The sequence below is a fragment of the Grus americana genome, chromosome 3 (assembly GCF_028858705.1).
Source record: "Grus americana isolate bGruAme1 chromosome 3, bGruAme1.mat, whole genome shotgun sequence".
In the NCBI taxonomy this organism is placed as follows: Eukaryota; Metazoa; Chordata; class Aves; order Gruiformes; family Gruidae; genus Grus; species Grus americana.
The window spans coordinates 26,322,585-26,394,673 of NC_072854.1; the positions used below are offsets into that span (position 1 = coordinate 26,322,585).

The window sequence follows — 72,089 nt, forward strand, 5'->3', positions numbered from 1 at the left end:
GGAGGCCCCCTCCCTGGAAGTGTTCAAGGCCAGGTTGGATGGGGCTTTGGGCAACGTGGTCTAGTGGAGGGTGTCCCTGCCCATGGCAGGGGGGTTGGAACTGGATGATCTTTAAGGTCCCTTTCAACCCAAACCATTCTATGATTCTATGATTTCTGTCCAGGACAGTGGTATCTCAGCGAGGAGGACCCAGAAACACCCAAAAGTGGAGTGTGGCTCAGCACTGCTGCCTGCAGCTGTGCCAGGTTCACCTTTAGGGCTACCCACCCTACAGCCTTTACACTCCCCTAGCTGATTTGGGAGGGTGTAAGTAAAATAAATCAGGGACATTTTCAGGAAACAATTTCCATTACAATTTGCCAATATGTTCCGAACAAATATCACATCTGTCAACCTTGATAAAGTCCTACCAGAAACCGGGTGGCCTCTGCCTGGAAATGTGGTCACCGACAGGGCACTGCTGCCTGAGCAGTGCCTTTAGCTGCACTGCAACCACATTTTTAATTTGGGCTTCAGGCAAAGCGGTGGGAGGAGAGCGTGTCTTGGACCTACAGCTAAGCAAACTGCAGAAACCTACATTTACTTCTCCCATTGCTTTACAGAGTGAATCCTCCGGCCTGAGAGGGAATGGACAGAGAGCCCTGAAGCCTGCTAAGCCTTCCAGACTTCACGTTTCTAGGAGAATCTTATGAGAAGGAGATTCTCCTTTCTTGGAGAATCTTATTCCAGGGAACAGTTATTACGTATGCTGTTCCCACTTTAAATACTAGCTTCAAATGTCTTTTTTACTAGGCTCTGCAGAGTGCTGCCGGCTACAAGCCCATGGGCTGGGAGGGGTCACTGGCTTCCTAGCACCCACAGAGGTTTATTGGAGCTCTACTGGCACACCTGCTGCTGTTCTCCTCAAGCTCAGAAGGACCCCAGGGATAAACTCGAAATACAGTGGCCACCTTAAAGAAATCACGAAATTTCCCCTGAGAGGATGGGAGGTAAATCCACTGAGGCATAGCTGTGCATTAGATTGCATGCAACTATATGTAGCAGAAAAGGAGGAAGGTCTGGGATCAAAAGCTTGGGACACTGCACCTTGCTTTTAATACAAACACCATCATTCACACTGAACTTCCAGACTCTGGGGAAAAGCACAGTGGAGCAGAGCTCTGTGGGTTTTAGCACCAACGGCAGGGAGAGGTACGAGCTCTACTCTTGCCATCTCCAAGGCTTTGCTCAGTGACCACAGGAACAGCCGCCGAGAGGCACCAAGGGCAAGCACCCGCATGCCAAAACCCGGGGGAGATCTTGACAGGGGCCCGCAGCAGTCAGTAAAAGTAACGCTGTGGCAATCACAAGGATTTGAGATTCACTGAGTTATTTTATCCAGTACATACAGTAATCATTGTGACCTTCAAAAGAAAATACAGTTAACGCTTTGCATTTTTCCTAAATGAAGTGATGGGAAAAAGCAATGGAAATTCCCGCTGCAGTTACACCTACATATGTGGAGCACTGCACAAAGAGGGAGAAAAGGCTGAGGATACCACGATGCAATTCTTGATTTGCAGCTCACTGAATCCTGATAGAGGAAATATTAAGGGCACGTAGTCAGAGGGGGGAAACCCAATATCCCATCTTCTAGCTCAGAGTGATGCTGTGCAGGGCAGACAAGGGAACTGTGAAGTACCCTGGCTGCAGAGGACTGCTGCTGGCCGGGATGGCCTTCGCCTTCCTCGCAGCAGCCCACGCGGTGCTTTGCTTTGCACTTGTGGCTAAAACAGTGTCGATAACCCACTGGGGCTGTGGCTGCTGTTGAGCAGTGCTTGCACACCACCACAGCCATTAGTTTCCCACTCTGTCCCCCAGCAAGTAGGCTGGGCATGGGCAGAAGGCAAACAGCCCAGAGAGCTGGCCCCAGCAATGCCCCATACCATATGGTGTCATGCTCAGCAGTAAAACTGGGCCCTTGACTCCTTTCGGTGTTAGTGGTTCAGAGTTACAGGTAGGAGACACTGCAGATCAGCTCTCCTCTAATTTTAATTAGATCTCATTCCTGTAAAACACTCTCATTGCATGCACTCTGGCGCCCTTTGGTTAAGGGGCGCAACAAAGAGGTTACAGCAAGACCGACAGTGCTAAGCACAGAGGTTTAGTTTAGCTCACATGGTAGAGTCACAAAACTTCCTACTCCACCACCTGCCCACCTCGGGAGCCACGCTGTCCCCCTCCTCCATCGCAAAGATCACCATTTACGAATGGTTCTGTTTCTCCTCAAAGCTGCTTCAAGAAAATTCCAACGAAGCATCAGGTCTTTCAGACTGTGAGAGATGCAGGGTTTCTGCTGTGATGCTCAAATCACACATTCTTGCTTCTATTCTCTTGTAAATCACGGGTTCTTGCACTGCTCAGCATTACAGCCATCTTCTGATACCCTCTGCAGCAAGCGGAACTATTGCATTTCTGTCCCCTCATCTGCTCTCCTGGAGTAGAGCATCCTTACCAACATATTTTTGCATACACACATGTAGCTGTGTTTATCCTTAGGAGGCAGTTAGAAGGAAAGGCCTGGCTACTAGGAAGGGAGTGCAGCAATTGTTTCCTGTTGAAACCCAGCTGCCGCCATCCAGATAGCTGCCGAAATAACTTCAGCTGTCACCGCATGGCAGGAGGTCTTTCTCAAATTTGCTGCAAAACCACATCAGCACACTGAATATAATCCACTAAAAATATTAAACAAAATGACTGTAAACAAAAGATTAGGTCATTTTCTGATGCAGTTTCTACAAGCTGCACAATGCTTGTTTCACACAGGTCAGGTTGCTTTTGCAGGACCAAAGGATTGTACAAAGCTCTTGCTGCACCACTCCCAGAAAGGCAAACTGCTTGCACAGCTCTGCACACACACACACAGCGCCACATTTTGAAAATTTAGGCCATGATAAAAAACATAAGTTAAAATAATCCAGAAATGAGACACTGGTACTCAAGTAGTTTCTGCCTCTCAAGAGGAAAATGGGGCATCAGAACATTGCTTGTAACATCGCGACCTCTGGAAATCACAACAGGATCTTCTAGCTGAAAACTGACCAGAAGGCATGAAGCAAATTACTAGGGTTGAACTGGGGCCAACACATTAGCAATCACAGGAAGGGCGGTGACTGATGCATTACTAAGGTCTTTGGGCAAGGAATCAGTCACATTTCACCTCAAGTGCTTGGTGCTCCTTCCCCACCCTGTGCTCAGGTGGCTGTTGGAAACATCATTATTTCCATGAAATCCCTTTATTGGCTGCAGGACCAAAAATCCTGAATTCATAGCCCAAGAGCATTTCTCATGCTCTCTGCAGGAGGTCAGCCAGAGCTTGAGGCTTGACCTAGGGCTTGCTTCTGCACCTTGGAGCAGGTGCAGAGACCACACAGCCACCTCCAAGGTACATTCAAAACTAATGGCAAAGCTTGCCCTTGCCTGCAGCAACTCTGGTTTGCCCTGGGAGAGCCTTCACCACACCACACCATTGAGAACAGGCTGGAGCACATACCTGAACTCTTCATCTAGGGAATGTAAGCTGCTTAGATACCACAGCCATGGACACCTCAACAAACAAGCAATAGTTTTCTGTTTGATCTTTCCCGTCCTTTCTGAAAACACACATACGAGAACTCATGAGGGGAGCTTACAGCCACAGCTTTCAGGGATCATGACAAGGTTTTCTCTCACATACAGGACAGTACTCACCTACTACAGGCCAGAAGGGTGAGTTAATGTTAAAGGGAAAAAGGACACATGTTGATGCAGTACTGACAGGAAAGCATTCCAACTTTTATTAGGGGTCTTCCAAGCACAGAAGCTGATGCTGTGCAAGCAAGATGTTACCATGACAAGGACTCCTCTGTTGCAGGAAAGGGAGACAATTTGCCATTAAGCCTGAGAAGTTTGCTGTGAACAGTGACTCTGGATGAGTTGTACTTGCCAGGTACACACCTCCCTTTTTTGAATGTGAAAACGTAGGTTCAAGTCATGCAAGTGACCAAAACGTACTGCAAATTTTATTTTTATTTCCTTATTACAGAAACTAAATGCCTACATCTTGATTAAAACAAATTCACCACCACAGGAAAAAAGCATTTTTTTATTCTCTAAAGCAATCCTGTGAACACAGAACAAAGTCTAATATCAGTACATAAACACTTCTTCTTAGTGCACCTCTCCATTGCAGTTTCTCCATTAGTTCTTTTTAAAAAAAAAATCATTACACCTTAGGTATTTATATATGCTTGCATTAAGCTTTGCATGATCTACCCATAACACAATTCACTTCTAGAAGTCAGTTAAGAAGCTAAATCAAAAAGGCCCCTTAAGTTTGCTTTATTTACAGTTGCAATGGCTAAATTTTAAATACTTTACAGTCACTCCCAGCACTGGCTCCCAATTCAAAGGATTAGTGCATTCCACGATTTCTTTATAACTATTTTCTAAAGGGGATTAAGTTGTCCATACCTACAGCTATGTAGGTACCTCAGCTATCTACATAAGTACCTTACAGGAAACAAACATGCTGACAAAAGTATTTATAATAACGAATGACAAATGAGAAACTCAACCTTTAGGAAGAATGGACAAGCATTTGGTTTTCTGCTGCAGTCATTGTTGACTGTGGGAACAGCAGCAACATGGAAGAAACAGCAGTTAAGGAGTGCTGAAGTCCAGAGCGGGTGTCTCTGGTTCCTTTGTAAAGACAGCTTTATATGTTCAGCTCATTTCCTCCTCTCTTTCACCACCTCTTCCCCCATTACTGCTTTTTTGTTAAATCAATTGCAATAGCATGCAAATTTACTTCAGAGGGCAAAAAAGTAACGATGCACCTGTGGACAGGCAAACTTGCATTATCTGAATAAAGACAGATTGTTCCTCTGCACTTTACAGTTTATGAGTGGATGCAGGTCCTGTGGCAACTGAGAAACTGCTGTAAAGATTAACAAATAGGATGCACATGCATTTATCTGTTCTTACATACTTTCAAAACCAAAATGGAAGGAAGAAGTATCTGTGATTCAGGTAGGTCCAGAAGATTTTTTTTTCTTACACAATAAGGTACATTACTTAGCACATTCCAGGTTAAAAAATTACAGTAAACATTCAGTAACTGGAATGCATATAATATACAAGTACCATTACATTTACAAAGCTGTTCAGGACAATTTTTTCGTTCTAGAATAAGCATAAAAAAGTTACAAGCTAATTCACAATAACTTTAGATACAATGTTATTAAAATACATTGATGTTAATCATAAAAATATTTTACTATTTACATGTATATTGTATAAACCTTAACAATAAGAATATGCCCATTTTAGGATGCCTTAAACAAATATTTAGGCAAATTGGCCCATTTTATAGTGCAGTATCCCTGTTTTGGTCTTCACACCATGAAACTGTACCAGATTCACAGTATCTTTGCTAGTGCTTTGCTAAAAGGCTTAAAACTTTCTATTATTTAAGAAACATTCATTCATTACAAAGAGTCAGTTTTGTTTCCACTTTGTTTCTTATTAAATCCTACCCCCAATAGTTCAGGACACTCTGCCTGGCCTTGTGCAATTTGGTTGCATTTCCAAATAAGGCTATAATTAATTTCATCAGTTATCACGCTATCTTGCTTGTAGTCTGGATGCTGTGCAATAAATTCTCTCATCCATCGAGCAACCGTCATTAATTCTCCTGTGCGCAAGGGGAAGTTAAATTTCAGAGTTTATACATCTAATTTAGCAGTACCATACCTAAAGTTCCATGTATTATATATGCAATTAATGGATAGTCCATGCTTTCATGAGAAACACATTTCTATACATATTTTTAAAAAAAAATATGGCTAAACTACAGGCATAATTAAGTTGACATATTGCTGATAGTCTAAAACCCTTGCATCATGCGATCTTTAAACTTTCAGCTGTTGTAACAAGACAGTGCAGAGCGAAGTAGCTACTGGAACAGGTGTTACCAACAGACTGTATAGCAAGAGGGCTTAAACATGTCATTTAACAGAGAATCTGCCTGAGACAAACCAATAGGCACCTCTGCAACAACTACCTATGTATAAAATAATTTTGTAGCTGATCCATCCAACTCGGCTGCTAGCTTTGCTCTGTCTACCTTGACTTAATCTTCTACTTTCTACCTCTGGCAGCTCCCCTAGTAAAAAATAGGCAGGTTCTTGATTATACCAACTCCTGGCTCATACACAGTACCTCTGCTTCACTATGCAGGGTTCAGCTGACCACGGAGCAGTCAGCAGGTACTTAAGGGCCCCCAACACTTGTATACATGGTCAAATGGCATACACGACTTGCAGGAGACCTGCATCCCTACAAAGTAGCAGCCGAAGGCCAGCAGGACACCAGTGTTTAAACTCCTGAATGCAGCACATGCAAGCAAGCCTCAACTAGTACAAGTTTGAGGTAACTCTGACAGTAAGACATTAAGGTAGGCTGATGGGAAGCTTGAAGAGTCTAGCAAAACTTTCATTGCTACTGGAACATCACAGCTTCCTTGTAAGAGTAGAAAGAGTCAAAGGCTTCCACTACAGAAATCTTTGGTTTAAGAGTATTATAAAAAGCAAGAGGAATCAAGTTAGGGAAAGCAAGGAAGAACACAAGTAAAAAGCATCCAAGACTGTTTTAAGATATCCTATCAGTGGTTCTGAACAGAGGTACACAAACACAAATCAGAAAACTCGTGAAAAGTACAGGGAAGAAAAGCAGAATAAATACTGTTATTAGAAATAAAAGCATCCCTCAAAAACCAGAGATCATGTTTTAAAGAAATGAGACCAGAGTTTACAGTTCTATATAAAAAAGGGCAGGAAAAAAAATTACCCAAGAAGCATTATTTGTTGAAGGCACTAAAAACCTCACACAAAAAACTCTCAAAGCAACAACAAGCTGGGGGCCTGCAAGAAAATCAGTGGGGCTGGGAGATTAGCGGAGCACAGACACACACACATTTTTGGACTAAAAGCCACTGCAAGCTGTGAGTGTGGAGGAGGTGGAACCACAGTCCAGCTCACACCACCACAGACACCTAGTGGTCAGGCAGCCCAAGCACTCCCCATCCTTTGAACTAGCGTAAATCTGCAGCACCTTCATCGTGAACACAGTGCGCAGCTCTCAAATAACATTGAGTAACAAGAAAAGGCACCACAGACTGACAAAAGGTGCGAGAGAACTTTCAAGCGAGGAGAGCCAAGACAAAGGGAACTGCAAGTTTGGAAGCAATAACATACTTGAGAAGTTTGCAAAATCATGAATGTTCATGAGAAGTGACTAAAACATTATCCTACAACACAGGAAATAGAAGGCTTATCATGAAATAACTGATAAGAGCATCGTAAAACTACAGGAAATACATTTTTCAAAAAGCATTAATACAATCGTGGCATTTCTTATTGTTTGACTTTATGGGGACCATGCTTCAAGAAGGGCAAGGCAACAATCATAGAAATCATGTTTGCGAATAGTCACGAAGCACGATTACTGCACTGCCTTCGGCTGAGAAAGCACCTACACTACAACAGCCAGGAACCAGGAGAGCACACCAGGATAAGGGTCACTTGATGTTGCTATCTTAACATCGCTTTCATGAATATTTGGTGGTGGTGGTCAGCAGCTGCTGCCTGCCTAGCAAATCTGTAGTCTCACTGAGCGGTGGCAGTCACACAGCAGTGAGATGGAGACCAGGAGGGCAATACCTAGCTGTGCAGCAAGTAAAGATGCAACTGAAGCACAAATAAACAGTGTCAGAGCAAGGTTAAAGCCACAGCAGCTAAGGTGCTAGTGGTTAACACTCAGTGCTCTGTGTTCACCATTTGAGGAGGAAAATCTGAAAAATGGCCACTCTTTGTGGACATGTCTCATGCTAGACAGGCTGCAGTTCAGGAACATTTAAGATTGCAAGTAAACTGGAATAATCCAAAGCTCACAATTGAGAAACATCATGGCACAATAATACAATCCCTAATGCTTTTTATTCTGTGAATTCTGGTTCTTAAGAAGCATCATTTAAAAAAAATCACTTCAGTTTATCAGAGTTAAGATACAAGCCCTAGACTCTATCTACCTACCTACCTCACTCTCACACCTTTTAGGTCTGTGTAAGTACACGAGCTGGCTTTTGCTATGCCCACGACTTTGCACCAGGTAGCAAAGTTGTTCTTTGGAAAGGGAATACCTGCAATAGGGGGTCGAGCCCAGGTCATTAGTTCTTGGGGAAAAACCTCCATAGGACTTATGCACTTTTTTTCTCAACAGTACCCTTCTGAAGGGAAAAAACCCAACAACAAACAATGGAATATTTTGAAAGCATTGCTATTTTGAGGGCTCACGTGCCTCAGATTTTTTTTCTTCCTGCCAGTGTCTCTTCTCTCCCTCAGTTAAGCCAAGCATCAAATCCCCATCTAGGTGACCTGAGGGACAGAAGCCTCCTACAAACAAGCCAGCCTCAGGAAAGAACATTTACAGTGAAAGCTGTAATTAATTAAAACTTGTTACCATTCTGAAGTACTGCTAAAGTACTGAATTACCAGGTAAAAGAAAGTCCTGATTTCCATCTCAGCTTTAAAAAGGTCTTTATCTAGAAGATTCTACAGCAATTTTCAAGAATTAAAAAAAGGAATGCAACATTTTAATTTAAAACCAATGAATATATTTCATTGGAGAAAAAGATGCCTTGACTTATAAGACTAAAATTAACCGTCTAGCTAAATTTACAGCAAAGCAGGCATACAAAGGATTTGCACATAGAAAGGTATAAAGCTGCTGCAGACTCTGCTATGCGCCCAGCTCTGCATTAAAGTTTAGCCCGCATCTTTTACTCACTGTAACACTGCATTTAAAAGAAGCATAAAAAGTCATTATGTTGCCTGTCTTTGAAAACACTGCAACATGGAGAATACAGGGGAAGAGCCTGGTTTGTTCTGCCTTGAAGGAGTTTTGCTACTTAGAGAAGGGCATTGAAGACTAGGTCCCACCCTCTAGCACACCAGAATTTAGACTTATGAATGCTTTGGAGCAGCACACTGAGTCACACCAGTAACAGCAGGCTATCAGAAACAGCCTCACATACTCTTACAATGCTGAAGTGACAAGCAAATAGGATTGTAGTAGTTTGCACATATACTAAAGCGGACAATACACTGGCAAAAGCGGCAGTAAGTAGTGCTGAAAGAAATCTTGGCTTGGAGATACACTACTCCCTACACTGTAATTGTAACTGCATCAATTACTCCTAATTTAAGTTCTAAAATGGATTACAAAACATTTATAATCAGAATTAGACAGGACCAGATTTAAGCCAGAAAATACATTCCAGTCCTCTGCTCCTATGAGAACTAGAGAAAACAGCCCAATTACGGTTTAAGTAGAAAAATGCCAGGAAAATTAATGTCCAAAAGCGTCAAACATACCAGATGCTCTCTTTTTTATTAGCTTCAGGTAGTTTAGGATGGTGCACCTCGTGTCCACATCCACCTCCATGTTTTCAAGATAGGAATTCAAAATTGGGATCAAACCAGGAAAGACTCCTTCCTGTGTAAGAGAACAGAGTCAGCATAAAACACACTCGATCTGATTTCTAGGAGGGTGGAGTGGAGGGGAATGTTGTATGTTCCAGGTAGAAGAGGCTATGACCTTCCCATTGATAATTGTATCAATGCTCATTAAGGTGTACTCTTCTGCGTCGGTGCCTGTCCCATTCTGTGCAGAGCCACATCCATCCACAACAGCATTTCCACCTTCACGGGTGACAAAGGGAAAGGAAGCAGTTAGAAGGCAAGAGATGCACTAAACATCCACAACAGTGTTAATCAGATTGCTGCTTGTGATACCTTTGCAAATATCTTTTCTGAAGTAGAACATTCCCTGCCGGACAGCATCTCTTTTCTGGGCCATCTTCATGTTTTCATCCACCTGGCAAAAGAAGTTTTTTAGAGATTTGTGACATGTTAGAAAATTGGATTCACCAAACTCTCACATTTTGGTCTCATTAGCTGAAATTAGCTTATTTCATCACACAAAGATTATTATCACATCAACCGCAAAGAGATGATGTTCTATGAAATTAGGCCTCCAGCAAAACAGGTAATGCTATTGTGTTAGAACGTGCTACTCTGATCTTTTAAGTTTGGATGAAAACACAGGAACAGCTATGATGAACAGGTTGCATCCCATCTGGCACACTTCTTTGCATATTTAGATGCAATTTAAATGACTACAGAAGGAGAAAATTGCTCTTTCCCTAGCCATAGTTTGCTGCTTCTACTAACAAAATCATTGAAGTCTTTAGAAGAGTTACCACTTTCAGAAACAGAATTCCAGTAACTTCGTATGGGAACTGTATCTATTCCATACTCAAACAGCTGTTAGATAAACTTAGTCTGCTAGTAAGGAAGTTCTAAATTGCAGGCTTCTCAACATCTACAAACTACAAAGCACTGCTTGTATGCTCTGCAAATGACATAAGCATCGCTCTGCCTTTCTGGATGGAAGACTTTGTCCAAGTTCTTTGGTTGGTATGTTGTCAGGGAATTAACATCACGCAACTTTCAGATATTACCTTTTACTGTACTGTCATCAGAAGGGATATGACTTGTCACATTCTTTGTCTGACCTTTAATTAAGGGCAATGCAAAAATCTTCACTTCTTACCTTTCAAAGCTTTGTTTTCAGAAGTCTGCTTTCATTCATTTTATATTATGAAACTTATTTACACAACAGGCTGTTTTCAAAGTTTAAAAGAACTCCAGTCCTAGCTGACAGGAGTACAACTGCACTCAGACATCAAAGATTAGTGTGATATTAGCCCCATAAACCCATATTATTTTACTTGAAAGAGGCAGGCTTAGCAATGCTTGTGCAATTCTGTTGCATTAGCTCTCAAATTGCTTGGCAAGCTCAAGCAATTTTATGCCCCACCCCAGCCCCCCAACTCTGTTCAGGTTCTTTCGACACCCAATCTGTTTTTCAAATCTTTTTGTGCTTTTGAGTTGCTGCATCATTTATAGAATCTGGAGTCCCTGACATCAGAAAGAAAATTCCTCTTAAAAATCATACCAACCGTATGGTATGATTACTATTAAGTTAGAACTTCAATATTTTTCTACATTTTAATTAAAAACACTAAGAAAAGCAGCAGGATACTACTATACTGTAGCCAGTGCTGGCAGCATTTTCTAGTATATAGCCTGTCAAAAGTCTGCTGTGCTACAAGACCACTTGAGAAGAAACTTTCTCATCAGGTACCTCAGGAAGATGTGCAAGGACAGTTTTCACCCAAAACAGTTCAGCAATTGAGGAAAAGATAAAGGAAAAAGCACATTTTGCACAGCTGGTCTGTCTAAACAGAAGTCACAGTTGTGACCAGAATCAGCAGTATTGTTTTCATTCACATACTGTGCAACACTAAGCACACTCAACTCTTCCTTTCCCTTTCCAACAAGTACAAACAAAATGCAGAAGAAGAACATGACACACAGGCAACAGTCAGTCATGTTAAAATAAATGCCTGAAGTTTTTATTCTGACCTCTACAGGTTATTTTCCTCACATGTAAAATGGTGGAAACATGCCCTTTCCCAGTCTTAAACCACTTTTGTGACATTTCTGCAGTAGTTGGACACCATTAGACACCACAGAAATTCCTACAGTATTTGTTTATAAGCTTAATTCCATGAAACAGCAGTAAAATATTTGTTGAATACTGTAGAGTTGAAATTGATTCAAAGTACTGGTACAGATGCAAACTGACTGAACTCTAAGTGTATAAATATTAGTTACTAGCTTGCAGAGAATAAAAAAATAATCAGACTTGATGTAAATACATTGCAGGTCTAATTAGATCTGATCTTTCACACCTACCTTGGACAAAGGAATGAGAAAATCCAGTTTATATGACAGAATCACTCTGGTTAACAATACCACGAACACAACATATGCAGAGTTTTCAAAGTCTGTTAACTGGACCTAGGCATGAAAGGATTAATTACTTTAGTGGGAACACACTCATGGAAGTGGATAAATATCTGGGAGAGTTTAAAACATTTTGACTTGGACATTCATGTTGGTACTTGTATTCACACATGCTCTACTAGCAGAGATGGTGATGCACGAGCTGGAATCACCAGCAGTGACTTCAAATGCACAGTACATGCACACACTTCAACAAGCTACCCTTTAATCCAATGCCAAAACACACTTGCATTTCAAAATACTATCTAATAACCTGCACCTCCAGGCTCTCTGTCTAATTACAAATGTGTAACAGCTTTTAAATTTCTACTTTAAAGGGATTAAATTCAGAGAGCTCAGAAATAGACAGCTATAAAATAAAAGCACTTGTGACAAACAAGTGACAGTGGAATTGTTTGCTACCAGGAAAAGTACTGGAGAAATACAGTCCCCAGAAGCTAAATGGGGCTTTGTTTACTGTTGCTTTAATACAAGCCTAATTCCTTTCCCCATCACCCCAAATCCATTAGCATGCTTTGCTGTGCTGCAGTGGATTCTCCTGTCAGTTACATTCCCACAGTCCATGTCCGATTAAACACTGCTGTCCACTTCACTTGCATCTAGCAATTCAGAGGGGAGAAAACACGGCATAAGTAATAAGGGGTTGATACTGGATGGCAGAATGCCTGGTACTTTTTCACTTAAAGGGAAACATGCTTCTGTGCATACAGACGCCTTCCTTACCTCCATAGGTCTGAATTCCACTCTCCATCCAATATCTGAATTTGGAGGAGGAGGCTTAAACCTCATTGTCTGCCAGTTTGTAGACTGAATATTCTACAAAGCACATGAAATAATCTGTCACAATTAAGATGTGCATCATTCTACAATATAATCAAAGGAAAATAAGCAGCTAACTAGAGTCCTAATATTTTCCCTGGAACAGTCCATCAAGTTAGAGAAGCACTTACAAACTAAGTGGCATTACTTAAAAACCACAGTATAACTACCCACCCTACGAGCAAATATGTTACACCTTCTTACACGTAATCCTCAAACAAAATAGCATAAGATACTGGGGGGCTGAGATTCAGCTGAGGTTTTTTTTTAATGAGGGGTTGATGCATCCCAAACTTAAAATATCTAATATTTATACAGCCTTATGAAATAATAGCTGCGGTAGAGACATTTATACATAAATGTCATGCAAAACAGTTTTTAGGAAGCCATAAAATACAGTTCCCCATAACACTTATATACATAGCTATAGTTTGGGTCCTTTATATTTTATTGTGTTTAAAGTATAAGCCACTACCTTCTCCTAAATAAATGATGAAACAAATAAATGTGCTTATACCTGCAAAGTCATATGCCAAAGAACTAGTTCAAGTGAAAAATTCAGGAAAAAAAAAATACATCTTAGCTAACATAGTCATCCTCCAATTAAGCAGTACTATAAGGAATAAGCAATTTCATCTATATATTTATTAAATTGCTCTAAATCAGACACAACCTCAAAATGGTCAGATTCATTTGCATCATCTAGATGTATTTTCTCCTCAAACAAAGTCAATGGGTCTCGAATGAATAAGTGTGCAATATGCTGTGCCAGAAGGTGGTCAATACCTACAAAATGAAAATTCAAACAAACAGTTCAGACATAGCAAAGCGATAGGAAACAATTTGTTTTACAAGACTGAAAACATTCAACTGCAATGTTACCTCAACCCACCACATCCTGTTAAAGTTTAAATGATGACTTTGGGAAGGAAGTGATTTAAGAGAAAAATAAAATAAAACAACAGATTCTTGGTTGGAAATGGCAGCTAAATATTGGTGTGGCTGCCATTCTTCCTGTTTTCTGATGCACTTCCGTGCATGTTTCATAAAGCAGTTCTGCTCTCTCCACAAAGATAAAACATTAATGTGTCAAACACAGATTCTCAAGCTGGAATCAGGAATAGTTTCCATGACAAATGAATACTTTTTAAAAACCTCAAGATCACGCTACACAGATACTTCCTCAGTAGGAGTCACTCCAAAGGATGCAGAATGATTGAAACAAACAAGAATGAAAACGTAAAATATCCTCACATACTGCAAGCATAATTCTTAACCTGCTCATAATGAAGCAAACACTTACCTTCCTTTATTAGGTGCTCGTAGATCTCTTTGTCTATTGTCAAATCAATGTCATTGTATTTCTCACCACATTCAGATAGATAACTGTCTATGGAATCATATCTGGATTTACTGATTCTATAATGGTTGTTCTTCAGTGGCTATATAATTTAAGAATACAATATTTTAACAGCTTGTTAACAATGTTACCTAAGTTTTGCTCACTAATGACACTCGTGAGAATTATCCTGTTTAAAAAACCCTACAGCCTCAATTAAAATTATTCAAAGTGCAAGTCTTAAATAGGCTTAATAGAAAGCAATCCTGGAATTATGACTACTTTGTAGATGTATGTACCTGAGTGATAGAACAGTCATCACACATTAACCAGAATTCTCTAAGAGTGGAAACATTTTCCTGATTAATATACCATTACTCAAGTACCTGGAAAGCATTAGTATACCTATTAAAACACATACCAATACTGTTTCATTATGCACACATTGTCAGAGATATTTTTAAAATAGGTAGCTCAAGAAATATTTCAAGTAGATTTAAATTTTTTTTTCTGTACTTTTGTACATGCCTTGAACGTCAATTCCTGCTTAGAGAAACTCCATAAGTTCACTTTCTGACAACTGGCTCTTTTCACACAGTTCTGGTTTATACTACTGGATTACTAAGCAGCACCTGCTACTTAATCCAAAGCAATTTTTGCTTTATGGGCTCAAGCACAGGCTGGAAAGTTTCATCACAGGGGAACCTTTTCAACAAGCTGCAGAGGAGTGAGTGGAGTTCTACTGGGACTCCATACCTAACTAAAAATACGTATTTGCTAACGTAAACTTTACAACCAAGGCAAATGTTTACACCATCTCTCCTACATTTACTGCAAAGACTGCCATGTTCCCTTGTTAGGGATTCTGATGAGCACAAGGAGAATTTGATACTAAAGGAGATTTAACTTTTTTTGCCTGAAAAAAAATCAGACATCTACTACCTAACATTACTTACCTCTAGCCCCCTCTCTTCTCGTGTTCGATCATCTACAGATGCAGAGATTACTCCCCAGCGACAGTCGATATCAGACACGTAGCCTCTGTAGAACGGAGATGCAGCACTCAATGCCATCTAAAATAAAACAGCCCAATATGAAAACAAAGGACAAGCCAAGGAACCAAAGGCAAAAATACAACCCCGCTTGGAAAGGGAAACTTGCTGGTCCAAAAGTAACTGAAGTATGTATTTCAGTTTAACATACAGACAAAGCCCATACAACCACAAATCTCTTAACTGCTATCTCTAGAAAATGCCTTGATGAAGGGTTAGTATTATTGAAGCGGCATCTGACACTCTCCAAGTTTATTACCTCTACAGATCAGCATTTAAGGAACACAAAGATGATACAGGCAGAAGCAGCTTTGTGACGAAGCAGCAAGTATTCTGCTCGCCCACTCCCAAACTCCCCTTGGCAATCATTCTGTTTATTTTTGTTTGGCCAAACACCTTAGCAACACAGCTGGAACACACTTCACTGGGAGCTGGATCTGCTAAACACCTAGACCAGACCAAAACTTTATTTTTATAACATCTGTTATAAACACCTGTTTACAATCACATGCTTACAAAAGGGACAGTTTTAAACAACTTAAGCTGAAACCCTCTGCAACATCAGACCAGAGTTAAAAAATTAAAAACTCTTTTAAGAAGTGAGCTTATCTTGTTTGTGTGAAAGATTGCCCCAAATGTATTTCTAGAACTATTCAATGTAAGTCTCATGCATGTGGGAAGGAGGGCAGAGGAGAAGAAACAGACATCATCTGTTTTGTGGTGTCATTTGGACATTAAATAAATCACATTTCTCATGTTACAGGCTATCAGCAGACTGACATTTCTCCCAGAGTACCAGATCTGTGAGTAGCATTCAAGGTTGGTTTTTTTTTTTTCTTCCAATTTAGTTGTTTTTTTTTTTACATGTAGATGCTTTTGCACAAAGAACTGATGTGGTAGAAGTCCATTACTTACTACAATGGGACAGATCGTGGCTAGCTGATCATAGAGATACCTTGCTTCAGAAATGCTACAAGCCTGGAATGTTACCTGTTGGAAGAAATACAATTGCTATCACATTTTCTATAATCATAGCATAAGCACAGTCTTCCTAGATTTAGAATCAATTGTATAATAAAACAATTTAAATACCAAGAATTAAGGGGTGTTTGTTTGGTTGATTTTAGGTGAGGTTTTTTGTGTGGGTTGCCCTCTCCACCCCCCAGTTCTTGAACAAACTTTTGCCCCATCCATCAGCAACATTTCTATCACAACCTTCCTTCCATACCATTTCCATGTTCATTAAAAGATTTTAGACCACAAGGCTTTGGCTGTGAGGCTAAATATACAAACACTTGACAGAACCAAAAGAAAATTGAGTTAATATCTACAGTGCACATAGGTTGGTAATGCACCTTCAGGAAATAAGCCAGGAACCTACTTAGAACAACAATCAGAAACTATTGCAGATTTAACATTTGTTTTATGTGGCAGCTAATCCTGTTTTAAAGAACATTTCAAGACACCTTTGTTTGATCCTGCGAAATTGAAAAATAAATGTCTTCATGACTACTGTAACTTATTTAAAAAAACCTCCAGTTTTGCCTGTATTAAAGGCCAAGACACAGCAAGGGACAGAAAAGAAGTGTTATTTGCAGAAGCCATTAACGATCTGGAAGCCCTACCACACATAAGCCACTGGAAAATAAAAGTTCTTTTGAAACTTCTGGTGAAATTGCTCAGTGTCAAACATGAGACACATTTCTCACAGCAGACCTTGCCCTCCAGACTTCCCAAACCGACTCTTTGTACATTTTAAAAATGCAGAGGGGGATCAATCGCCTCAAAACTGTTAAGACGCTAAACAGATTAAAAGCCTCTTTCTCCTTCTTTGTAGTTTACATATTCATTCAGAGGATAACTTAGATGGGAGTGTACCCCTGTACCACTATCATAACATTGTAGAGCAGGCTTCAGCTCTAAATCACCATCACTGCTTGTTGTCCTGAAGAATGCCAGCAGAACACAGAGTTTCCTCTTCTACAGATTACACTTGAGTCCAACAAAATATACAGGTTCTTCTTGGGGTGCTGCTGAAGCCTGATCCCAAGTAAGCTTAAAATAATTAACCAACAAAAAACTCACCCAAACCCCAAAAGAACTCTGCTATCAGAAAAAAACCCACACCCACACTCTGAAAAGATGATTTAATTCTCTCATAAAGAAGCAGCCAAGTATGACTTCTCATCACTAATTTTGGATTTCCAGGACTAGGGAGCTTGCCTTGGGATGGGGAAGAACAGGACACCTACGCTCTTTCCTCTGACACAGCCACATCTGCCTCCCCTTCCCTTTTACGTTTATTCCAAACCACAACAAATCTGGGATTCCACCTGGTTTCTAGCCAGGCATCCCAGTACAGAGGAAAGGAGCATGGCAGTCCTCTCCAGAGGAAGGCCACAGGCACCGCAAGGACTGCGGAAAGCAGCAGCCATGAGCACAGGGCTCAGCCACCACAGGGATGTGAAGCCTCAAAAGTGGCAGGAGCACGATAGTTGGCCTTGCCCCACTGTGGGCTGTCCCAGCCAAGATCATCGGGACATTACTGTTAACCTTGGAAATGTATCAAACCAAGTTGTAGCTTGGTGCATAGTGAGGGGAGGAAAAAAAAGAAAAAGTAAGTATGCATATTGTGAACTACCTTACAGAAAATAGGTGGGGAATACATTTTCTTCTAGTCTGTTATTAAGAAGCTGATACACAAGCAGCTGCTTATAGCACCCACTAGCCTTGTTTTCATTCTCCCTGTGAGGATAACGAGGTTACCGAATTTGACCACTGATTACAAGAATGGGGAATAGTAAAATGGTATTCTGTAAAAACGTATTTTTAAACAAGTTCATACAATTACTGAACGGTAAGGCTGTATTTCTTTCACTGGTCTTAAATAAAAAAAGAGATGGTACAAAATAGACCACACCTTAACACCTTGTAAAAACACACAGTATTACATACACTTTACTACTTCATCAGATTCTCCCTGATACAAGAAATGATACTTAGCTGCTGTCAAGAACATTTTATTTATTCAGCTTTTGTACTTTCTCAATCTCAAAGGGAAGTGCTTTGAATGGGGTTATTTCTGCCATGGCTGTGAAACAAGAGCTTGGAGAATTTCCTTTAATCCTCTAGAGACTTAACACTAGCCTCTTCCTAGCTCTGCTTCTGAGACAGCAGTGGCAACAGGCAGATTTTATCAACAATCAAATAGATCACTCCTACCTACGCCATCAGCCCCTAGCATCAAGTTACTATGATAGAAAAAACATTTAAAGCAAACAGATTTGCAAGGATTAAAGCACTCCCAAGATACAGCACCTGGATTTAAACGGAGGATACTGTAAGATAGTAGTAACTCAGGCAAATGAATGGAAACAATAAAAAGGGAGCATGCATTAATGGGAGAAAACAGAACAGAAAGGTCTCCCAGCACGCAGTAACAGAAGACAGCTACCCATGTGGATTTGGTAGGTTCACAGTACAAGCAGTGAGAAAATGAATTCTTAGCAGATAGCTAAAAATATTTAGGAATGAGAAATTTTATACAGGAGTTCATGCTGTTTGTAAACAAAATAAAGTTACACAGAAGGAGAAAGCTACTTATTTTTAACTTTATTCCAATGACTCCTTGTTATTGCTTGCTTTTGCTGTTCTAAGAATTGGGGAGGAGGTAAAAAACCCAAAATGAATAACCAAAAAACCCCATGTGTTCCTACAAGACAGCTCAGTTTCTACTCCCACAGTGTCTTTTGGTCATGCCTGAAAGACCACCACAGTGGAAAATGATCTTTCACTCTTGAAAAGTGCTGGACTTCCAGAAGGTCCTTGATCAAGTGGGATTTAACCAGTTCAAGAAATCCTTTCAGCAAGGCATGCAATTACATTTGAATATTAGCAGAAAATAAACATAATGCAAGCAAACAAACCTGGATTTTAAGACTACCCTCCAGGTATAAGATTAAATCTGTTGTTTTAGTCCCCCTTTTGCCACTCTGAAAACAAATCAGTTGAATTAAGCTAGAGAAATTAGACACAAGGCAAGTCTGAAAAAAAGGGAAGCATTTAGGGAACATTCAGTAACATCTTCAAATCAGATGCATTTTACCTGAAGACAACAGTTTCCCATTCCAAAACCCATAGCATCCATGTATATATAGTCTGGCTTAGCTGCCTTTGCTGCTTCTCCGTCATCATTAGGAAACGTTTCGATAAATGGTGATGGCGTGTTCTTATCTTTAAATACTGTGTGAAAAATGCAGGTACTCAGTAAACCAGAGCATTAGCTTGCACAATTATTTTGTAAAAGAAAAAAGATAGATTGAATTTACTCACTTGGTACATTTATCACAACCTTCTCTCCTCTTCGGTGCCGAATGTTTCTGGTCAGTGTACTACAACAATAAAAAAGGTTGCTGAAATATCTGACAGTTTCTCTTAATACAAATGTTTTTACAGTTAGTTTCTCAGCCAGCCATTCTCAGGGTTTCAGAATGTCAATTTTCTATTTATTTTGAGCATTTTCCTTCAGGACACTTCTTTTCCTAGTTTAAGACAGACTAGGACAGACACAACACTGAATTTTTCTTCAGTAAAGTCAGTCATTTTGATGGACTTCACAGTACCATGCTGACAGAACAGGCAGAAGTAAAAGGCTACTGACTAGAAGAAGGCTGAATGAAAAGGTACGCTTAGCTTTTAGATAGAATGATTTTCATTCTCCAGTTTCACCTTACAATGAAAACCTCTCTCAGACTATACAAGTAGTTTGACACCATGCTCCATTTCAGAGTAACTGAGATGTTGCTGTGATGTATCTGAGCAAGAGCTAGATTAACTGTGATCGAAGCAGTTAGCCATGGGATTTTAAACTGGAAAAAATTTTACAGTAGTATAATCAATGCCTTTTTCCCCATAATGGTGTGAACTACCATATAAAATTACTTGAACCTAACAGTTTGCTTTAAGTCACTTTGACAGAAAATACTGTCATGACAATCATCTCTGTTCAAGTACATGGGATATCTGCAGCAACTAATCACATAGCTCTCTATTCCACTAATGTAAAGAAATTGCAGGCATGCCTGTAATATTTAGGCAGAGAAAAATATTCAGCTTCTCATTCACACTCCCCAAATACTCTTACCTAAATCTAGGATGTTTATTGATGGCTTCATCTGGAAAAAAGAGGGATTTTGAAGCTCCTCCTTCTACTGGCGTTGGCTTATATTCTGGCAGCGTAAACCCAGGACACCCTAACCTGTGTAACACAATAAAGAGATCCAAGCTGTAATGAAAACAGACTGTGATTTTAAAACAGTCAGATGATTGAAGATGGGATTCTAGTAGACAAAACAATAAAGATATTTTTTTAAAAACTTGCATCTACGATGAGTATTTCTGAAGCGCTTTTTAAGACTGCTGTCTATGCATGTGTAATTGCCAGAAAGATGTCTTAAAACAGTTGCTGTTAAAAGGTCAGCTGCTTACCAACAACCAGCCTTGTGGTGATTAAAACAGACCTTTTATTTATTTTAAAAAACACACTATCATTAGACAGTAAACATGGACCTTTTCAGTGGCTGAAGCAGGAAACTTCACAGTGTTATGCAGAGTACACACACACACACATTTTAGAATGTTAGCACCTGTCATTAGATTGGATGTCAAGAAAAATTTATTCGCCAAAAGAGTTGTCAAGCACTGGAACAGGCTGCCCAGGGAAGTGGTTGAGTCACCATCCCTGCAGGTATTTAAAAGACATGTAGATGTGGTGCTTAGGGACATGGTTTAGTGGTGGACTTGGCAGTGCTAGGTTAACGGTTGAACTTGATGATCTTAAGGGTCTTTTCCAACCAAAACAATTCTATGATTCTATGATTAATACTGACATGCAGTTGCATTCTGTGACTTAAACAGTTTCTCTACAGGGTACAGGTTAATGCTGACCACTCAAGATCTATCCAGCTCTGCTCCCAACAATCTACCCCTGTTAAAAAGATGTACCTAACCAACTCTAAGAATTAGAGGTAGTTTCAAGTGATACACATCCCAAGTCTCACAGCAGTTTGTTATTTTAGAACTCTGAAAAGAACCATAAATGAGAGAAATGTAATAAAGAAAAAATACAGCTATTAAGTGTAAAATGCTGAGAGGCATGCAAGTGAGTCAGAATACACCTCTCCTGTGGAGCCCTCATTCTAAGTTTAAGAGTCATCTGAAGCAAGAATAAGTAGGTTTTCAGTACAACTGAGACAAAGGGGCATTTGAGAAGTTGGAGGTAAAGTTGCAGAAGATTAATTTCTGCATGCTGCACAGTATAAAGGGCAAAGGTCGTGCTATCTTGAGAGACTCTAGTATTTGGATGTATAAAAAGGGTTAGTCAATACAACAAGCAAACTATTCAAAATACCAGTAAGCACTCATTTCTGGGAATATTATTTATGCTCAACATGTATTCCACTATGGGTTTCTTCCTGGTTTGAATATACAAATTGTCCTAAAATGCGTAAACTCAACTTCATCACTTAAGTGCAACGTTGTAAACTGCATCACTCCTGTCCTCAAGAAAGAAAACAGCTTTCTGGTCCAGTAGTGAGGGCTCACAAATTTAAGAACTAGAGATGCTCGTTTAGCTTCTAAGCTAGTATTTTTGAATATTTAAGCATTTTCATGTTTGTTCATTTTTAACTGAGTTATTTTAATTTGAATAAGCCTACTACTCTACCTTTCTTCTGTCAGCACTCTAACAAGTTTTTTGTCTTTTCAGATGCAGAGAGTTTTTTTTAGTTACACACATGTATATGCACAGACATATGTACATGTTACTGTAGAGACAATGTGGCAAAGAACTCCAAACCCACAAAACCTCAGAAATATATGTTAGCAAGACTCCAGTCATACCAACAGGTACTCGAATGGCAAGATAGCAAAAGGCAGAAATAAGAAACTAGATAGCCTAGGGAGAGCAATTTCTGAAGGATGAAACTATGCTTGGGATGACTGATAAGTAATAAACTACATTTTATTATTTACTGGCTTTCACTAAAGTTCATTGCTCATACAATGCTGTAAAAAGTATTTATCTGTATCTACAAAGTAACGAACTCCTAATCTTGCAAGGAAGAAAGGGAGAGGAGGTCTGAAATGTTTGTATACAAAATTTATTAAATGACATAATCTATTTGTAAGGTTGCAGTGCGGAAAAATCCCAATTCTTTAACACACTGAGAACTACTTAACCACTGGACTTTAAATAAGCTCTTATTACTTTAGAGATATCTCGTATAACTCCCACAAAGAGGAAGCATATTTTGTCAGAGTGTTCTTAAAATAGCATTCATGGGGCATAATGCAGGCATTTTGGTACCTGAACTTTGCTGCTAAGTCACATTTTGTACCATTCTTGCTCTTGACAAGAATTGAGGGCCATTGCATTCTGTACTGTAAAAGCAACAAGCCAGTAAAGCCAGCTACTTCTCTTCTACCGCAAAGCAATTTTTTTTACTTTAAGCGTAACTATCTTCATTCACGTGACTGACCAGGCCAGTTAGAATGAACGTAATAAATCCCTGCCTAGAGTTATGTTAGAAAGTAAGGTCACAAAGTACATCCTGAATTTCATTTCTTCAATAATCTCTTTGCAACAATAAAAAGGAGGAAATCTACCCTTTGCAAGGGTGTTATCAACCCAGGAGAGGTGCTCTCCTTTCTAGATTCAGTAAGCACAGTGTTATTGAAGTTTTAAGTCTTAATTTTGTAAGGATAACCACATTCCTGTTCTACTGTGTGCACCAAGCCACCAAAAGAAGTTTGCGTGTGCTTTAATGAAAAGGTAGTGTTAAAAAAATAGATGAGGTTAACCATGTTTTACTGACTGCTATTTATAAAGATCAAAGGTTGCAAAACAGGGAAAGAGAAACCTTTTATATATGATTTGCCATATCAATTCAAGATGGCAGACTACTCTATGTGCAATACTTTCTGTTATTAAGAGTTAGGTGTTCTCTCCTAATACAAAATCATCACAGATTACAAGTAACTTAAAAATATAAGAGATGCTTGTTTGTCTCACTGCAATACAAATTTTAGGAAAAGTGACTGGAACTTCAAGTACCTTAATTAAATCATATTTTGCTTGGTTTCATTGTACAGTTTAGCTATATGCAATAAGGAGAAAAAGCATATAAGGGGAATGGAAAACATGGCATTACGCTTCAACAGCCATCTCACCTTGGAAATGATGTCACAGTGCAAACAGCCTCATTTTCTTTGAGCACAGAAGCAGCCTCTTGCCTTCTTTTCCTCATGTTGTCTTGCACAGTGTTGAATTCAGACATGGTTCCCCCATATGGCTGCCCAGGTGTCCCTTCAATCATGTAACTTCCATATTCTGGTCGCCAGAGTGTTGGGTGGCTATAATAAAAGAATAGCTTCATTTAAATATTTCTGCAACTTCAAAAAAGATGGAATTACGTGCGAGAATTTCAGAAACGAATGCAACTTGCCAGAAAAGTCTCCTAAATTTGATTATTCGATAGAGTAACACAATGTACCTCATCACCAGGTAAGGCAGTGAAAAGAAATTAAGGCACAGCTTGGCAGCAGGAAGTGTTGCTGTATAGTGCAATAAGCTGCATTTGCCCATGTCAAATTTCAATCACCTTTAGCGTCTGTCTCAAGTTTTCTTTCTTGGGGTTTTAACTGAAACTGGAAAAGACAGAACATCCAACTGCTTCCACAATACCAGGCAAGGCAAAAGTTATGCTCAATTTCTTCTTTCTACTGTCCTGTTTCATGAATTGATTAGGTTAGGAAATGAAATGAAGTTTGAGGGCACCTAGTCACCTTTGAAAAGTAACCCCTTCCCATCCCCCTGTGAAGCCATTCCACCTCTACGGAACACACTACCACAGGCAGAGCCACATGTCCCCTACTGCTCTTCCGGCAGGAGCAGTTTGGAGCCTAAAAGCCAAGGGATTCCTTCTTGCCTGTTTTCAATAATCCCTCTACCGAGGAAGACAGACAGGGAAGCCTTACTGGATGACAAGGTTAAGGCACATGGAAAGTAGACAGGCCCAGGGCACAAAAGCCTTTCATTGCTACAGCGGAACTTATCTACACTTCTGTAAGATGTGACCTGCTTTTGGCTCTCTTCAGCCAAAACACTTTGCTGTCTCTGGTCTCATCTCTCTGCTGCCATCAGTTAGAAGGTAATTCACAGTTCTCTGGCTAGCTGAAATAGGGATATAATGTAATTATTCCTGAAAACTCCATGGGAGAGGATGGGGAAGAACTGCCCTGCTGTCCTTACATCTACCTTCCTAATTCTGTCAAAAGTGGGAGAGTGTTCTGGCAAACAGGCTTCCCTATACAGCTCTCACTGGCTCCTGTAGTCAGGGATACAGGGGTGAGTGCACACACACACGCTTTACAAGGCAGGAAAGGTCTAGTACACTATTACTGTGTACACACAGACACAAAACCAGAGCAAGACAAAACAAATACCTAAACTGCAACTTCTGTGGGCTCACTGTTAACATCCTCCTTTTTTTCAAGGTGTAACGTAGAAGGTGCACAGACTGCCTGCAAGCATGTTAGAAATCTTTCACTTCCTGCACCCCACATTTATCTGAAAATATCAGTATCTGTGGCTTACAGTTTTACTGATAGCAGACTTGAAAGTTAAGCCAGGTCTACAAAATTCTGTAGAGTATCATAACAGGAGAGAAAAAACAGAAACAGGAAACAGCTACTCACTTGGGGTTTACCTTCTCCCCCTTGTCTTGCAGTGTTTGAAGAACTTCTTCACCGCAGAGCACCAAGCGCACTTTCTTATTCTCATGGTCGAATTTTACTAACATATATTCCACCTTGTAAATAATAAAACCAAAACAATTAAATGGTAAGATTTTGTTCACACACAAACATTCTGGCACATAATTTTAAGCATAAAGAAAAAAAAAAAAAGGATGTCAGACTGAACTTCACCTCTACAGAAGCTTTAAAAACCATCATTAGCTACGAATATACCGGAGGCAACGGCTGCAAGCTTATTTCATCTTGAATAAAGAACTGAAATTCCTTGAAATCGGCCTTGGAACTTTTTCACCTCCATTTCTAATTGTGGCTATTTCACAAAACGATTCCTGAATTTCTGTTTCCCTCCACATAATTCAGACAAAAAAACTGAAACCCCATGCAAGCTATTACCCACAAATCTCTGTCATCCCATGAGTTATTGTCTCCACTGCTGACAAGAACCAACCAAACCAAACTAACAAGAGTCATTGTACAAACAAGACACACATTTACACCCATCACTTGTTGGAGCTATTTAAGACTAGCATGACAGAGCCTCATTTACAATACGGAAAGCCCATGGTTGTTACAGACAGCATCAGTCCTGCTGTTAATGCACTCCAGCTCTTGGTACAGCACAGGGGTTTGCATCCATTCTTGATTCAGCTTTGCTGCCACCTTTTCTTCCCCTCCAGCCCAGCAGCATACCTGGCCCCTGGATCTCTGTCTCCTCACCCCTGTCCCTCCCTACCCCACACTGCAACCCACACTCAATCCAACAAGTCACTAACGACAGCAGTGCTGCATCCCAGCGCTGGAGAATATTGTTTCCTTAACAGAGATTATCTGAAAGCAGCCAAACCTGGAACGCCCTCATGTCAGACTTTCTAATCTCCATGCATACTTGCTATCAAAGCTCCTGTGAAGACTTTTAGAGCGCTACCCAGTATAGCAACAGAACAGCTGCCTGGACCCTATAGCCCTTCCATACTTACTGATACAATCTATTTCCTGATACCTATTTGGCAGGGAATGCTTTGTGCTGTTCTGGGAAGTGTGAAAGAACAACCCCCAAGTGCAACGTACTGCCTAAAAGCAGAAGTCATACCTGGAAATGCATCACAAGAGTACTGGCTTTGAAAATCCCCTGCTGGATCAGTGGTGATACACAGTGCCTTTTGTTGGAGGCTCTCAAACCGCTGCCTTGAGACTGTCACTAACACAAACATCAACTTGTAGTTAAAAATTCAGGCTGCAGTTCCACAGCCTAGAACTTGTCAGAGGCTTTGCACCATGCTCCTCAGTTTTGTTTTCTGACACCGCCAAAAGACATGTCCACTGGTACTTACCAAACACCACTGCTCCAGCCCAGTTCAGATTCATGCAAGATGCTGACGTTAAAGCTGCAGCATACCAACTCATGGCAGCTTCTATTTTGTACAGAAATCTGATGTGTATAGGAAAGCAGCCTGCCAAAACACAGGGAACTTGTGCAGTATTTTCTAGCACACTAAGTAGATTTGTGGGTTTCATGTTCTCTGGTTGCTTCAGTGTTCGTGGAAGTTATTGGTAGCTACCGTGACAACAAATATAATCCTCTGTTGGGATTTGCAATTAAATCACAAGCAGCATTATCCAAGAGTGTTTGTAATTCTACAGAATCCGATTAGATGCAAACTCTGGAGAGACTCATTCAGCAATTATACATGTTCTCTACATTTTTTAAGATCAAATTTTGATCCCCTGAAGAAAAATAATGATTTCTAGTTTCTGTGCAAGACTATTTCTTTGTGTGGCATAGTTTGTGGTTTGCGTGTATGATGCCGCAATAATCTACTTGAGATAACTACAGACTATAAACCAGAATGCACTCCAGCACCGATTTACTTGTTATATAGTACCAGTCTCCCCAGTGACACCTGACCTATGATTATTGGCAATACAAAGTGACTTCTCACACCTTCCAGTTTTCTACTGCATTCAACATCATCTCCTCCTGCTTTGGAAAAGCATCATCCTCACTCAGACCCAGCCTAAACTAGAGGAGGTATGCAAGCGCACAGTTCTCAGGGTCATACAGACAGATGTGTGAATGGGCATCAAGCCCACCGCATGCCTGGCCTCCTACCACACTGCCCACGTGGGCTGGCAGCAGAAGAGAGGGCAAAGGAACTGCAGCTGCCATCAAGAGACCCCAACGCTGAACGTTTTTCCACTATTACATGAATATGTTACTGTGATTTGCCTCTCATCTTAAAAATCCCTCTCCAAATGTAACTGCAATGAGCTGGTGATGTGAACACTGTGCTTCTCTATAAATCATATTACAAGTTTCACAAAAGAAAATAAGCCAAAAATGTAAAGAAGCATTAAGCTAAGAAGGCAAAGCCAAAGAAATCAAAATGTTTCATAATCCAAGTGCAGTAGTGAATAGATTGCATTTATGCATCCAGCTTTAGAAACAACTACTCTTGCCTCCAGAAACATTGACTAAATCTTCAAAGCTGTCTTAACACACAGAAGATCTGCCATTAATTTTGATGAGAAAAGAAAAAACCCAAAAACTTCAGATGGTTGCCAACAATTCCAAGTAACCCACAGTGTCTTGCCAACAGAGGGACTGACTGAATGGACATGCTTAAAGAATTTAATTTAGTTCATCAAAAGATTTAGCTTACAGCTAGAAAGAGAGAAACAAATTCAGAGTTCACACATTTTTACGTTTAACTTCAGCTCATCATTCGCAGACTCCTCAGATGTTTTCTATCCACAATAAAGTTGAAAAGCATCAGCATGCCTGGCAGAGCTTCAAGAGTCCGAAAACCAAATATGTGATGTTTCACCCAACATTCATAATTCATCATTTTGCCAAGCTCTTTAGAATTCGCTTTTCTCTCTAATTTTAACTAGGCTCCCTAGCAAGCAGCAAAACACACATCAGGTCAAATTACTGATGCAGATGGCTGACAAGCAGCCTTGCTAAGAGGAAAGCGCACCTTGCCATGGTAAGAAAGGTGGCCACTTAGGACCCGCGTGCCCAACCGGTGCTCTCACCCTGCAGCAAACCCTACATATCTCTATCCTCCGGTTGGCACATGCTGCAAGGCTGCTGAGGACAAGAGGTGGCCTCCCAGCTTCTTCCTGCAGACAGACATGCTCAGCACTGCTACAGGGGATGAACCTCTGCAAGCCAGTCAGATCTGGGCTGGTCGGAGAAGTGCTGTGGCACCTTACCAGGAGAAGGAACAACAATTTGGCCAGCAAAGTTGAAAAGCAAAAGCTGTAAATCCACATGCATGTGCACACACACAGGGCAAGCCTAAAAAAATAGTTAAAAATTAAATGCATTAAAAAAGCAAATAAATTCTCAGTTAAAGCAAATAGTCTGAGCATAACAGATCTATCTACCCATGAGCCAACACAAAGAAAAACTAGTCTTTGCATGCTTCCTTCCTCTTAACTACTGACTTGCAACATACTGCATCTACAGAGTACTTCCAAGCCAGCTCCACTGCACCGTCGTATCTTCTCAGGAAGGAGCATGCACCACTAGCTTGCCGGCAGGACAGCACCCAGAACAGTGTTACTTCACTTGTCACAATTATTTCTCAGTCAGCTACAAGGAAATTTCAGGCTTTTGAAAATTCTTTCAAGTCACCTCTGTAAACACAACCACAATGAGACCTTGAAGCCCCTCAACTGGGGAGGAGCCAAAGCACTCTCCATATGTTAAGCCAGTTGTGCTGGACTTGCCCAGTGGCAAAGTGAAAGATGACTGTTTTCTGAGTAAGAATGTCTGAAATTGTGTTTGAATGCCTGAGTTATTTGACAATAATTGCACCTATTATTTCTGCATAAAACAGACTACTTAAAAAGGAAGAAACATCAGTCAAGTGACTCTTTAGTAGCAATTCTAAGGAACCAGGAGAACTGAAGTCAATGCACATCCCACATGGTATCACCATCCAAATACGTGCCTTGGCAGTGATCTGCTTTCCAATATCAAAACCCCTCCTCACACACTCAATTTCATAGAACTATAGCATGGTTTGGGTTGGAAGGGACCTCAAAGACCATCTAGTTCCAACCCCCCTGCCATGGGCAGGGACACCCTCCACTACACCAGGTTGCCCAAAGCCCCATCCAGCCTGGCCTTGAACACTTCCAGGGAGGGGGCATCCACAGCTTCTCTGGGCAACCTGTTCCAGTGCCTCACCATCCTCATTGTAGAAAATTTCTTCACCATCAAATTTAACACCATCATGCTAAGTACACTAGGAACAAAACCTATCTAATAGTTGAGTAAAGCCTCTACTCCAGAGTTAATGCTAAAATCCTTTTAACATTCAAAGTATTTGACAGAAGGTATTTCTGCATATGAAAACACAGGTAAGCATACAGTCTGGACTTCGGTAAGCTCAGAAGATTACATAATAGAGGAAAATAGTTTAAGAAAGATCTGAGGAGAAGCTTTTTCGAGATGAAGACTATGCAAGTGTGTATGCTCTCTTCCTGTGAAAAACAGATCCCTGCATTCACCTTTTACCACACTCCTGATCATCCATCTCAGCTATGGATGCCCCCTCCCTCGAAGTGTTCAAGGCCAGGTTGGACGGGGCTTTGGGCAACCTGATCAAGTGGAAGATGTCCCTGCCCATGGCAGGGGGGTTGGAACTAGATGATCTTTGAGGTTCCTTCCAATCCAAACCATCCTGTGATTCTAAAAAAAACCTGACTGCAGGTGATTCATGGACCACCGCTGTTCCTCAAGGACAATCTTATTGATGATTTCCTTCTCCTTCCACTGGGTAACTACTGCCACAGGTACTTGGAGCAACTGTTTGCAGTCTCCTCATATGTACCTTCCCTCAGGCTTGGAGCTTTAAGAGAAATTGGAAATTTTTCCTAAACACTCAATGAGGTCTCATGGATTTTTGTTTACTATTACCAAAAGCCACTACAACACTTAATATATTTTCATGCAGTATGCCTCATATTTATACATACATTAGAAAATAAAATTGAGGTAAAACTTTCTTCTCAAGAGCATCAAAGAAACAAAACCCATTTCACTAGTTATTAAGCTCCATTATGCCAAAAAAGTGCAGTTCCTCCATACATTTATTGTTCAGTTAATGCATCATTAAAATACCATGTATCATGAAAATGACAGTCTATAGGAAAACAAAGTTTTAATACTCTAACCATTCATTAAAGAACCTCTGCCACAAGCTTTCAGTGTTAAGATGGAAAAAGCAGGGTTTTTTTCTGTAGGTACACATACTTCTGGATGTACAGCATAATACTGAGGATTTTTTTTTTTTTATGTAGTTATTTTCTCACCACTGCTGTGATAAAACGTGGAGCCACAGTAATAACCAGCTAGTAACGTATCTTTAATGGAAGGTTTACTGACCCACAAAGCGAGTCTAAGCCCTAAGGGAGCAAATTTCAGAGAAAAACAAGTCTGGAAGTGCCACAGAGGCTGGTTACCCAGTTTCTAGTCAGCAAGGCCCCAAACCATGCACTGGCACAAGGCAGAGCACGTCCATGCTCACTAAAGTACCAGGGGTGTTCTCTGCCACAGAACTAATTTCAAAAATTTGTCACGAACAGCAAAACCAAGATACAAGTGTATTGCCCAAAACACTTAATTTGATCAAGCGGATTGGAAGTGGCCAATCCAACGAAGCACCACCTCCAGCTCTATACAGAGTGGACTTGCAGAAACTATGCCCTAGAAACAAAATACAATTGATGCTTTATATTACATTGACAATAAGCAAAAAAAAAGAACTTCTATGCTGCATTAATGATGACCATGGATAAAGAGAATGAAGATGCAGGGGCTCTCATCTCAGTCAACACAGCCAGCCCCAGCTAAGTGCTCCTACCTGTTCCCCCTCCTGCTTGCCGATACCAGGGCTGCAGATTTTCTTCTGCATGTGATACAACATGACTAGAGGATGTCCTGTGCTGCACATACCACAAACCAGGAAGCTGGGTTATTGAAATAGCAAATCTAGATGTTATAACCATTTCATGCTTCTAAAAAACAAGATGTGACGCACTGGAGAACAAAGTGTACTGTATAACACCTGAGGTTAATACCATAAAAAAAGACTAGGATAATGTTTATTTCAGATTTCTGCAGCAAAGACAACTTTAAGACACTAATTTTTAGATTTAAATGAGAAAAGAAGTAGGTTTTCTGGCACAGTTCTATTTTCTGTTCCACACAGGCTAGATGTTTTTATGGACTATTAAAAGACCATTTATTCAACTGTGAAACAAGATGCTGCAAGCTTCTAAGTTTCCTCTTGCATCAGAAAGCAAGGATAAAAAAAACAAAAAACAAAGCAGCAATATCAACAACAAAATTTTTCCTGTACTTATCCTCCTGACTCACCCTTTCTCACAGTTAACTGAAACAAGGCATCTGCACAGCAAGAAGAGGAAGCTCTGTGGCAAGAGAGGAATAGACAACGATCCTGTGACAAGACCGTAGCAATTCAGTTGACATCCACAGAAGGAAGTTCAGTGTGAACAGAGTATTTCTTTATCAGAAATATACAAACAGCAGATAATTTAAGCTTTTCTTAGTAAGATCTGAGATTGGGAAGGAGGAAATCAATGCATACCATGGGGGCTGGTCACTATTTATGACAAATTGCAGCTTGTTTAGGAAAAAAAATTCCAAGCAAAAAACCCCTCCAAACTTGTTTCCATGATTTAGCTTTTGAAAAAGCATCTCACTATAAACCACAGCAAGTTCTGCATGGTCACATGCACAACACATCCAGCAACAAAGCTCACAGGTAGGTCAGTGGTGCTGCACTACAACCTATGCTTATCAACCAGCCATGGAAGAACTGAGCAGGAGGGAGCTGAGGCAAAATAATCAGTCATCAGGGATGGTAACACATCACTCACATTTTGAGAGTTACAGGGTTTAGATGTGTTTCAGTTTAGGCCTTCCCTGACATGAGGATCAAAGCTAGGCAGAAAAAGTAGTTTCATGACCATCAGGGAAAGCATCCAGGGAAGGAATAAACATAGAGACTCTTCAAGGGCACCTATCTTGTTTGAGTCAAGACTGAAAGAGTTATATTTGCATGCATTAGTGTACTCATTTTAGAGGCTGCATATATACACTCAAGGCTGTCAAGCAGTGTGAGCTGATGCATTAACATCATACCTTCTGACCCTGCCCCAGAAATGCCACTATGATGAACAGCAGGTGCAACTACAAAACATATTAAGGAAGCACTAAATCTATTTGTAAACAAATAATGCCACTGTCCCTTTATTTAGCCCAATAAAGCTCAGAGAGAAAGGATGAACAAGCAGACACGTGACAGATAACCAAATCATTCATGAGTACTGCTTCCCCCCACGCGGCAAGCAGGCGAGTACATCGATTAAGACAGCTCCCATTCAGATGCATCCACACATGCCACATTTGGCAGGGGGCCATCATGAGGAATTTCTGCATGAAAGAAATTAAAAAATGCATTCTGTTCAGGGAATTTTGCTGGGGAAGGGGGAGACTAAAAATGATTGTCTTAAAATGACAAGAGCTCAAATGTAAAAAACAATTTTGTAAGACTTCAGGCCACATTAGCTTTATTACAAGCATGAGATTCCCAGGAAAAAGCTTTAAAATAAAGCAATTTCTGCACACCAGTATATTGCAGCAGTTTGTACAAAGGAAAAATGTGAGATCATAATATTGACAGTATAATGACTTGGCTGAATTTTTTTAAAGATCTATTACTGAGAGCCAGGAAAATACAACAACTATTTTTTGTGATTGTTTTGTTTATAACATACAGTAAAAAGCTAGTTAGAAAGTTTCAGATGATCATTAAAGAAACCTCATGAGTCATCTGACAATTATCTAAGTGGTTTGGATAAGGGGATATACATCTTGCAGCACACAGAATTTAAAGAAGCCATAATAAACTGTCTATTGTCATCCATGTAAGTGTCTATCTCTGCTTCGAAGCAGACATCTACTGCTTTTCTGTTCCATCAGGATAACCAAATTTCTTGCAAAATGAGAAAAGAACATCACCTTTCCTGTACACTGTGATGCTCTCTGAACCTACTGTTTCTTTTGTCAGTCACAGTCCTTTCTTACCTCTATTTGAACATTTTTGCACATGCATGTGTGTCTCTCACCAAGTCTCACCACTGTCTTTTAGAGAAGAGATGACCAAAACTTCATTGGTGTATTTCAGGGATAGTAGCTGTACTTATTTTATACAGCTGGTGAGCTAGATTCACTGTTGTTAAAAAAAATGCCCTAGACTTTGTTCCTGGTCTTAAATGGGTGATAGACAAACAGGAGCCTCAGACTGTGTGCACCTGAGCCCAAAACCATTTCCTTAAGATGTAGCAATTATTTTATCAGTCTGAAGTTCTGCAGACTGTAATGCAACGTCGCAAATCATACCATTTACACATTGCTGCTGCCCTGAAAAAACCCACAAAAACAAATAGGCTATAAACTGCAGCAAGACATTACTGCAATAGCTAGGTCCCTGGGAAGAATCATTCAAAAAGAAAAGGGGCTCTTTTCACAGCCCAGCCTTTCATTAAGGAAAAAGTAAAAAGCTTTGAAGAGAGTCATGCATCTTCTGATCAGAAGCAACACCTTTGGGACATTTTGGTAAGAAACCTCTGGCCTCTCTTCTTGAAGCATCCAAAAAGGACTGCTTCACCTCTTGCATGAGGAAGTGCTGAGCAGCAAACATTCATTTTAGTTCTCATTTAACTTATTTACAAGGTATAATTTAAAAACCTAATGGGTAAGGAGGAGAATGAATCAAAAGTACAGAAGAAAGACAAAAAGAAGGTTAAAAAAGACTGAGAAAGAGATAAGATGCAGGAAAAAAACCACAAACATAACTACATCAAGAAGACTTCAACTTGCAAGCTGTGTGGTTGCACATTTTTCATGCTACCTCCCACAATTCATTACCAAATCTGTTTTAAAGGCCTCCAAATTTCACTTCAAGTCTCCATGAAGACAACTTTCTAAAAGCTGAAGATGCTTATTGTGTGCTATGTCCCAACACTGACAGGAACAAGACTCATACACAACAAAAGGGTCGTTATGTCCAATCTCACTAAACAAGGCTGGGCAAGTCAGATTGCCATTTCATTCACATATACTTTCAAATAAAACCATCATGTTTTGCCCATGCTTGCTTTCTGCATATCTCCTTCTGAGTGGATCTCCCTCCAGCATGCCCTTCTCGACTCTTTCATATGCTGAAGCAGCTCCTCGTTACTCTTTATTGTTCTTTTGTCCTCACCAGTTATCCTTTTCCAACTCTTCTTGCTTCTACCATTTCTTCCCAGTGCAGATAGGTGTTCAGCCTGGAGAACAACCAACCTGTCCCATTTAGCAGAAAAACAGACCACAGAAAAACTTAATCAAGTGTTACATGTAAGTGTGCACATATGAATACATACATATATGAAGTTACACACAAACTGCCATGATTTGTAGCCCTGCACGTGGGCTCAGCGCAAAGCGATGGCAGTGAGCCTAGTCAAGGGCCAGCCATTCCACTTGTCTGATCCGAATGCCTGCATTAAGTTGCAAAGTGAAATTTAAGCAACATCCGTCAGCTAGAGGAATGCAATCAACAGACAAGAGGTACTGAACAGCACAGGAGATTGGTACTGTGCTGGCACAGAAGAGAGCTTTTTGGGTCAAAAGCTGGGAAGCAACAGAATAGGCTTTGCCTTACTCTCAAAATACCTTTAAACTCTTTTGGTAGAGCTATCATGTGCCAAGCTGCACAACTGATTGTCTCACATAGTCTCTACTAACTCTACTGGAGTTCAAAACACAGTACTGAAAAGTTGCAGGTTTTTGCATATGCTGCACAATCCCCCCTCACCCCCCAACTTAATGACCAGTAGTCTGCAAATCCAAAGATAAGCATACTTTGTTGGATGGGAGAAGATGATGAAAACACAAGGAAACCATGAGACCAGTTCGCATGGCAGGGTCTCCTCAGCAGATCTAATTGTTGACCAACTTTTGTGGGCATTAAGGCAAGGATAATAAGGAGGGGGTTGATGAGGGATAATGAGACAGTTCAGTGTTTCATATTTACCACAGTCAGGAGAAGCCAAGCATGAACAGAGAGGCCAACTGTCAGTTTTAAATGAGGCAGAAGAATGATTAAGAGGCAGAGGACCTTTACCCACAAATGCAGGTTCAAAGAGACCTTTAGAAAGATTTTTTTTAAGCAAGTCTTATTCTCTGTTACACTTACATCTGTAAGCTTTTTTTTTTACCATTGCAAAGACTTAATAGTTGTGAAAAACAGAGCAAAAAAGAACTGCCCCCCAAAAAGAAAACAGCTGTTGGTAAACCCCTTGGTTCTAACTCTGCAAGCAAGAAGACCGCTAACTTTTCAAGAGGTAGCGGAACCAGTGTTTTGACCTTTCCAGCTCTTTACTCAGGAGAGGATGGGAGCACTAAGGAATGCTACCCTGCAATGCAAGTTGTGATGCTGTCTCACTTCCTTCAAAACAAATGTCACCATCCTACTCTGTCAGCATTTAGCCTCAACACTTTTGCCTGGCACCCAAGAAACAGAAAGCATATGACAATTCCCCACAGTTTCATTCAGGGAGGTTACAAGCACCCCAAAGGGCCACCGCAGCTCTTGTAACGAGTCTTACAACACGCAACACGAAGTGGAGTCCTGTTGAAAACAGATCCAAAGCAAAGGCTGGTTCTCACAAGCAAATGCAGGATTTCTTTTTCACAATGGCATCGGCTAGACAGGGAGAATCTTTGAAGTATTCACATACCTGCCCTGAAAGACAGACTAAAGAAGTTGTTTTTTCCTCATGAGCATTCCTTAAAGATGAAGTAAAAAAAATACATCTTTTGCCAAACATGGTCTCAGAAACTTCTCTCAAACACAAAAATAATTTTGTTTATTATGATTTAATCTCTACCATTATGCAAGGGCTGTCATCTTCATTCTTGATTTCTATCTTCAAAAGGTTTTTAAGACAATAAAACCCTCAGGCTATGACTTCATATATGAAGGTCAAAGTACACAAAAGGCTTTTTATGAAAATTGTCCAGCTAGTCAGTTGATTCATCTAAGCTGCATCTACATGTGGCACCACTTTCTAGTAACTAGATATTTGAGAGGAAAAACAGAAAACAAATTTACTGCTCTTCTCACTAGTCTCTCTACAGCACAGCTGAAAGAAGTTAGAGACAGGTGTGTTTTTATGTTTGCGCAGCAAGAGCAGATGGGCAACAAGTATCTGGTATATTAACACACTCTTAAAAGCTGCATTATGTAAAAAAATAAAAATGCATAATACAGTACAATAAAGATAAGTTGCCACACCTGAGTTTATTACCATTTGCTAAAATCAGAGGTAGATGATGAACCAAGTTACCTGACCTCTGAATGTTCACAGGTATTTCAAATACAGCTTTTACCTCCTTATCAGAAACATGACAGTAATCATACTCAAATAATTAAATTCTACCTCTTGCCACACTGGGCACGAAAAAAGCAAATTGCGAGTCTCCTTAAACATAACACACCACCATTTACCAAGCATAAATACTTTCTTCAGTAAGGTCCCCGTGCCAAAACAAGGCTCCTGGGGTGCAGTCTCACCATATGGCTAAGCTTACCAAGTGACTAGCTGCAGGTGCTGCAGGGGATGGCTCTGCTTGACCCTTTCCTCCACACATCTCTGCTACTTTCCTCACATTAAGCACAACTTGTCAGACCTCACAGTGAAACAGTGGAAGCTCTGCTGAGAAAACCAACCACCCTAGAAAACTGAATGGTAGAAGAGTTTTCTGCTGGTTTAACTTCATGAACTCACATAGCCAGTAACAACGCAAGGAAGGCAGAAGAAACATGAGCCTGGAGCAAGGGGAGGGAAGCTGAACTAGCTCACTAGCAGATCAACCCTAGCTATCTTGTGAAATCTCACCCTGACAAAGCAAGGACAACTAAAACGTAACACCCATTGAAAAATGAGTACCCCATCTTAAAGATTAATGAGAAAACCCTCGAGCTAAGTCTCAGAACAACAGGGCGATTCTACTCTGTCTGTATTCCTGAACTTACGGCTGTTTGTGAGGCTCTTCTGTCAGAATAATTTCAGTCATACAAGAGATGTAGGAACACAGAGACTTCAGACAGGGATAGATAGAAGTGTATTTAAACTTCCTGAGTTCACACCACTCTGGCTGCAAAACCCTGCGGTGTAGGCTAGACATGCTGGCAGCATCATTCCCTTCACTGGACAGATTTTAGTAGCCAAGCCCCCACTCTTCTTGAAAGCAGCTCCTGTGCTCTCATGCTTGCCTTGCTCAGTTATGTGAAATATGACAGCAGTTCCTTTAAAGAACAACAGACTTTAAGAGACAAAGTCTCTCAAGTTACACAAGGGGAACAGCATTTTCCTCCGGCAATGAGGATCTGTGAGCAGCCACTGTTACCACCTGGACAAAGTTTCCTCACAAATGCTTTTACTGTTCAGAAAGGAACTGGAGCACGAGACTGAGATGCGATGGCCAAGCCCCTACATTGCTCCCTTCCTACTCTGCTCTATAACTTCCCTGCAGTAACATCACAGACACCTCCAAGTGACAAACACTGGACCACACCAACACCATGATTAAGGATGGCTTTTAGCACAGCACATACAAAGCTGTTCCCTGTCTCCAGGGAAAGCTGGGTCCCTCAGGAAATCCCACTGATCCATACAGGAAGGAGACTCTGCTCCTGGCAGAGTGCTGTTAGGCTGGGACACAATTCAGTGCAGGTTTGCGTGGCAATGTGGGTAAGACCAGACAAAGTTAGGGTCCTCAGGCATAAAGCACCTGCAACAAACCTCAAGTCACAACCCAAGCGATCCTCTTCACCCTTGTTTGAGAGGCAGGCTGACTCATGCCGCACACCTGGAAGACTCTGTGGGGAAGCAAGGCTCAGTGAGTCCCTGTCCCACAGGGGCAGGCCAGGACCACGGAAGTGCCTGGTGAGAGGGCTGCCACCACCGAGCCCACCTCCAGTCCTCACTTCCCTCCTCAAAACAGAGTCTGAGCCTCAACTGGCCCTACCTTGGGGTTCAGACATACACGTGCTTTAATCAGACTTCACTCCAGAGAACATAAAAAACTCACGGGAACGAGTAAGTGCTGCCAGGCATCACGGCTCCCAGGAATACACCTCTCGAGGGGCTGCTCAGGCAGATCTACAGATGCCTGACGGAAGCACTGAAAGTTGTTTTAGCGCTTAAAAATCACGAGGTAATACTGGGGCAAGGCGCTGGGTAACCGGAGGTGGCGAGTGAGCGAGAGCGTGCGTGGGGCAAACAAAGTCCCGGCGGCAGCCTGAACTTTCCCCTCTCGCCGAGCAACCGCGGCCAAACCCGCTCCCGGGCACGGCGGCGGGCAGGGCCCGAGCCCGGGCCGCATCGGAACGGCGCGGCGCCCACCCCGCCGCCGCGGCACCTGCGCCCGGATCGCGGAGGCCGCGGCAGGCCGTGCCGGTCGTGACCGCGACGGGGGTCTCACCTCGTCGCCCCACTTGAGGACGTCCTTGTGACGGTCGCGCAGGGCGCGGTAGATGTGGAGGAACTGGATGATGCCGTGTTTCCGCACGTGCTCCGCGTGCCGCCGCGTCTCCTCCCAGCTCAACGGCGAGCCCTGCGACAGCAGCCCCATGCCGGCCCGCAACGGAGCGGCAGCGCCGGAAAGGTGGGGAGAGCGGAGCCTGCGCAACGCTATATGCGCTCTGCGCCGCGACAGCGGCGGCGGGAGCCGTCCAGCGCCACACACGTGACGGCGACGGCGCGTCAGGCCGTGACTCAGCACTTTCCGCCGGTAGGCCCCGCCCCCCGGCCGGGGCTCGCTGCAGGCGGGCTGAGGCGCTGCCTGGCGGCGGGGTGATCTGTGGCTGCGGCTTCTCCTCAGCGCTTCCGGGATTTGGTGAGGAGGGAAGCGCCTGTGGAAAAGCAAATGCTGGAGAAACCGCGGCGGTGTGAGCGCCGCTGCTCCCCTACTTTCCCCCAGCACGCCCCGAACACAGCGGGGAGGAGGCGTCCGTTTCCTACGGAAGGGCTGCTGAAGTAGCGGCGGGAAAATGTCCTCCTCGGTCCCGAGTCCAGCCCTCACCGCGCCCCTGGATGTGGGAGCGGAGGGGTCGGCCGGGGCGCAGCGCTGGGACCGGCCGGGCAGGAGGGGGCGTCCGCTGGCGTCCCGCTTGCCGGTCTGGCCGGGCTGGTGTTCTGCTGGAAAGGGACCCTTGTGTCACAAAGGTGTGACTAAAAGTGTCCAAATTAAGGTCATGGCTGAAAGGTCCTCGAACGTGGACGGCGGATTGAAAGCTGGTGTGTATTTATTTCAGATCAGAGCATGCATCTCAAAAAAAAAAAAAGGTGCATATGGATGCTTTGGGTGGGTGGAGTGAGACTCAGAGATACACCTCATCTCCCCGAGACGTGTCTGTTCAGCCCACATCCGGCTGTGCCAAGAAAAAGCCCAACCAATGAAGATGTTAAAAATGAGTTAATTATCTGGGAATTGTCCTGGAGGGAATCAGAGCATTCATCTCAGGAAAGAGGAAGCAGGGGCATGTCATGGTGTGTATTTTACATTTGATGCAAAATAGAAGAAAGGCCTATTGGTGCTATTCCAAGTGTTTTCTAAATGAAGAGACAAAAATAAGGAACTGAATAGTGCATGAAGAGAAAGGCTCTCACTTCTGAGAAGGCTGTCCTTTAAGGATACCATTCAAAAGGGAGGGATATAAGCAAGTTTGCAAAGCCGACAACAAGGACTCAGAAGCTGAAATTCATTATGCCTCAACCCTCGTTTTCATCACATTCACAGAGCTCTTTCTTCTTGGGCCTTGGGGACAAACACAGCTGGTATGGGGTAGGATTGCATAGCTAAGGGCTTGAGGATTAGTAGAATACTTAAATTGTGGTATAGCCCACTAATGGATGAATTGTATTATTAGATATTTCATTAACTGAATGACTATACTGACAAGAACTGCCTAATTGTCTTTTTCCAGGATATGAGGTGCCTCAAGGATAGGACAAGCTTCCAACACATTAGTATAATAAATCTAAAATGCATTAGTTAAAAATATCAAATATTAAAGCCACTCGAAAGTAAAATGTTTTATATCTTGGTTACTTTTTTAATGACCTAAGTTTTTATACAAAGAGCAGCATTGACAGAACAGGAACAAGCAGTGATCATTATAATTAAAATACAAACATTTCATTTCAAATGCGCTGTTTTTAGGGGTTTACAACTTTTTTAAAACTCATGGTTCTGGCTAAAATTTTAATGGTTGATCTCTGACTGAAAGCAACGCTGCTGTTGGTACTGTTGTAGATCTGGAGAAGGCCTGTTGGGTTAGTTTCAGGGAGAAGGAAACATTTGAATTAAAAAGATCCCACTGACTTTTTAATGTTTGAAAAATCAGGAAGTCAAAAAATCTCACGCTTGGCAATGGGAGTCTGATGAGGCATATCCCTCATGCGAAAGTCAAGTTGCACTTCAGATCTGAGAGGACAAAGAGACTTTATGCATCGCCCTGCATATTTGAGGACAGTTGCACCAAAAAATCAAGCTCCAACATTAGTGCCACCACACTGCCATCCAGTCTCGGGTTTTCCATGGCTTTCAGTTCAAGCTGGAGCACCTGAGGAGCCCCAGCAGTGACAGATGTGGCCAAGTAGCATCTAATGGTGTTTCTGCTAGCTGTGTTAGCCTCTTTCCTTCTCTTGGGGCAGTCAAGCCTGGTTTTGGAGCAAACATCATTACATCAGAGCAAACAATACTGTCGTCTTATGAATCTGGGCAAACCTGTACAGGTTATTTAGGATCCTTGCTCCCATTTCACTTGGCTGATAGCAAAAGCACTGTGTGGCTGAGAGACATTTTTGAAAGAATTGGGTATTTGGTATGATTCCCAGCTGCTTTGAGCATGCTGCTGTGTATAACTGACTGTAAACATTTCCAGCAACATATACAACATTTCCAAACTAAGATCAGCTTTATTATAACTCAGGCTGCTATTACGCAGCCCGTACTCTTCAGCTGACCATTAATGCTACTCTTTGACCTGACATTCAAAAGCACTTTTTCACTGTCTTTCTCCATGTTTAAATGCAGCTCATTTTTGTGTTATTTCAGTGCCATTATCTACTCTATTTCTAGTCCTGTGTGCTTAGTCTTATCAGCTGTAGAGCTAGTACATTGTTTATAACAGAAATCCAAGACATTTTCCTTCTGCAACAGTAAAACTGATAAAAATGTAAACTCCGTTTTCTCACATTGTAATCTTTAGCATAACAGCGTGACAAGTCAGCTGTGTTTATGAGGTGTTTACTGTCTTCAGCTGAAGCCTTTTTCCCCTCAGTTCTGATGTATGTGTTCTGGCAGCGTGGGGCTATCTATAGCCTTTTTCCTTTTCAGGGGACTGTGGCACAGAGGAGGAGTATAAACCATTCTAAGGCTGACAGCATCACATGCAGAAGCATTCATTTGCACATCACATAAAATATGACTTCAAGACAAACCACCATTGTGTAATATCTGCCTACATGCATAATGTTGTATAATTATTTCCAGTACACTTATTATCGTGTATAATTACTTCCAGTACACTTAATATGAAAAAAAGCTTCTCTAAACATACAGGCAGTACTTCGGATGGTGTTAGTAGTTTAGCTCCGTACCAGTATCTTCAGCCCCAAGACTTGACCAGTTTCTCTGGACAGTCTAAGGGAAAATCTGGATTCAACTTGGAGAAAAAAAAAATGTTTGCTAGAAAAACATTTTGCGGAGAAGAAATGTCTCCTCCTGAAAAACATCCTTTGCCTAAACATAGCAACATGGAACTTCTGTAAGAGTAGACTCAGCCCAAATTCCCCTTAAACCCCCTCTTTGTTCCAACAAGATCTGTTTTATAACTAGGCCACTTTATTATTTCCTTATCTCTTTGACTAGTTGCTCATCAGTCCCAGGGAGGGACTATTCCCCATCCCTGAAGCAGTATCCACTGATCACAGAGCAAATTAGCATTTATTTGGGAAATGTGACCAGTGACTTTAGTACATTTTCAATCAGTTGGGTTTTTTTGTTTGTTTTGGTTTGGTTTTTAACTTTGTGTTCAGTTGAAGCAATTAGAATAATTGCTCTAATTAAATTGTATGTCCAGTTACCCAAATACCAGCTTTTCTTTTTTAGTTCTCCTCCCTGCTCTGTTTTAGAACAGAAACTTAATAGAGAAGCCTTGCCTTGTATGAAAAAGAACACAAATTGTCTGCATCAAATTGTAAAAAAGAAAAAACATCTATTTTTTCCAGAGATGGAAAAATCATTTCCAGGTGAAATTCAGCTGTTTGTTTATGATAGTATCGATGCAGCATGACAACACTCAGAAATGTCCGTGCCAGGAAACAAAAATATCTTAAGAAACCAAGATGTACTGAAGTTACAAAATCATCGGAAATCGTACTGATCCTTGCCTTGAAAACCATTAGAAAACCATCAGCTGTTAGAATTTAGATGAAGGGATCTGGAAATGCATTACAGTTGGAATAGTCGTAGAATCATAGAATGGTTTGGGTGGGAAGGGACCTCAAAGATCATCTAGTTCCAACCCCCCGCCATGTTGAGCTTCTCGTCCACCAAGACCCCCAAGTCCTCCTCAGGGCTGCTCTCAATCCATTCTCCACCCAGCCTGTAACTGTGCTTGGGATTGCCCTGACCCATGTGTAGGACCTTGCTTGGCCTTGTTGAACTTCATGAGGTTTGCACGAACGTGAAATTTCACACGAACTTAAAAGTACATGGGCCTTTTCCCTTGACTAGTACCTTCCAGTACCTGAAGGGGGCCTACAGAAAGTCTGGAGAGGGACTGTTTACAAGGGCATATAGTGATAGGAGAAGGGGTAATGGCTTTAAACTGAAAGAGAGTAGATTTAGATTAGATATTAGGAAGAAATTCTTCACTGTGAGGATGGTGAGGCCCTGGAACAGGTTGTCCAGAGAAGTTGTGGATGTCCCCTCCCTAGAAGTGTTCAAGGCCAGGTTGGATGGGCTTTGGGCAACCTGGTGCAGTGGAGGGTGCCTTTGCCCATGGCAGGGGGATTGGAACTAGATGATCTTTGAGGTCCCTTCCAACCCAAACCATTCTATGGTTCTGTGATGCTAGGAGACAGTAAGTTGGTGGGAGGAGAATATATGACAAGGCACCTGCAACTGTGAAGAGCTGCCCTTAAGGTTCACATGTTCCCATCTTCCTAGAAATTCCACAGAGGACAATCCACTTCATATTTTGTGTATATGCAAAGCTCTTCAAATCAGCTGCCACTAAATCTAAATAGAGTAGCTCGGCACTTTGAGAATATACCCGCTGGGAGAGATGAAAGATGTGTAGACTCATGGGTGAGACCACTCCTACTCCTTTCTTTTACTGGCTGTCATTAGAAGTAATAAGTAAAAAGTAGATGTCTTGTGATGAGGCTGTTATTAAAGAGAAGAAAGAAAGGTTTGTTTTTCTTCATGAATCATCTGCAAAATTTTTTAAAGCAGTATTTGAGATGATTGTTGAGTTGACTTTGCTTAATATTGTGTTATTCTCTGAATAAAACGAAAAGACTTCAGATGGAACAATCTACTTTCAAAGTTTTGGAATGATATGTTTGGTAGAAAAAAATATCTTTGTCTTTTTTTTGATAAAATTTTTATGCTTCCAGGTCTATAATTTATGATGTGCACCTGTGTCCAGTATAATTGACTCAGGGGAGCAGCAGATATGATAACTGCCTCCTTTTGAGCAAGGAGGCCTCCAGGCATTTTCTGAGGCACTGGAGAGATTGGTGCTCAGGCAATTATTTCTTGATGCAGAAAGTCTTGCCAACTAGTAACTTGGATTAAATAATCTATTTGGGGGGAGAGGAGAGTTACAACACTGAAAAGATTCAAGTGAGGAATCATCTGAAGGATCTTCAAGTGAAGGTCTTCCCACTCTGCAGTGAAGAAGGTGACTGACAGACTTCCTGCAGTCCAAGTTATAATGCTGATTACTCTCCAAGCTAACTTGTGTTATTAGTGTATGAAAGATGCTGTTCTGACTTCTTGGTATTGCTTTAAAACTTCTTTTTCTTGCTGTCACCTGATATGTGGAAACAACTGCAGCAGGATTAAATTTTGTCATGAGTCTGAGTGGTGCCTTTCTAGGTTTCTGTGGGATTTCTTATTCATACAATTGGTTTTGAGGGTTCGAGGTTTTTACTGCAACAAGAATGAATTCTGCAGTTCAGTCTATAAAGTTTCATCTTTTCAAGTGAAAATAATCACATTTTTTTCACCACTTTGGTCTGTATCAGCATATTCCTTTTGCAAAGAGCTTGAATTTCTAGTTTCTTAGTAGCCCATATATTCTTTTGCTGTGCAGAATACATGATTATGGTGCCTTGATTGAGTCTGGCGTATCTAATCATGTCATGAACGCTGCTAAGTGGTAATAACAGGTTGTAGTGTGTGAGTTATTCTGTGTGCAAAATGCTGAGCTCCTGCCTCTCAGAGCAGTCTAGCGTGGTGACCGATGCCCATCTCATCTTGTTCACCTTTTCTCCTGCCATGACCTGTTCCCTTGGAGATGCCTTCTCCCACCAACTTAGCTGTCGCTGTGTCCTAATCTCTCCTAAAGAGGCACTTTGGTGATGCCCGCAAGATACAGAGTACTTCCAAAGAAAGTAAGAACTTCCAAATTATTTCCCAGTTTATCTTCTCTCCAGCATCTTCTAAGCTGGAGACCCTGTACTACAGGACTATCTTCATATTGTTTTCCACAGGCTGACCTCATTGGTTTTTTTTTCTTAGTAAATAATAGCTGTGTAAGATAAGATAAAAGAATGCCAGGTGCTTAATAACAAAGCAGAAGACTGAGTATCTTCTCATCCTCTCTGCATGCCAAGTTGTTATTTTTAACATGTCATTTAATTCATCATCAATATCAGAAACAGTAAAATTTCTTTTTAGGCATAAGATAGGAGAAACAATAGAGGCACAACCTGAAACAGGGGCTGTGTGCAAAGTCCCTCCAAAGGCTTTGTTGACAGCTAAGCTTTACAAAGGACTGAATTTGGATGTGTGTGCAGCATATCAAAGAGACTGAGTTCCTGGATTATTTGGATTCCCACCACAGGCAGGAGCGTAGGTCTGTGCACTTTTCTTGCACTGAAATAGGATACACCAAGATGTCCTAACTCCATGATTAACCTCCTGAAAACAACCCACAAATGCCCACATATTAGTTGAATATTAGTAGAATAAATAAATCATATTTTTCTCTTTAGCAACAGCCTCGTCTTTCCTTCCATACTGAAACTGTAGCATATCTGTTTTATACAGAGTAATTTAGCAGCTAAGACTAAAATACAGATCCATATTGTAAAAAAGCAGAATTCCTAAGTAAGATCATAGAATCATAGAATGGTTTGGGTTGGAAGGGACCTTCAAAGATCATCTAGTTCCAACCCCCCTGCCATGGGCAGGGACACCCTCCACTAGACCACGTTGCCCAAAGCCCCATCCAACCTGGCCTTGAACACTTCCAGGGAGGGGGCATCCACAGCTTCTCTGGGCAATCTGTTCCAGTGTCTCACCACCCAAGATGCATTAGTAGCAGCTCTTAGCTTGATTTTAACACTAATTTTCAGCCTTAAGTGTTTTCCAGACCAGGAAATAAAAGCAGTCTGTGAGCTGCTGTGCCAGGTATGCCCCAGGCCACCCAGGGGCAAAGTAGCTGTAGCACCGCGCTGCAGTCCTACCTTGGAGTGGGCCATGGCAGGTGGTCTGGGCTCAATGGTCCCACTGGGAGGCGTGTTCCTCTGCCAGGCAGCAACCTAGAGCCACGAGCTTTTCCCATCCTGGGAGCAGTTTGATGTGTCCTTGTGTAGTGAAGTCTCCCTGCCAAAGAAAGTAGATGTCTGGTCTGTATATAGATACCTAATATGAATCTCCAGTTCTTCTGAACCCACATGCATTCAGCTCAGGTCCAGCTCAGATACTGAATTGCCACAGTATTGATTCTGCAAAGCTGGAAATACCACAAATTTCCCAAGACAGGATCTGTTTCCCCCCCCTTTGTGTATTTGTTGATTGCTTGGCAGCTTTTTGTGTGTTGCAGTTCTGTCTCCTTTCATCATTCAATACTGTCACTGCAGTGTAAGTGATGGTGGATTGATTCCTGGTGGGAGTAGTCAATATTTACAAGATTGCTTATTCTGTAGGCTTTTGGTCATGTAACAATGAACCAAATGGGAATAATCCTCCAGCGTTTTAAATGGCCATACATACGGGTGTTCGTACCTTAGGTAAAACAGCAGCAGGAAACAACCTAACCTTCGAGAAGAAAATGAGATAGCAGAGTAGGATTTGATAAGATAAGAGTTTTTCGAAAACTATGGTGAAATCTTTCCATGCCCCTAGGTAAGTCCAGAGTCTCAAAAAAATGATCTGATTTGAACACTTAATCTTTTTGTCAATTTGAAGCAGGGATGGTCACAAAAAAGATTACACATGAGTTTCCTTCTGTTGATTTTTGTCCAATGCACTAAGTCCCAGACAGTAGCTTGGTCTCAAGAACTGCATCTAGTTAGAAAGGCTGAGGCAGTCAAAAAATACCCTTTGATATTTTTCCAATAACCAGGTCATAATTTGCCTTAAAGACTAACCCATTCTTCACATGGCAAGAAAAATAATAATTTACAGGCTTTTATATAATAGTACTACTTAGCTATGGCCATTATAAAACTCTTGAAAAGCAATCTCAAATTTCTATTGAGTGCCGTACCTTAGTTCCTCTGGCTTTTGATAGCTAGTGGAGACTAATCTATTTTCAGACATATTATTACACCAAAGTATTTTTTTCAGGAATATAGTGAAAAAAACAGGATATGTTAAGTAGCAGGAGTGGAGAAAACAGTCCACTAGTAATCACACGCTGAATAGTCTCCAGAGATCAATTATGCCTTCCTCAGCTGCAAGTTTATCTCCAAATCTTTAATTACAAAGTATTTTCATCTGATCTACTTCATATTGTGTATGATCTACTTTATACGGAGCATAAAGTTCTACTGAAAAGTTGAAAAATATTGGAAATGCATTCTCCTTGTCTCTTTGATGAAATTGGTGATTTTCTAAAGGTTTTAGACAGAGATCACTGCAAAATCAAAATGGGAAGAAGAAACTTTGAAAAAGGAGAACATTGAGAGACAAACTCAGTATTTGTTAGCACATATTCTTTGTAGGTAACTGTTATTACCATTCATACATCCAAGGTGTTTCTACCAGACAAGTACCTCTCAGGGTCTCTCTTCGGTGGGAAGTTAGAAATGTTTTGGAGACCCCATTTCAAAGAGAAGTCAAACAGAAGATACTGAATATGCCTTTTGTGACATTTCTCTAAGTGAACTAATTGATACAATTTTAAAAGTTGGCCTAGTTCTTAGAGTAACAGCATTTTTAAATATGTTGTTGTTTATAGCACCTCTGGGGAACTGGCAAGCGGTTGAGTGTACAGGTAGATAAGATAAGGAGTAAAGATGTCAAGCTGCTTCGGGTGGGATCCAGGACGCTTAATTTAAGTACCTAGAATAATTATTGCTTACCTTATCTGTAGGCCCCCAGCTCCAGGGGTTGATCTGCTAATATCTTAGAGTAAGAGCCTCAGTTTTCCATAAGGTCTGCTACAAAATTACTGCATAAGAAAGAGTAGTGACCTCCCCGTGGGCGCTGGCAGCAGAGGGTGACAAGCTTGCCAGCGAGGAGAGGCTGCCTGCAGGATGCAGAGCGCTCAGAGGCAGGGCATGCAGCTTCCCTCCCCGCTGTGCCCTGTCGCCATGCCTGCCTTTGAGCAGGGACCCCCAGGCAGTGAATTGGGCAGTAGTTCAGAAGACGTGGTTTCTCGTCCTGTCCCCTCTGCTTGCATCTGTGTAGCTAACAGGAGCCAGGAACTGGTTGGTGGCATCCCTGCCCTACGCCAGCCTTTAAACACTCATGAAACTGCAACTTTGGTGGGCTGTAACTCAAAAAGGAGTTTAACGCAGGTGCAGCATTGACTGGGAAGCGCAGGGGAGAGCACCGGGTCAAAGAGGACTGTTGAAAAGATCAGTACTATTGAGGGACCCCTTGCTAAAAGCTGTACATTCCCTGGCAAACCCCTGACGTGGGACTCGGAGAGGACTGACATCCTACAGATCTCCCTGTGCAGAAGGTTGGAGGAGTGGGTAGATGAAGTGTGTACTGTGTCCTCGCCCCTTCTCAGACTGGTTGCCTTGGCAGGGTTGACAGATGATATTCTCCTGGCCATTCAACAGCTGATACTAAGGCCATGGTCATAAGATAATAAAGATACACAAAAAGCTTTTAAAAGAGCGCTACACCTTTATATAATTGAGTCTGTGTTTATAACCTTGCTTTGTGCAAGGTACATGTTTCGGTTGTTTATATTGCCCGTTTCAGCTCAGGCTCTGTAATATATAAATGCCTTGTGTGTGGCATTCAGCAAGATTTTTGCCTAAAGTATGAAGAAATAGTTAAAGCTGAGTAGGTGAGGTAAGAGTTGGAACCCAAACTGTGCTTTGCATTACTAAATCTCCCAAGGCTCCATTGTTCTAGTATTTGAGGTTTATAGAATATAACTGCTTTGTTTCTCTCCTATGCCTGTAAATGATTTTATGCCTCACATTTCTAGCCCTTGCTAATACTGCCAGTAACAGTAATACAGCCTCCATGTGGCAACTCAGTTTTCACATCCATATCTTCTTTAATCTTTGTCCAAATCCCAATTTCTACCAAAGAATGCATCAGGCACCACGATAAGACTAGGGGAAATGTAACCCTTGCCCCAAATAACCTGTAATGTACTGTAATGTTTTATCATAAGAACTGTACTTTGCACAGTTGTGTAAAAAAGCAACCATCCACCTGCCAAACCCACAGCACTCCCACACTCTGTGGTGCTGACACCAGGATTCCTGGGTTTTGCCTGTGGGATTAGCTGCTGTCAGCCAGTTCCTTCCAAAACTAGGATCGCAGAATAGCAGTGCCAAGGCAGCATCGCTGGTGGGGTTTGTGCCCCGCATGGATCCATGCACGGTGCAAAGGGGCAGAGAAGGCTGCAAGGTTCACTCAGCGCAGGCTGTTCTGTCATATAGTGGCAGAGCTAGAAGGAAGAACAGCAGACACAGCCAAAAAGCCTCCATGATCAAAATAATCCAGTCTAATACTAGCTATTTTCTTCTTGGGCTTTGATAAGGGAATTGTAGTACCTTATAACCTCCTTTTTAGTGTATGCATATGTGCAGGTTTTGGTCATATGGATCATCCTATGAGAAACCTTTGTTCTTCTCAAATTTCTCATGACTCCAGTTCCACCAGTCTGCTCTAATCTTCCTTTTCATAAGAGCTGGATAATTCTGTGGCACTCCACCAAGGAAAAGGCTTTAACTAAATCATTAAATAGTTGTTCAAAATCCCAAGTAGAAACCTGTTTATTACTATATATAACAGAATATTGAATTTATTAATAAGCCTAAGCATGTTCCAGGCATCTCAAGAGCGAAACATGCTCTTAGCTAGCTCAGCAAATACTAATGAAGCTGAAATGCCTATTTGCAAATAGACCTCCTAGATCAAAAAAAGAAATGTTGGCCTTCCATTGAGTAGTTCAGGTATTCAAATAATTTTACTTCCCACTTGTATCTTTCTTTGGCAGGTTGTACTTCTGGATAGATCTTCAGGTCCTGAAGAATGGGTGGAATCTAAGCTCAATAGCTCTGCTTTCTCCCTGTGAGGAACCATGTTGTGTGAGGGAATAGGTCTGCCAGTTGCTGTCTCACCACTGCTCCCACACACTGTGTAAGCATTGCTGTTAGAAGTAGCCATGGACCATCGGCTGCAGGGTCTTTGGTGTTGCTACCACACTTGTTTCTCACACTGTGTTGTAGAAAGACACACTCCTAAATGACCAAGGAGGTTGTGTGGTGGTGAGGGCCAGGTTCTCGAAGAAACAGATGCTACAGCTAGAAAGACATGCACAGCTCTCAAGGGATAGCTAAGTGCTTTGGAAACACCTCAGTAGATGCTACTCTACATTTTAGGCCTCTGAACACATTTAACATCTGCTCTCCAAGATAGTTTTCTTTTGGAGTTCTTTATGTTCAGCAAATATCACACTATCGTTCAGTCATCTGAGCTAGGCTATATAATTACTGACAGGCTGCAGATGGCTGTTAAGACAAGTCTACAGGGCACATAACAAAGAATTAACGTGTCTGCAGCAAAGCTGCCATACGTGAAGTTGCACGTTTGGGCTTGAGATGGTCTAACAGCTCATTTCCACATAAAGGAAGAGGCTCTGTGCCCTTCTCCCTGCTCTCCTGCCTTGGCCCTCCTCCCCTCACGTGCACTGGTTTGTGTTTTCTGACCCTGCAAGTAGCCCATTCAATTTACTGGAATCAAGAAGAATATTAAACTAGGAAAAAAGGTGAATTGTTTTGTGATGGCATATGGAATTGACTCAAACTGTGAAGAGCACCAAAGCTAATGCAAAGGATGGGATAGGATTATGTGACTTGGTTTGCATCTCAGGAAAGGAAGAGGAGGAAAAGGAAACAAGAGTTTTAAAGCAGTGGCAAGCTGGTAAATATGTTTTGTTGTAATGTGCCACTATCCTTGAATAACAAAAGACCAAGTTCTGTTCATACGCAAGTTCTGTCTACCTTCAGCACCATCCTGTATATACGTGTTATTTTTATTTGCCATTATGGATTTGTCTTTCACAGAGTGAATATATGTGGATAAAGCTGGGAGTGCAATATGACAGATTAGACAGAAAGATGGCAGCAACAAGGTTTTGCTCTAAGGGAAGATGGTCAATAAAATCTGCATATTTTGTAAGCTCATGTCTCAGCTCCCTCCAAGAGATAACAGCAATCTCTCTTGCCTTCTCCATAGGACCTAAGTAGGCTTTCTTTCTCCAGTTTTTTTTTGTTTAGCTGCGGTTTTTCTTATCATAGTGTCCTGGTTTTGGCTGGGATAGAGTTAATTTTCTTACTAGTAGTATAGTGCTGTGATTTGGATTTAGGATGGGAACAGTGTTGATAACATACTGATGTTTTTGTTGTTGCTAAGCAGTGTTTATGCTAAGTCAAGGACTTTTCCGCTTCCCATGCTTTGCCAGTGAGGAGGTGCACAAGAAGCTGGGAGGGAGCATAGTCAGGACAGCTGACCCAAACTGGCCAAAGGGGTATTCCATCCATACCATGTGATGTCGTGCTCTGTATATAAATTGGGGGAGTTGGCCAGGGGAGTGCTGCGCCTCGGGAGCTAGCTGAGCATCGTTTAGCAGGTGGTGAGCAATTGCACTGTGCATAATTTGTTTTGTGTAAATAACAACAATGACAGCAACAATAATATATTATTTAATTATTTATTATTGTTGTTATTATTATTATTATTATTATACTCTTACTTTTCTGTCCTATTAAACTGTCTTTATCTCAGCCCATGGGTTTCAGTTTTTCCCAATTCTCTACCCCACTCCACTGGGGCGGTGGGGGGAAGTGAGCGAGTGGCTGCATGGTGCTTAATTGCCAGCTGGGGTTAAACCACAGCACAGAGATTCTAGAAACAGATCAGCTTTTAATCTTCCTCTCAAAAATCTGTAGAGAAACTATGAAGCTAGACATCAAATAAATGAATGATAATTAAATGTACTGCCCATGAAAGATTTAACATGATTGAATTGGAGAAAAAGGAGGAAAAGTAATGATTGGCAGCAACTAGTTATCACTCCAGTGTTCAAAGTTTTTGCAGATTAACTCAGACATTTTCTGTTTCTGTTGAAGTCAAAGACAATATTTCCATTGGCTGCAGTTGGAGCAGTTTTAATCTTTTAAGTTTTGAACAGTCCTGATTTTCAATCTAAAATAATAAGGTACAATATCATTTCAAAACTGGCTCAATTATCTGATGTGTGGATTCATCATTCATTTTAACACTTATCTGACTGTTTCCTTATTCTTCTGCTGAGATTAGTTTAAAAGAAAAGGCACCTCACAAGTGATCCTCCCGCGAAAGGTCAGCTAAGGCTTTCTTTTCTACTTTTTAAGCTCTGTGGGAAGTACAGCTTCAGCCTCATTAAAAACAAAACACAGCCAGAACAACCCGTGTTCTTCTTACAACAGTGTCTTGGGGTAAACATGGCAATGACTCACTGTTGCCTTTGGCACCCTGCTTTAGACAGGCAGGTGCAGTTGGCAGGTATGTGGGAGCCTTGGGTGTATGGGAGCAAATGGGCTACGCGCGCCAAAACTGACAACCTCAGGGAGGTATTTGATGGGGAGCAAGGCAGATGCCTGGACATAAGCTACCAAGGGTAGCTAAGACATTGTCCACACAGTGCTGCAGATACAACATAGGACCTATTGGTCCCCCCGCCCTCTATGTTGGCAGCTGGGTACTGGGTGGGATATCCTAGGGTACTCAAGAAGGCATCTACATAGGAACACCTTCACCCTTCTAGAAGATCCCTGGAGCTGGTATGTTAAGAAATCATGGATGAAAGAGCTAAGCCACACAGAGAGCATACTTGCTGGTTTTCCTGAACAGGTTCTCCTCTGAAACCTTTAAATGGATGATAGCTTTCCACTTCAGCCTCTTTTTAAGAAACAGGGTATTTGTGCTGCTTTTTACTTTGCTGTAGTGTAGGGACTTGGCAGTCTGAAGATGGAGGCTTCCATGTTGCAGCTGCCACTACCTTACGGGCAGGAATCAGCCTAGTGCTCACGGTACCACAAAATGCAGCCGTCATGTTGTCTTCTGGGAAAGAGGAGAAATGGATGCTTTACCTTATTCCGTGAACTTTGGTCAATCGGTCCACCTTCAGGATCCTGCTACGATAGGAGTCCATTCTTCTGTGTGCATGCATGTGGGCATTGGATATAGTGGTCAGTTCTGGGATAGATCAGAGGGAATTTCAGGTTTTCAACTTCACATTTCCCTATAATACCTTTAGGTATTTTTCTGTACTGCAGAATAATATCCGTACTGCAGAAAAATTTCTGTACTGCAGAAAATCCTACAGTCAGTCAGTCAGAAAAGTGGCAGCCTGAGGACATTGGCGTAACTGTATGAGAGGAAAAGATGGACATTTTCTGGGGTTGGGCCAAAACATGCTGCTCCCTGAAAGATCTCTGCTGCATTTGCTGCAGAATGTGGAAGGCTTTTAGGGTTGAGCGGGGAACTTGAGAGGAGAGTAGGACTAGTGCCACAGCGAGTGCAGCTGGACATGGCTGTGTCATGCAACCTGGGGGAGGCAAGACATGATTTTACAGCTTCCTTAGTCTTCATTTTTTAGTTTCCTATCTTGGACTACTGAGTCTTAGCACTCAGCTGCAGCTGCATTCAACTTTCAGAGTAATGACACCAAATATTACATTTTTAATTTTCTACTCAGAGCTGTACTGGGAACAAGTTCAGTAAATAAAACAAGGTGCGGAAAGACAGTGCTAATAAAAATCCTGCCCAGATTCTCATTAAGAAATCTCTGCTGTTCCTGTGTACTGAATAAAGCAGGGATCTCTTGAAAGGAACATAATGCAGCAGTATCATTAAAAAGGTGTATCATAATAGATACACAACAGGGTGCCACATTAAAGGCAAGCTTAATTCTGGTATTTCATGACATTAGAGGGACTGACTTTGCATTGATAATTTTCTTTTAGTCCAGGCCCATGTTTTCTGGGGTGGGTGTGTGAATAACCTCCTAGGTTTACAAAAACAAAGGTGAAAATGCAGATCTTCTATGTAGCCACCATACATACTGATGCTTATGCATTCATCAGCAAGTCAGACATTTTCAATTCACAGCACTGACGTCTGCCATTTGAACTTGTGCACTAAGAGATAGGCTGTCCACCCCAGCGAGTCAGTCCCAAAAGGATGCCAAGACACACGTCTTCCCACTGCCTTTCACACATTATATGCTGACCAAAGAAATCTGTTTATTCCCAGCTGCAGAAGAAGTTGAGATGAACTGAATACAGAACTGCTCAGCTATTTTTTCGTCATTTCTTTGTGATAAGTGTGTATCTTGTGCCGATCCATTGGGTCCTTGTGCTGATACCTGCCTTGCACCCTTCACAAGAGCGTGAGGCTGGCCCAGCCGGTGCAGCTGCAGCAGTGCTGTGTGGGGATGGCAGATCTGTCAGACCCTGCTGAGTTCAGAAACCATCTCCAAAGACTGGTGTAGCAGAGTATCCTGAGCACTTACAACCTATATTTGTTGGATGCATGGAATTTGAAGAGTTCCTCATATAGCTCAACTCCCACCTCTCCAAATAGGAAATTCCCCACCAAATTAGTAGCTACTGAAGAGCTGCTCGAAGGATCAACCATAGTTTTGTTAACCTAGGAAACATGGCATGTTTCCCACCTGGTCATCTTCTCAACAGTGACTGAATCCTCAAAAAAAGAAGACTTATTTCAAGCCTTGTCTTATTCTCAGCAATAACAACCATTTTTGTCAGTATTTTCTAATGACGAGCATTCTTAGAGATATCCAGAATGAAAACTTGTCAGCTGTATGAAAGTTTTGCAAAATCAAATGAGGATCTTCAGATGTGAACTGCTGGACACCCATTCCTGCAAATGCTGGTTCTGTTTATGGTGCCAGTCAGAAAACACTAAACAGATCTCAGTCAGAAATTGCTGTTTTCTATCCTGATTGACATGTTATTTTTACCTAAGGCATATCACTTCATTTCCCCACTGTAAAATAAAGATAATAGCTGCTATTCCATAGCATATTACACTTGTATTTGTGAAGGAAGCAAGTTTCTGCTTCTCAGGTTTCTGCATTTGATAACTTGTCCCACTTGCACACTTGGCTTTTCCAAGACTTGCAGAGCCGATTGGTAGCAGAATCCAAAACAGAATTAAACCCGAGAGCGATCAGAAGACAGAAATTGTCCTGGCTGATGGGGAAATGTTTGCTTGACTGCACAAAGGCTGGAGTCAATTTTAAATATTCTCATCCTTTTGAAACACTAAGAGATCTACAAGTAGAAACTGCAACTTTGAAAGGAACATTGTTATTTTGGGGGGTGGTACCAAAAGTAATTGTAATTGCCAAAAATCCATAGAAATATTTAGTATCATAGAATGGTTTGGGTTGGAAGGGACCTTCAAAGATCATCTAGTTCCAACCCCCCTGCCATGGGCAGGGACACCCTCCACTACACCAGGTTGCCCAAAGCCCCATCCAACCTGGCCTTGAACACTTCCAGGGAGGGGGCATCCACAACTTCTCTGGGCAACCTGTTCCAGTGCCTCACCAACCTCACAGTGAAGAATTTTTTCCTAATATCTAATCTAAATCTACCCTCTTTCAGTTTAAAGCCATTACCCCTTGTCCTATCACTACATGCCCTTGTAAACAGTCCCTCTTCAGATTTCTTGTAGGCCCATTTAGTTGTTTTCTGGCAAGTGCTGACCAAATAGAGGAGCTCTCCTGAACCAAGCCGTGCTTTAATTACTGACCCACCAGTAGGACTTTAGCTTCTGAAAGCAGAATCCATTAAGCTGCTGTCTTAGCAAATTCTGACCATGCTCCCTGTTACTTCTGACAACCTGACTAATTCCATCCAAGCCAAATAGCTGTTCACGTGCCCCTCTAATATCTCAGCTTTGTGCTTCCATCTCAGACCCATTGGAAATGAAAACAATTAAAATTTGTGGATGGGTTTCTTTGTTGTTGTTCTTTATGTATCTGTGGGCCATACTATGGTTATATATAATCAATACGGCATGATAAACTACATCACTACATGGGAACAGTGCTATGAAAATCAGGTCTCCAGTTCCTTGGTAGTCAGAGACCTAATATGATGCTACTTGGAATAATCTAAAAGGGACAGATTTTCTTTAAGAAAACAAGTGAGCAGATCCTTTTTATCAGCTCAGTTTGGTTTTCTGCTGACACATCACCAAATGAAGCCAGAAATACATGGAATTCTTTCAGGAGGAAATTCATCCAATTCTTATCTCTGTAAAACTTAGGCTGGTCTCCATTGTCGAGCAATGTCATGCTATTCCTCAGCTAATAAAAAAGACCAGTGACTCAGCATGTGTAGCTTGTAATTCAATATCAGGTGAAAAGTTTGAACAGCATGCCAACATTTCATCCTAATGTTAATGTATTATCTTCAGGAGAGTCCAAAGGGCAGCCTTCTGGAATACAAATAAATGAGTACCTTTAGCCTTAATTAATTATAAGCCCTCTGCTTGTTTTCTAGATGGCACCTGTTCTTCCTAAATGAATTTAATTCCTCATTTGGATCGATAGATCAAATTTGCCACCAACTTTGCCACTTTTCTACTGAGAATGGTAAGAAGCAGTCAAAGACAGACTAATTGTGACAACTGATATTTTCTCTGAGTAGCGACTTGGTTTATTTTAATCCTCTGTACTGTAAATTATTTCCAAAAGCTTCAAGTGGAAAATGCAGATGTCAACAGACTTTTGGTACTTCCAGGGAGGACAGCTTGCACAAGAGTTTCAGGAGAAAAAATAGTTTCAGGAATTAAATTCAGGTGACTTTCTTATCAAAGTGCATTTCTGTTTGTGGGGAGAAGGGGGTGTACAGCCAGAGGAGACAGCACCCTTTAAAGTATTTGTGGGGAGATCACAGTGTAGCAGCATCATTTCCCATGAGTTCACCAGCACAGGGTGACCTGGGAGCCCTCCCCGGGGGGAGAGTGGCTTGTCCAGGTCTCTCCTGCCCATGCCAATGAGGAGCGCACACGGAGGAGGCTTTTACACATGTCATGGTCTGATACAGCCCAAATCTACTAATTAATTTTGCAGAGGGAGATGAGAATTTGTCAAGTTACTTAGTCACTACCAATCTGAAGCATAATTAAAATACTGGAGCAAAAAGCTTTATATACTGTTACCCATGTAATAACAGTCCCCTCCAAAAAATACAAATTCAGGGTAATTTAATTTAAATTTGAAAACATAATTGGTTTGTAACATGATCCTAGATTTGCTGAATGTCCCTGGTCTCAGGCTACGGTGCATCTTATGTGCCATTGTGCCCTTCTATAATGTGACAAGACCCTATAATTTCCGTCCAGTCATCCTCTGTTGGCCCTGTTTCACATGAGCAAACTTGCTAGCAAACCAGTAACTTGGTATTTGCACGATATACTGACCATGAAACACCTAGAGCCAGGTGGCACTGGGACACACTGTCATTGCACAACTCTGCTACGCTATCAGCAGAAGAAAGCTGACACTCCTTCACCAGGCTAATGAGAAACAGTACTGAAGACATCAGAGAAAGTCTTTGTTTTATTAAACTGTATGTCTTTCTAACACAATATAAGGAACGCACTCATTTCTTCTATTTTTTTCTGTTTAAACTTCTCAAAATCCTTAATACTCCAATGTTAACAGCCACAAAATGGCAGTTTTTTGCAACTCTCAGTGGACCCAGCAACTTTAATTGGATTTCTGTGGGCCAGTTCCCCGGGACTGAGAAAATGCTCCTTTGGCAGCGTGGTCCTCTGATGCTGGAGAATCACCGAAGGCTTCCCTCTCCCATTTGCCCCTCCATGAACAGAAACCCTGGCTACAGGAATTTGCTGAAAGATTGATCTTTCTCAGGGAACTGCAGATTCATTGGAAACAACATTTCATGGGCACACACCAGTTTTGACTAATGTTTCAAACCAGAGGGGTCCCCTGGGAATGTGGCAGGTCACTTGGTGGCTCTGGGGTGGTGGGCAGGACACAACCTTGCTGCGCTGGCTGCCCATGAGCTGGCAGCTTAGGCTTTCTGCAGCAGAGCTGGAAGAGTGGAAATGGTGAGATCCCCAGGTTTGTGAGAAGCTTCGGCAGGTCTGCGCTTGGATCCAGAGGGGCTAGCCCACATGCCCGGCTGTTTGGGCTCGCCTTCTGCCTAGCAGTCCCACCATGTGCCCTGGGGGCTGCCAGGAGGAGTCCCATGCAATGTGCGCAGCTGATTGCTCCATTAAGCTTTTCAAAAACCTGGTGACTTTTCTGAAGTGATACTTTCAGAGTCTCCTCTCCTGGCATTTTCAGTTCGCATTCCAGTTGGAAACAACCGCTGCTATTTGCAAACCATATGACTTATGCGGCCCAGTTACAGAAGCAGTCACACACCCTCCGCATTCATGGAGAAAAAGCTGAAAAGGACTGCTCTGCTAAGGCTGAGAAATTGCTTCAGTGGTAGAAATTCTTTTTTCAACTCTCATTAGCCAGAATTGTGCTAAAAGATGTAGCGCTGCATCCCTCACCTGCTCATTCCTATCCTCTCCCTCAAGTTTGCACAAGCCGGATCTGAACGACTGAGGAACTGATCCGGCTGAAATCTCAGCCAACGGGAACAAAAACACAAGCTGTAATCTGTCTCGGGCTCACGATGTGGTTTTCCATGCAGCTGTACGGAGATGTGTGCCTGTGGGGGGGTAGAGCTGGAGGGGATGGAGAGAGCTGCCTCTGCAGGGGAATGGGGAGGAGGATGCAGGGTGGTGTCTTCTGCTGGCTCTGGGGGCTCGTGCTTCTACATGAGGTGAGGTTACATGAGGTGGCTGAGCCTGGGGGTGGCTGTGACCTCCCACCTTCACCAGAAATTTGTGGGTCTTGGTGAAATCTCTCTGATCCTCACTTCCCCCTTGCAGGGACAGCACACACGCAAGCGCCAAGCAGTCACCAAAATGGCAGAGATGAGCATGTGCCAACCTGGGCTGCGTAAGAGAAATGGTGTGTAGGAGACGCTGGGAGGTGCCCCTACCCCAGCTGTCCTGGGATTTCACTCACAAGGTAAGCGGTGAGCATTTGTTGTACAACTGTGTGTTTCAGGGGGCCTTTTCAGAATGAAGTTGCACAAAATGGACTTTTTTTGGTATGTTAACAAACCAATCTAGAGTTGTGGAGCACTTGTGCATCTGCACGGTAGCCCTTAGTGGGGATTTTGCAGACCAGCTCCAGCCTTGGAGAAACAGAGGCATGTGGAAACTCAGGCTGTCCTCAAACGGGGTAGGCAATAGAAAGTTTCAAGGTCCTTTACAAATTAATGGCTGGGGTTTTTTTTTCTGTTTTCCAACACAGAACAGCTAAATATTCTCATCTTGTTGTAACACTTATGTCTTGTTTGACTTCTCTTTCATCTTCTTTCTTTCATCACCTTCTTTCTTTCTCTCTGACTGGAAAAATATGTTAATTCCTGGAGAAGTTTGCAAGAGACAAGAAGGTAAGCAAACTAAGTTCACCTTTGTAGAGTAGGTCAACTTGTTGGTACTTGCTGTCAAACAACGTGTGGTGATTTTAACTGCTGGGAAGATGGCGGTGACTGCAGCACTGGAGTGCCTTGCTCTAACCACTCACACACGTACAGCTGTTGTTGAGCATATGGAGAGAGCTCAGAAAAAGGCATGGAATGGCCTCAGGACTGGAAAACCTGCTGTATAGAAGCTCAGATTTTTTTTTTAAAGCTATTAAAGGGATAAATGTAATTTTCTGAATTTATTTTTTCAAAGAAAAAATTTGTCTCGATTTGAGATTTGCTATCTTTTTCCATATATTCTCTACTTTACTGAGCAGTTGTGAATTGTACGCAGGAATTATTGGGTGCAGCTTTATGCAGTTTATTAGGTGGGAGATCAGACCTTAAATATCTAAACCTGATGTCCAGGCACAGAATCCAGAACAGATTGACACAACAAATAGTTTATTCATTGAATGTAGCGTCTTCCCCTGTGAAAATATGCACAAATATATTTTTACTTTCTCACACTCCCCCATGACTCTCTGATTTTTCAGCCTAGCATGAAGGCAGGTTTTGGTAATCACAATGTGTACCCATCTGCCCTGCTCTAATAACTGTTAAACCAACTGCCACACTGTACCATCGTGCAGTGGTGTGACACACAGCTCAAAGGCATTAGAGGAGGATTCATTTCACCTAAGTTTAGACTTCCATAGTATCAATGTCTTCATCTGAGATAGTCAGCTTAGGTTGTCCTTACAGTTAGTGGAGACCAGTTGGCACTTTTAACCATGATTCAAGTGACCTGATTTAGATGTGTATTTTGGGATGGGATGAATCATGGGCTAAGAGTGCCTTTCTCTCTTTACTGCCTAGTTGGGATGATCAGCTGACGTGAATACTGGCACAGTGGAATTTTCTACACGACTTCTGAAGACCGGCTCTACATAAGAAAGGAAATTTAATGAGGCAAAACTGAAGTGTGTGCTCACCAGCAGCGTTGGGGCCAGTCAGCGTGGTTATCAGGCTGCCAGCCAGCACATGCCCCTTGTTGGGAGGCAGAGGGACCTCATGCTGCCCTTCACCTAGCTGGTATTTAGAGGACATGAGAAGAAGATTAATGTAGTGTTGAGGTGAGGAGAAAGTCATACAGACCTTTAGGGTCAGGAGAGCTGGCAGGGTTCTTCTGTTGGGTGGGTAAGAAAATAAGACTCAAGTTCAAAAGAAACACGGCTTCACTGCATTTACTGCTCAGAGAATTAATTGCTTATTCCCATGAACTCACCACAACTCTGCATGCTGTGACTGCTCAGATAAAACAACTTCTACAATAACCCTTTCAGCATTTAGAGATCAAGCCCTACCTCTGTTCAGCTTATGATGCAAATTTCCATTTCCAACTTCATAATTTTCAAGCAAGCACTTCTGGTGTTTCTTCCCCCACAGCCACTCTATCTTCTCAGAAAAAGTCACTATAAACACCTCAAACCCACCTCATTCTTTACTCTGAAAGTCCTCAAGCCTGCTAAAGTCCTGATGATGACTGAGTGGTTGCTTTGCTGAGGCTGCTGCCTAGGATTGATTGTCTCTGTTTCCTGTTGCTTTCCACCTGATGGCTCCCAGTTCAACTTTTTCAGGTCAGAACATCTCTCTGTTGCACACAGTAAAAGTCTTAGTCAATGAACCCAAGTGTGTAAAATTTATGGTAATGCAAGTAAATAAGTAAGAATACATTACCGTACTGGTTCTGTCCTGCATGTGTGAATGTTGGTGGTATTCATTCTAAAATGAAGGGTCTGGGAGTTGTTATGACTATGTCTCTAAAATATACTCCCCACTAAAAAGTTGCCTGTTTAAGCAGAGTCACTCATTTGTTTGTGGAAGGAGACTGAGAAGCAGGATCGAGCCGTACCTGCAGGAGAGGCAGCCACGGACAACAGCAACAGGAGCAAACAAGAACCCAGGAAGGGCCGTATCTCCTGCTAATCCCTGCGATATCATTGAATGAAAAGAGTCACCATCACCTTAATAACTGTGGTAACAATTTGTGCTTTGTCATGGTGACTCTCAGAGTTTCATAAGGCAAGGCGTTATTCAAGACTGGCCTTAGTGAAAATGCAGTTGCTCCCACAGGCATGTTCTCATTTTAGGATCACTTGTTAATGCATATTTATTTAGTAATTTACTTTCTGGGAACAATTCCATTCATGTTCACTTTTTCATTATCAGCAAAGTGTAACTCATTGCCCTGGTTTTCAGAAGGCACAACTGAGATAGCGAGTGAGCGAGTTGCTTGCTCAAAGCCGTGGAGTGGGTCAGCGACTCACCAGCAGAGCAGTTCAAATGGCAGGCAGGTTTTGTTTGTGTTTCATTCCAGGAAAAAACAGAGCAGGTAATGCAGGATGGGAGAAAAGCTTCAGAACAAATGAACTGGAACAATCACTCCCAAGTTGATGCTGTTCAGAATTTGATTCAGAGTCCTATACTGAATGATGAACAGTGAATGCCAGATCCTCATTTCATCCTTGAAAGCTGCATTGTCCAAAAATCTCCAGCAAGGTTGCTGTCTGTTGTCCATGATTCTGCTTTTTGGGTATCTTTATCTTCCTGGTGGGACAGCAGAAGGAAGCATGGCACGTGTGACATCCTTGTTGTCTTGCTGAGGGAGCACAGGCCTTCTGGCCATGATGTAAATGAATAACTCATTCCTCAGCATTTTCCAGTCTGACTGCTTCCATTCATGTTCTTGGTTATCAATACTGACCATCCCTCTGTCCTCACTTTACTGCTTTCTCTGGTGCTCTCACATACTTTCATTCCTACTTCACCCATAACTACCCAACCATTTTTTGTCTCCGCACTCTGAAGGAGGGCCATAGGGCCATAGGGACTTTCTTACAAAAGACCAGTAAGCCAGGTTTGGAAAGGTTCAAAACCAGTCTCTAAACGCTAAGCTAACTGTGTGCACGTGTATTTGTTCTGCACCAGCCTGTTAAGGCTTAAGAACGTGAACTGCTGCTGCACAGTATTTCAAGTGAGTGAAACAAAGCGTGTGAGCTTCTACAAATAAAAGACACAACAGCCTCAAAACAAAACTTCAAGTCAATGAAATCTTCAAGTGCAGAGAAAGATAGGTAATATCTAGAGTGGAATTCAGTTCAAGGTGGAGGCCCTTAAATTAACATGTCTACACGTAGGTATGTATAAAAATATGCTTGCTGTCTAGGTTTTGACTATGGAGATCAATGGCTCAGTGGAGACCAGTGGCTTGATTCAGTTGCCTAAATGTCAGTGCCATTTGAAGTATTTCAAAAGTCTGAGATATGTGGCTGGCATTTACAATGCAGGGGAAACCCATGTCCTTTTGGGATGGCTGGATGCCAGACAGGACACCCTCCCAGTGCTCAGATGGCACTGGACATTTATGTGTGAATCTTGTCTTTAGCCAATATAGTCAGTAAAAGCCTAAGGAGCAACTCAGCTCATCCTAAAGTAGGACCTTATGGATGACTGAATAAATCACTTTATATGCCTGTATTGGCTGATATTGTACCTTTGGCTGTATGTAACTGGAGGTTTAATACCTAATGCATATATAGATGCCTAAATTTTTGCTTCCTGACCTTGAGTTGCCCTTGTGTTTCAAAGGAGAGGCAGATATGAAAACACTTAAGTTACCCAAGAGCTAATGCCTGTGACCACTCAGTTTCATCACTTGCATGACTGATCTGGCCTTTTTAAGTGGTCTGCCCTTCCAAAGAGATACCATCATATGGGAATTCTTTGAACTCTTATTTATCATATGAACAGATCCAACTTCTGGTAGCGTGACCCAAACTGACATATCTTCCTGCTCTGCTTCTGCTGGGTGAACCAGTCTCTTTTCTGTGGCTCCCGGCAACAATTTCAGTCCAGGAGGCAGGCATATCTTTTGTTTCAAAGAGTGGTTTGATAAAGAAGTATTCAAGCTGCTGCTAACAGCTTAGGGTGTTATTTATTACTCACATAAGACCACAAGAGAGCTCTGCATTGAATTTTAATACATGATTTATGGTCTCTGCTTTCATTTTTTTTTCAGCTTTTGCTAAGATTCCTTTGGAGTCTAAGTGCTTTGCTGTTCACCTGGCCTGATATGTCTGTTTCTCCTTCAGAGAGCTGATCTGTTACTTCTGACAATGTGACCAAGGTGTCCTTTTGCCAGAACTTGACACCAGCAATGAAGCAAAGAGACCCTGAAATGTCACTGACGGCCGCGTTGGCTGCTTCAGTGCATTTGCTATTGTTCCAGCGAGTGTGATCTAATGGAAAGCAGAACATTCTTATTATAGCAAGCTATAATTCACTGGCTGAACTCTCAAGTGTATGCAGCGACCAGCGTAACAGCTTCAGAGCAGCAGCTGGGCCAGGAATCTGTTGGCTGCACCATTCTCCCAGCAACATGGGAAAGAACTGTTTTTCCCATCTGCTAAACTTCAGTAATTTCAAAAATGTGTTCATGCTGCACTGGGATGAAAGCAAAAAATGTTCTTGCAAGAACTTGTCCTGAGCCGAAATATCAGCATTTAGGGCACTGGTTTGGCAGGCAGAAAACTAATCTATTCAGCCTCCCTCTCCAAGGGTGGTAAATATTAAATTATTTATTCAAACTGGAACAGCTCTGACAGAGGAGACTGAGAAAGAGAAACTTTTGAGTAGGTTGCTGGTGAGATCACATATCTGGAACATGCAAACAAAGTTCCTGCTGCAAGCCAGGACAAGAGACAAAAGATACAGTGCAGGGATGATGCTCTCTTGTGGTGGCCAGAAATTCATCCTGGACCTGAGAAGCCTCTTCCTGGTGAAAATGTTGTCAAATCTCATGTGTTGTTGTGCACTTTAACGAACTGGAATTTTTCGGCTCATCCTCATTGAATTACACCTTGCATTTTTCAGATCATTGCACCAGCCTGTTGGGATCCTCCAGAATTATGGTCTTCTCTCCCAAAATGTTTGCAGACAGTAGGTGGACATGAGGTGAGGGAAAGTGGGCAGGCCACTGTTGAAAAAGACCTTTTTACGTGATGTGACTATTGCCTTTGATGTCCTTCCTCTCTTTCTCCCCCCTGCCCTCTGCCACCAGCATTGCTGGCTGTAACAACTGCTGTATGGCTTTCCCTCCGCCTTCCCCCGTTACTGCCCTCAGCTTTCCACTGGGACACGCTTCTCGCCACGACAGCACCACGGCACCATGCCCACGCCGACTGAGACGCTCCAACTCCGGCTCCTTCCGCAGGGCACCCTCCCCGGCTGCCCGTCTCGGCTGCCCGTCCCCGCTGCCCGCCCCAGGGGCTGCCAGCTCCGTCCCTCTGGTGCCCTCCAGCGTCTCCTTCCCGAAACAACTCAGCAGAGCAAAGCCCTTAAAAGATCCTGCGGGAGTGATGCTCCATTGGGAATGCATGAGGATCAGGCGTCGAATTTAAGTTGGAATTTAATTTACTGGGTAAGCAGTCTATCCTTGACTAAAGGCAAGAAATGGAAGTGCCCGGCTGTCATTAACCTAGGCTGAGAAAGCCAAGCTTTGCTACGTTCAGGAAAGCGACAGGGCATTCCTGGTTATCTGAGTAGCTATTTGGAGTGCTGCCTTATCAGAGATGCTCTCTGTATAACTGTAGTTAAAAGATGGCATTATCGAACATAGAATGAGATGTCGTGATTTGTCATGGCCGGTTTAAGTGATAGGAACATGGGTTACGGACTGCAAGACTTTTATTCTGAGTTTTTCTCTTTGTAACTTCAACAAATTCACTATTTGGCTCAGAATACTCCCATCCATAAATAACACAAAATAAAAGCAGTCTGTTCAATTAACTTCAGCAAAATTCTAACCCTACTGATCTGAACGGCTATTCTCACATCGCTATGTGGGGATTCTACTTAAGGAATACACGGTGTCCTTCAAATGAAGAAAAGAATACATTGCTATAGGCTTGGGTAACATTTACCTCATAATCTTTTCAAAAAAAGAAGAAACAGACCAATTTATAGGCCTCTGCACACTGCGTTTGAGTTGGTATAATGGACACCATAAATCTATGCAAGACCTACAGCTAAATTATGGATAATTTAGGGGAAACCAGCTTTCACTAAGTGAATAGTTCACTGGCATTATTTAACTGTTTTTGAAGAAAATAATGACATAATAAGCTCTGAAATGTATCTGGAATATAGAAAAATAAAAGTTTTCTCAGACTCTTAAGTTACAAAGCAAATATTGTAAGAAAGAAAGGATCCAGCTAATTTTTACTTTAATCCATGTTTTTTACTTTAGTGATGCTGGAAAAGAATGCATTTGTCAAGACTTGCTTAAAATCTTTTTTTTTCTTTTATATCATGTCTAATCGTAAGTTCTGTCTTTTTGCCAGTATTGACTACACAGATTCACGGCTTGACTCCTGTGTTTTGCTCCCTCAAAATCACCCCTGATTTTTGATCTGCTCTACTTTAGCTCCTGGCAATGATATACATTATTCTTTACTTTTTTATTCTTTACTTTGACATTACTTAACATTGTTCTTTCCACCCCAGCTACTTGGACTATTTTGAAGATCATAACCAGAAGATGAAGAGCCTGCCAGTTCAGACACAGGTCCTACATTGCTGTGATACTCTGTTAGTTTCTATCTTTACAGATAAGCCCTAGATGATCAGTTTACTATCTGCTCTTGATAAAAGATCACAGTTTTGCTGTAGAAGATTTGGTTGGAAGTTTAACATTTCTTGCCTGTTCCCCTCTCTGGCTTCAGGAAGAAGTCATCTAGCAGTGACTTACACCAGTAGCACGTAGTTCAGCCTTTTTGTGGTGAGGACATAGCAATGCCACATCGGCCTTGCTCCCCCCATGAAGTCAGGACTTGTGTGCTGCTACCCCTGGCAGGAGACCAAGGGAGAGCCTTGCTCTTCTCTTTCTGCACAAGAGCAGGTTGCAATCCTTCTCATACTGCTGGATCTTGGCTATGTTTCCTTACAAATGGTAAAACTTTGGTTAGAGTAAGTGAATAACATAGCTTATACTAAGTCTCTTTCTACAGCTTATGCCTCCATACAAAGAAATATCTTTATGCTAAAGAAACGCTCTCCTTTTTTTCTGGCAACAGCATTATTCATATGAAAGGACACATTTGAGACAATCAAAGATTCAAGTCCAGAGTCTGAGGACCTTTGGGAAATGATTTACTGATATACCTCAACACTTCAAGCTTGCTGGGCAGAAGTTCTGTACTTATGTTCTCTAAATCTTTTGCTTTCTGAGTCACACCTCTATCCAGGTGAAATATAAGCTGCAGGGTCTAGAGATATATTTGTTCCCAAAAAACTGTTTTCACCACTTTCTTTACACTGGTAAATTACCAACTATCTATCACAGAATCACAGAACAGTTGAGTATGGAAGGGACCTCTGGAGGTCATCTGGTCCAATCCCTCTGCTCAAACAGGGCCACCTAGAGCCGGTTGCCCAGGATAATGTCCAGCTGGCTTTTGACTATGGAGACCCCACAACGTCCCTGCGCAACCTGTGCCAGTGCTCAGTCACCCTCACAGTGAAAAGGTGTTTCCTGATGTTCAGAACCTCCTGTGCCCACATTTCCTCTGGTCCTACCACTGGGCACCACTGAAAAGAGTCTGGCTCTGTCCTCTTTGCACCCTTCCTCCAGGTATTTATATACATTGACGAGATCCCCCCTGAGCCTTCTCTTCTCCAGGCTGAACAGTGCCAGCTCTCTCAGCCTTTCCTCATAAGAGAGATGCTCCAGTCCCTTCATCATCTTTGTGTCCCTATGCTGGACTCTCTCCAGTAGCTCCATATCTCTCATACTGGGGAGCCCAGAAATGGACACAGTAGTCATCAGGTAGTAACAACATTTGATCCTACTGTCCTGGATCACATTCAGACATCATCCTTTTGAATGGATTTCTCCCCTGATGGAAATGATGCTTATACTTAGCATTTGAGTAGCTTTCTACCAGCATTTGAGACAGGAAGGTCAGAACAGCAACGTAAATGTTGCTAATAATTTGTTTATATGGGATATTTACAGTAAGTTATAATCACACAGTGATTTTATATTTAGCAGACCATCTTGGACAATGGCTTCAGCACATTTTAGACACTGTAGGTACCCAAGGCAACCAGGACTAGGGGCATATTAGCAGACTGACAGGACAACTGTGCACTGCTGGACTGCAGGTAGAGACGAGGGGCAAATAAATCCTCTCCTCCAGGCTTGACTTGGTGGCCCACAGATTGACACCTAATGCCATCTGAGATGCCTTGCAGCACCTGGGACACCTGCACAAGGTACATTTAGACAACGAAGTCCTGACCTCCAGACTTGAGGCATAGGCGAGCACGCCTGCAGGCACATAGCAGCTTTTCAGGCGCCCTAAGGAGATGTGCATGGGTCCTGGTTCATGGCCAGCAGGCTCACCTGGCTGCCTGGGCTCACCTGGCTGTGAGCAGCCATAAAGGTGGCCTGGTTAGATGGGGAAAGTTGCTGAACAGAAAAAATTGTCTGCTGAAAAATACTGACGGAGAAAGGCCTGCCAGCCTGGGACTGTGAACCTCGGGATGAGGCCTGGGAACCACAAGCATCCTTGAAAAGTGCAGCTGGGGATCTAGAAACTGGAGGTATCCCAAGGTACCACTGATAAGCACAAAAACAAGGGATTATAATGTCAACTTATCATCTGAGAAAGTGGAAAACAGCCTAGAAAAATAAAATTGCTCTGAAAGAACAGAAAATAAATTCATCTATTGGCTGTTAAAAGCGAAAAATAGAAATTAACAGCATCTATTTGCTGCTTGAAGTAGGATGTCCTAAACCTTCTTACGTCTCTCTGTTATAAAAAGGACTTAATTTTTATCCAAGCTGGAGCTTCTCTCTGAGAACTTCCTGGCTGAATCCCACATGGACTTTCCACAAGCTCTTGGGCTCTCAATGGGGACTCTGGCTGACTCCAGACTCCATGTCGGGGATCTGCTTTGGAGTGCAACTCAGTTATCTTACTGCTTGGGTCTGTCCTCCCCTCTTTTGGGGCTGGTTGGGTGTCCCACCCTGGGATTGATTTGTTCCTCCCTGTTGGGATGGTTTGGCTCCTGAAATCTAATTCACTTCATGTAAATATTATATATATTCATATAAGTAATCTATCGTAAGTATACCTGCTGTCATATTATTGTTGATAAATTTGCTTCACTAATGATAAGTTGTAGTAATCTCTAATAGTGTATACCTACTCGGTTGTTGCTGTCATTGGTTGTACTACCCTACTGCTGGATGCTGTTATTGATTGACACCATACTACTGATTAATATTGTATTACTGATTGCTTATAATAATTTGTGATAGCTTGATGTATAATCATTCATATTCACTTTATTAATCTTCATATTAGCTTTATTAACCATAGGTATATTTGCTAGCAGTGATTTTTGTGGTATTTATGGTAATCTGTAGTAAAGTAGAGAAGTTTAGAGGATAAAGCCTCCATGTCCATGTGTACGACGGAATCCTAGGAAGCCACGGTTGCAATCTCTGCAAAGCTGCAGGCTGGGTAACCCTTCAGGGTGTGACATCTGCCAAATGCCAAATCACACTTTGAACAAAGCCCTTGGTGTCAAAACACAGGGAATGCTTTTTGGCGCTTCGCACCCTCTCATCTGTTGCGCAACTTAATTGCAGATCAGAATTCGGACTAATTTTTTCCCTTGAAATTCAGATGCTTTTATTTCCGATACCATTACTCATACAATCCAAATTAAAACACATTAAATTGCTAATCAGACATCTGATCTATCATCATTTCTCGTTAGGCATTTTGATTACAACAAATGACTGTGAAATTCATTGTTAAAACACAAGCTGTTGTCCTTGTAATAAAATGAAAAAGATAAAAGTGGCTCCAGTGTCACACTGTGTAGCTTATTGAGAAGGTGGTTTGACAGCCGGGGTGTAACGAACATTCCAGTCGGCTGATATGAAAGCAAGGATCAGCACGGGGCTCAGAAAACAAAGCATGTTTCAACTGTAACGAGGCATTTGTCAGAAAGAGTCTCGCAGTTTCCAACTGGTTTTACAATAAGAATAATTTGCGCTGTGTATCGACAGTTTTATTTAAAGCATACAACGAAAAATACCAACGTGCTGTTATTCCTCGTAATGACAACTGCTGCACTACAGATTTTAATTTTTAAGTAGTAACATTCTCACATTACACTTACAGATTTTTTCTGTTGAAATATGTTCCCTTGTGTTATCACAGTCCATCCTTAAAGTGTATAATTAGAAAACCTATTTGTATAAGCAGTATGTCTAACACTTTTAAGCCAGGAAAATGCTTTACACAAATAAGTTATATTTTAAACATTTCTTGTTGACAAAAAAACCTGCCAAAGCAGCAACTAGTGTAACATCCAGTGTATCTAAATGTGTGTGTTCCCATTCTTACCAACAGAAATCAACTATGTATTCCTCGTAAGTTTGCTAATTGCTTATATTGTTATTGAAAATTCAATTTTCATTGAGACACCAATGAAATCATACTGGTCTTTTGCATGGCAAAACTCATCTGGTATTAACTGAATCTCTCACACAAGCTATATAGAATTGCATGTATTTTCCTTTAGGGAACTTCTGGGAACAGAGCTCTGAGCAAATGCGCCCCACCAACTCATTTTTCACCCCTTTTTTTCCAACAAGCATTGCAGAATGTGTCCTTTTCTTTATTGTGGCCACCAGCGATGAGACTTTTTGAATTAGATTCACAGACGAGCTTTTATGTACTGTTCACATCTGTGCATCTTCTTTGGTGCCCCATGAGTCATTCAGTTATGGACAAGAAAAGAGAAAATAACAGGGACGAAAGACCCTTCTCTTGCATGGAGGAGTCGAAGTACAAATCTGTGCATTGTAATGGTTTTGATTACTTATACAAAGTAGGTCTTTAACAAAAGGATGAGAAGATTAATTGCAAAAAGGTCAAGAGACTGCAGTAGGACTATTGGCTTCAACTGCTTTCTCCAAGCAGGTAGATTCAGAATTTGAAAAAGATCTCCCAGCTTGGGTAAACCAGGTTGAAGTGGATTGAAAATTCAATTCAACTGAGAATTCAAGTTACAAGCAATTGAAAATTGAGTCTTGCTTTTCATAAGAAAGGCTGGGCCACCTCGGTTAGGTAACATAAATAAAGGCTGCTTATGGAAAGGTGTGTGTTGAAGGAGGTGCTTCCTTTCAGCATGTATTTCTCAAACATCGTTGAGAAATGGGAACAAAATCTTAGTCTACTGACTGTGCTAAGGGGCTCCATCTTCCCCTTTCCACTGTCTGGAGCCTCTTGCATCTCCCGTCTCATGTGTTGCAGAAAAACGCTTGGAGCATACATAGAATTTCATTCAGCAGCCATCCCCAAGGAAATAATCCTTATGGGGAAATCTAGTTTCTAAAAAAGTTTCATGTGCCTGCATGGTGAGTGGGTAGTTTAATGGTGATATTGAGGATCAGCCTAATACCTCCATGTTGGCTTTCATTGACATTGATACATACCTACCCATGGATTTAGTTCTTGTACTTTAATTTTCCAAACATAAGCACATGAGAATAACTGTATATAGGAGAAGTCCCACTGAATTCAAGAAGGTACGCATGCTCATACAACTATTTGTTTGACTGTTGGGTTTGTAACCAGAATTACCAAACCTAGCTGTTACCAATGAAAAACTCCCCCTAAACCCAGCATGGGTTTGGAAAGAGTTAAAACTGTAGGATCAACTAATCTAGGCTTCAGGATAATATAAAGCATGGTCTTATTCAGTCATTTCATTCATCATGTACTTTTTCCTGCAGGATCTGCCATTTAAAAATCTCAACACAAAACACTTTTCAACACCTGATAGGTTTGGTTGATGATAATTTTGCCTGCTTCCCTCTTTGACCAGCTAGAAGTTGGCACTTAAGCTTACTGGACTCTTGACTAATCTACAGATGATCTTGCAGGTTAACTTCAGGAAGAGATTAAATGATCAGGATCTCATCTTGATTAAGAACTAAGCACAAAATCTTCCTTTCAGCATAACTTTCGAACAGTAATTTCCTCCCTCACAACCTTGTAACATACTCTCCCATGCACCTACACAAGCATGAATAAACAAGAAAACGAAACATTATCAAACCGTTTCACTCACATACTGAAGAAAGCTTATTTTCAGATTTGAATTCCTTGGAAGCATAGAGGTTGTTGACTATAAAATGCATGGGCATAACTAATTTTGTAGATAACAGCATATATATGTTGGGGTTTTTTTGTTTGGGTTTTTTTTTGTTTGGGGTTTTTTGGTTTTTTTTTTTTACTATTAGTGTAGCATTAAAGAAGATCCCTGTAGTGTTTTAACAATCTGCATCTCATACAGTTGGAAGCCCTCTGCTCTACTTAATATTACCATATACAGTACTTCCTAAACTGCATTTTAAAATTTCTTTTTGGGATATGCAATATTTCAAGTTCAACTGAGATGCTGTTATTAAAGATCTGGAGATTGAAAACACAGTACCGGACAATGAAAGAACACCGTCCCATAAAACACCACATACAAACCACTTTTCACAGTTCTAACAAAACAAGATTGTAC

The 72,089-nt window shown here is 41.7% G+C and overlaps 2 protein-coding genes across 3 annotated transcripts in view; both read right to left on the minus strand.

Annotated features, from left to right (window-relative positions):
* Positions 1–4,233: 4,233 nt before the first annotated feature.
* GCLC (glutamate-cysteine ligase catalytic subunit) lies at positions 4,234–38,887 on the minus strand. 2 transcript variants are annotated; one of them, XM_054819901.1, is made up of 16 exons: positions 38,611–38,887; positions 24,978–25,090; positions 23,451–23,633; positions 20,365–20,478; positions 19,554–19,612; positions 19,327–19,463; positions 16,137–16,211; positions 15,126–15,242; positions 14,134–14,272; positions 13,504–13,616; positions 12,735–12,827; positions 11,901–12,005; positions 9,873–9,954; positions 9,676–9,779; positions 9,453–9,573; positions 4,234–5,713 (listed from the first exon to the last, which is right to left on the minus strand). In XM_054819901.1, the coding sequence occupies exons 1-16, from the start codon at positions 38,758–38,760 to the stop codon at positions 5,508–5,510; spliced, it is 1,911 nt and encodes a 636-aa protein (XP_054675876.1). In that variant the 5' UTR covers positions 38,761–38,887; the 3' UTR covers positions 4,234–5,507. The 2 variants fall into 2 exon arrangements, with proteins under 2 accessions (XP_054675876.1, XP_054675877.1); XM_054819902.1 differs by lacking the exons at positions 24,978–25,090; positions 38,611–38,887 and adding an exon at positions 24,726–24,808.
* A 30,277-nt stretch (positions 38,888–69,164) lies between these two features.
* Positions 69,165–72,089, minus strand: part of KLHL31 (kelch like family member 31) — a 13,261-nt gene continuing 10,336 nt past the window's right edge. The window contains exon 3 of the mRNA XM_054822447.1: positions 69,165–72,089. This exon is cut by the window's right edge and continues 4,065 nt beyond it. The gene's annotated coding sequence lies outside the window, so the exon portion shown is untranslated.

What these genes read in the sequence shown, in the direction of transcription:
- GCLC (XM_054819901.1), bottom strand. Translation starts at nt 38,760, where the DNA reads ATGGGGCTGCTGTCGCAGGGCTCGCCGTTGAGCTGGGAGGAGACGCGG. An exon ending in TTCTCATTCCTTTGTCCAAG is followed by an intron (nt 9,955 to 11,900) that starts GTAGGTGTGAAA and finishes TTCTTTTGCCAG; the next exon opens with GTGGATGAAAACATGAAGAT. An exon ending in CAGAAAAGATATTTGCAAAG is followed by an intron (nt 9,780 to 9,872) that starts GTATCACAAGCA and finishes TCACCCGTGAAG; the next exon opens with GTGGAAATGCTGTTGTGGAT.